At 36.7% G+C, this 71,378-nt stretch overlaps 6 protein-coding genes across 7 annotated transcripts; 3 read left to right on the top strand and 3 right to left on the bottom strand.

The window, feature by feature from the left end:
* Positions 1-1,598: 1,598 nt before the first annotated feature.
* On the top strand, positions 1,599-8,565 carry LOC122034239 (probable E3 ubiquitin-protein ligase HIP1). Its single transcript, XM_042593397.1, has 7 exons — positions 1,599-1,904; positions 2,407-3,164; positions 3,255-4,159; positions 6,730-6,780; positions 7,912-8,010; positions 8,091-8,234; positions 8,306-8,565. The coding sequence occupies exons 2-7, from the start codon at positions 2,462-2,464 to the stop codon at positions 8,456-8,458; spliced, it is 2,055 nt and encodes a 684-aa protein (XP_042449331.1). The 5' UTR covers positions 1,599-1,904; positions 2,407-2,461; the 3' UTR covers positions 8,459-8,565.
* Positions 8,566-14,524: 5,959 nt separating this feature from the next.
* On the top strand, positions 14,525-22,773 carry LOC122034673 (protein MULTIPOLAR SPINDLE 1-like). Of its 2 annotated transcripts, XM_042593996.1 has the most exons (11): positions 14,525-14,733; positions 14,826-14,883; positions 14,964-15,104; positions 15,221-15,280; positions 17,914-17,996; positions 18,087-18,144; positions 18,531-18,644; positions 21,208-21,400; positions 21,724-21,757; positions 21,855-21,924; positions 22,187-22,328. In XM_042593996.1, exons 1-10 carry the CDS (start codon positions 14,596-14,598, stop codon positions 21,894-21,896), a joined length of 921 nt encoding a protein of 306 aa, XP_042449930.1. In that variant the 5' UTR covers positions 14,525-14,595; the 3' UTR covers positions 21,897-21,924; positions 22,187-22,328. The 2 variants fall into 2 exon arrangements, with proteins under 2 accessions (XP_042449930.1, XP_042449929.1); XM_042593995.1 differs by lacking the exon at positions 21,855-21,924 and having other exon boundaries at positions 21,724-21,794; positions 22,187-22,773.
* Positions 22,774-23,636: 863 nt separating this feature from the next.
* LOC122034967 lies at positions 23,637-33,190 on the bottom strand. Its single transcript, XM_042594320.1, has 6 exons — positions 32,795-33,190; positions 31,703-31,987; positions 27,322-27,495; positions 27,135-27,241; positions 25,954-26,279; positions 23,637-24,436 (listed from the first exon to the last, which is right to left on the bottom strand). Exons 1-6 carry the CDS (start codon positions 32,942-32,944, stop codon positions 23,877-23,879), a joined length of 1,602 nt encoding a protein of 533 aa, XP_042450254.1. The 5' UTR covers positions 32,945-33,190; the 3' UTR covers positions 23,637-23,876.
* Positions 33,191-33,509: 319 nt separating this feature from the next.
* Positions 33,510-35,800, top strand: LOC122034968 (trihelix transcription factor ASIL1-like). Its single transcript, XM_042594321.1, has 2 exons — positions 33,510-34,824; positions 35,350-35,800. The coding sequence occupies exon 1, from the start codon at positions 34,005-34,007 to the stop codon at positions 34,818-34,820; it is 816 nt and encodes a 271-aa protein (XP_042450255.1). The 5' UTR covers positions 33,510-34,004; the 3' UTR covers positions 34,821-34,824; positions 35,350-35,800.
* Positions 35,801-36,773: 973 nt separating this feature from the next.
* Positions 36,774-42,078, bottom strand: LOC122034656 (preprotein translocase subunit SECY, chloroplastic-like). Its single transcript, XM_042593977.1, has 8 exons — positions 41,859-42,078; positions 40,104-40,273; positions 39,226-39,611; positions 38,175-38,474; positions 38,015-38,098; positions 37,699-37,822; positions 37,377-37,540; positions 36,774-37,146 (listed from the first exon to the last, which is right to left on the bottom strand). Exons 1-8 carry the CDS (start codon positions 42,071-42,073, stop codon positions 36,925-36,927), a joined length of 1,665 nt encoding a protein of 554 aa, XP_042449911.1. The 5' UTR covers positions 42,074-42,078; the 3' UTR covers positions 36,774-36,924.
* Positions 42,079-44,689: 2,611 nt separating this feature from the next.
* LOC122033752 lies at positions 44,690-45,643 on the bottom strand. The gene is made up of 3 exons (XM_042592918.1): positions 45,267-45,643; positions 44,981-45,176; positions 44,690-44,932 (listed from the first exon to the last, which is right to left on the bottom strand). The coding sequence occupies exons 1-3, from the start codon at positions 45,641-45,643 to the stop codon at positions 44,690-44,692; spliced, it is 816 nt and encodes a 271-aa protein (XP_042448852.1).
* Between the last annotated feature and the right edge of the window lie 25,735 nt (positions 45,644-71,378).

Raw genomic sequence — 71,378 nt, forward strand, 5'->3', positions numbered from 1 at the left:
GATAACAAGTGATTTGCTCGATTTTCAAGGTGCTAGGGTGAGGTCAGCTTGAGCCGAGCGGTGGTACAAAAAATAAGCGTCTGGTTGGAAGACGAAGGATGCATGAAGTAGCAGTAGCTCAGTTTTTCATTAGATTCAAATAATCGTTCGGTTGGGAAACAAAGGATGCATGAAGAAACGACAACTAAGTTTTTCATCTACTTAAGCTAAACGACAGTGCGGTTGGGAGATGCGGAATCTCATAAACACTGACATCTAAGTATAATATCTGTTTGAGGCAAATGAACGCTTGATCGGAGAACAAGAAGTGCAAATAAACTGAAGTCCAGTCAATCGGACTTGCAACCTCCTTCGACTATACTTGATAGAGAGGCTTGTGATATGGTGATTGAGGTGGGACCCCTAAGTCGAGTCAAAGTACAGGAGCCGGCTGACATGGCGGTCAAAGTCAAAGAAGGGTCAACCTTGGATGCCTGCGCAAATTGGTTCCTTCAGACGAGAGACAACCGATCGAACCATCACGCCGACTAGACTAAGGGGTCAATCGGACTTGAGCTGAGTCTTATCCTTGGTTCAAGAATAGCATAACTAACTAGTTCAACAGAGTGATCTAGCCGATCGGACCATACATCTGGTTAGACTAGTTAGATACTCGGTCTTTCTGAACTTCCTGACTCAATGAAGAGGTTGAGCGAAGGCTGAGTCTCTGGTTATAGTTCTTTAATCCAACCGGATAGTACCTCCGAGTGGCAATTGATCGGGACACTTGGGAGGCTCGGTCATATTATCATCTTCACACATAGTAGACCCCTCAAACTAACGACCTCATATTACTTTTTTGGTATTTTGTGCCACGGAGGACAGAAAATATTCTACAGGCAAGTTGTACACTAGAAGTTTCCTCCATGCCATGCACAGAAATTGTGGGTCCATTTTAGAAAAGGTGTCAAAACATATTTATGGTTTGTCTTTATTTAGAAATGCTTTGAGATTTATACATTAACAGTGACATTATAAAAAAGGGTCTCCATTGTAACCGTAGATACGCTCACAAGACGCGATACCACTAGCTATTATTTACTATTCATTCATTTTTCTCGAGTCGACATGATCACTGACTTGAGCGTCGAAGAACCAATACTGAAGACTTCTTCTCTGGCCCGACAACTAACGCTCTTTTTGAGACATAGTGGCATTTCAGAAGTATATTAGGATAGCAAGGAATCTTTATTTGATCAACATCAGAGCTACCATTCCTAATCAATCATCTTCTCTGCTTTCACACAAGATTAAGACGATCCGACCTTACATATTGCTTATTAAGTAAATTCAAAAAGTACGATGATACTTGTAATGATGTACTCTACGTAGGAATTGAATCCTAATTACTTTAAAAAAAAAAAATCATCCTACCATTTACCACCTGTCACAAGGAGAAGTTAATGGGATGTTTATAGATTTTCCAAATATAAATGGATTTAGTCATAAAGTATCACAAGTGTAGACCTGAATGTGCCTTTCCCTTCATATCACACTCACCTTACCATATACGTCACAGTGTGCATATCAAATCCCTTTTTCCTCTGTATATTTTAACTCCCAAATTAGTAATGCCTTGCAAGCTTTGCAAGGGGCAAAGAGAAAAGAAACAAAAACTAATGAAAAGGAACGCCGTCAAATTCTGCATTCTCATCCTCTCCCCCCTTGTTCCTTCCCGATCTCCACCGCATTCGTCTGTTTTCCCAATCCAATTCGGCTTCCTCTCGGCCTCCTGCCGCCTTGTCCTCCTTGTAAGCGGCGCGGGAATCGGAGACGGCTGTGAGGTGTTGCGGGCGGGAGCCGCAGAGGGAGGAGTTTCTTGCTGATCGATCTTTGAGACTTTTAGATCGGGTGGACCTTCAAAGGTGAGCTCTTTGGGATCTTCTAATACCATCCTTTTGATCGTTGATCCGCGTTTTCGTCTTGTGGCTTCTACTGATTAGATCATACCATTTTGGGTCTTTTTTTTTTTAACCTGAGAAGATGTAAGGAAGACCGCAAGGGATTGTCGATATTCTAGATGCTGTCTTTCAGATACTAGGTTTTGGTGTTCGTTCTTCTTACGATTGCTTGTAGTTCTATCATACATTTTAGGAAATTATTGCACTTCTACAACTTCTGTTCGCATCTGTTGTGTGAATTATTCTTTCAGAGGTTTCTTACTACTTGTTGATTTCATCCTTTAATGCATATTTGATATCAGAATGGTTCTGGTTGAACTGCCATTCTAATAATGATCAATGAGGACAATGTATCTCCAGTGTTTCATCTCAGTTTGATCTACCAATGAAGTTTTCTTTCTTTTAGCTGTTCATATATGTCTATTTGTGCAGTTGCTGAGTTGTTCAATCCGATTTGTGGTTCCAGGGTATACATTGGTCCACGACTTGGAAGGGTTGCAAGGGAGAACCTAATTGCCCTGATGCAGGGGGAAAGGAGCACTTTCCAACCTTTCTGCGACGTTCTTGAAATAGATCAGCCTTCTAGTTCAAGCACTTCTGTTATGGATCAACAAATGCTTTGGAATGACCTCCCTCTTTCAGTGGAGAACCAGGACTTACGTCACAACCCACTATCATCTCGTGAAACCATCCTATGCAGAGAAGTGGCTAGCCAAGAAAATTCCAGCTTGGATTTCTGGGATCAAGTTGGTCCTTGCTCTACCATGCCCTCACTAAATCAAGGCAGCCCCAGTGAAATAATACCTGAAAGTGATTGGATGCCTTCTGCTCCTGGTAGAACAGGTGAACCAAGGATAGTAGACAGTAGATGTGAAGCAATGGATACTCTTTCATTTGAAACTGATAATGCTGACCTCAACATCAATCTTGGCAACAATAGGCAACCATCTTTTCAGTTTCTTGACGTTAACGAACCCCCCACGGAGAATGTTGAAATGAGTAGTCAGTTTCTTGATATGCAGCTTCATTCAGGATCAAGTAATGAGGGTTCATCACCTTGTCAGCATGTTCCCATCTCTAGTTCTTCTAGGGCTATTGATTTCTTTTCCAAGAATGATGGTGGCAAACAAAAAATAGCAGAATGCTCTTCACACAAGAGAAAGAATGTCAAACAAGATGATGCGGAATGCTCAGCAAGTGTACATTCTACCATCTTTGGTGAAGGTGAGAATAATTTGCTCCATTTTGTTTCTTCTCTTCATTTTGCTTTCAATCCCGTAAAAGGATATCTGGCTTATCTTTGTTGTTAAACAGGTTCAAATTGTGCGGGAGAAGAAATAAATGTGAGAATCAGTACGTTACGAAGAGGTGCAACTTCTGATCGCCATCATTATGTTAGTGCTTCTGGAAACAGTGAAAGCTTTCGGCAGAACAATCGAATGAAAATCAGCCATGCAAATGAAACCAATGATTTCACACCTGGCCTATGTCTCCTAGGGAACGGCATTACTAGTTATAATCCTTGGCCTGCCCAACCATCATCTGCAACGGCCCCATCTAATCAGTCATATGATTCTAGTTATTTGGGTAGTAATTTGGGGGCACGTAAGCAACATAATCTATGTACACCACCTGTCGTTTCTTTGGACTTGTATCCTTTCCCACAAAGTGGAATTTCCACTACCGAAGTAGGTAGTTCTTCGGGTTCTCCAGCAATTGCAGTTGATGGCTCTGTTGTGGAACCAGATCAGTTACATGCTCCAATCAATATCTCAGAGCAAGTGTCTGTTTCTCCAATTAGCACTATGAGCATGATTCCAGACCAAACCAATTGGCATTCAGCCAGTGGCACTACAGTTTTATCTGGCAATTCGGTACCTACATCTCAGGTTGGCACCAATTTAGGAGTACATCAATCATCAGGAGCAAATTGGTTAACTCACCAAAACCGACGGCGCATATCAGAAGCTGTGCGCAGGAACTTTCTTTCTTCAGGTTCTGAATGCAGAGGTCAGACCATCAGCCTTCCTCCACATCAAAACAATTCTTCTACACCTCAAGAGGTTGGGCGTCATCAGTCTGGAGCTGTTTCTCGTGCCCTTCAGCATCCATATTTGAGGTTAAATATGTTGCACAGGCAGAATAGTGGTGCTTTGGGGATTCCCTTGCCGGCACGTACTCCTGCAGCTGCAAGAGAAAGGAGAAACAGGATGTCAGAGGTATGCAATGTAACTGTCATCTTTAACAAGCTGACACATTGCTTTGTTATCTTAATTGTTCCATGAATATCTTCTGCTTGAAAAATATTACCATCAATTTGGCGTGTAGCATTCTCAGCATGATAATCTTCAAAGCATTTTGATCTATAATCTACAAGAACAATTTTTGGTTGCATTTATATCTGCCTAGTTATATCTTCTGAAGTCACGTCACTGTTAACAAATCAACTTAGACTGCTATATGTTGTCATGGCTGTGACAGCAAAAGTTGTCTGATAGTATAGTGAGAATTTTATTCTTGAATAGTTGATATTATATATCTGTTATCCAGTTTCTAAGGTTGTTGGTTTTTGAAACAGATACTGTCATATTTCACTTATTAACTCGATGATTCTCAAAAGCTTAGATTAACATGTATTGTTGAAAATTTTCATCGCTTCTTCAAGTCCTCTGAACTAAAAGTGCTTGAGTACAATTGACGACATTTGTACATATTCAGAAGTCAACTTAGAAGGTAGTTGGTTTTTTAGTATTTTCCATAAAGAAAATGTTCGTCGACTCTTTTCTGTAAGCTTTTGAACCTGACAATTTTGCATTCATCCAAGTCACAAAATCATGTTCATAACTTTGATGGTGCATTTTACTTAGACATGCATTTGAGCTCACTTAACTTCTTTGGAAGATCTTTTTTCCTAGTATCTACCTTGAAGGTCTGATTTGCTGATTATTGATCTAGTTCTTGGGGCTTTGAGTTAGTTAAACAGCCTCTTTTGCATGGTCTAGGTTGCAATTTGTGTTGTTCTAGAATTTATCTTGGTCTTGATCTTGTAAGTTTTTTTTTAAGTTGTTCAAAGCCTTAAGACAACACTTAAAAATGTTCCATGAACCAAGATACTGGAAGCATGGATTAAAGTGATGGTCAGCACAAATGGAATTTATTGTTTTACCTGCTAACCAGTATATGAGACGGCTTCGATATAGGCAATTAGCTTCGCGAGCCAATCATTATCCTGACTTCATGACTCCACATGAGAATTGCTGAACGATGGTGGCCTGCATGACGAAAAGAGAGAGGCAAGAGGGAGAGAGAGACTAGGAAAGTGAGGGAGAGAAGGGTTGATGTAGGAGAAGGAGAAAGTTAACATGTCCAAACTAAAAACTATAATAAGATCTAAAAATATTTGAAATAAGATTTTATCAACATGAATTTAATCACTAACTAAACTATATAAAAATAAAAAATGGATTCTCTATGAGATTATTTTTATCAAATTTTTAGATATGTAGCTGTGTTACAATTTGTAGTGACTATAAAGCTCAAAATCAAAAAAATAAAATTGTGATGAACGTAGTTTTTGCTAAAAAGGAGATTAGTTGACTTAGAACTAATCAAAAACATTATTAATTAGTATCCTTAACAATTATGGCTTTAGGGCCTTCAAATTGAGAACTGCTTCAATATTATAGAATCTGAAAGCAAAGCATACCCCAATTATAGATGATTAGGGAAGGTGTTATCATTTCTTATTTTAGTAGGTTATAAGTGTAAATCATTAAGAAACGAAAGAAGTATACAATTTTTAATTCTAAAGATTGAGACTATCAAATTAATCAACAAATATAAATAGAAAACAATCATCTATTAGCAACCTAATTAATTATTAAGTAACTAATTAATTACAATAAAATAGTTAATTAAAATTTTCAACTTATACTAGGTAAAATTAATTATGTTATTATCAATAATTCAATTAAATAAGTATCGAAATAGTACCAACATAATGCGATATGGTGTTAAAACCGTATTGTTCCAGTTAGAGACCTATTGCTGAGTATAGTTAGATTTTAATCTTTGATTGGGAGACCTTTCCTCATAATGACCCAAAGTATGTTAATTCTAATTATCAAACGTTTGCCTTGTTCTTACTATTTAGCTTGGATTTGGGTATCTGAATCTTGAGTTTTTGCTAAACAAAATTGTCCTGATCATTATCACAGAACTTATAACCAAGAAAAATTTTCTTATTTCCTCAAGGATGCTACTGTTGACAACATAAAAAGGCTTAGGAATGACACTACTGATTTTCTTTACATGGAATGCAAAACATTGCTAGTAGCAAAAGAAAACATTTTCTGCCTTTTCCTCTTGTTCTCATGCTACAAATCCATAAGTGCAGATTATAAGTCCTCTTAAAATAAGAATCTTTTCAACATTTGATATCCCACTTTCTAATTGATTTCTCTTTCTTTTATACGGCAGATACAATATTATACGTTCATCAATCAAGTTATACTACTTTAAAACTTTAAAGCATCTTAAGCATGTTACGAATCATTATTGTATGCAAAGTGGAAATCCAGTAAATTATTATCTGGTTATTTCTAGGAAGAAGGTTGGTTTCATAATCATGCTTGTTATTTGTCTCTTTTCAGTGGTTCTTGGCATGAAATGGTTTCTTGTCATCTCTAGTTATTCTACTTCCTCACCATTTTTTTTGTTCTTTGGAACAAAAGCATTTTATACATTTTATCATGGTTAGTGTTGAATGGGATTATTATCACTATAACAGATTCGGAATGTTTTTGACCTCATCCGTCGGGGCGATAATCTACTCCTTCAGGTTAGTTCTAATTTTCCAGCACTTTACATTGGACTAACATTTATCCCATCATTAACCCCTTCAGTAGTACTTTATATTCTTTTTGTCTTTTTAGTTTGGCTGTTGTTTGATTGACCGGATTCTTTGATAAAGTAATTGCATCTTAGGAATGATCACTCTCCATCTTTTCATTTTGTAATGCTAGAAGAAAGGACACTAGATATTACCCTAATTTGAGCCATTCAATATCTCTATTGCAAATATCTACTATTTAAATAGTTTCGACTTTTTTTATTATAGTTTCAACTATCTAGAGTTTGCTATGTGATCTTTATGAGAACTGATAAAGTTGTTAGTGCTTTATAAGTTTATATATATTTGGAACAAGGAAAGAAACTAAGAAGACAATTTGTTGAGCGCATGTCGGCAGGTTATAGATTTTGATTCAATTCTTCTTTACCAGTTTCAGTTGGTCTTTGAGATTGCCCATTAATGCTTGGTAGTATGCGCACATGACTCTGAGGTCGGACCATGTGAATCCAAGGAAAGGCACATGACAGTTGCAAATTTGCATTAGCGTGTGGATTGTGTGTTCAGGCATATGTTAAAGAGGAAAGTGAATAGATAGGACATTTGGGAAGAGATAATAAGAGGAAAAGGACAAGATAGATAACTCTTGAAGTCAAGGCATTTTTTTAAGAGTCTAAAGTCTAACCCTAGGAAGTGATAAACAATCTTTCCATAATAATTCCGAAGAGTCCGTATAATTAGTAGGAATTGGAACAACCATGCTTCAGAGCAGTATATAACTTCCCTTATTGATGTAGAAAGGGTGCATGATGAATAGGAACTATGTTACTTGACTCCTGTATGAATATCCCACGTGGGCATCGATCTAGGTGTTAGACACAACTATTTTTCAGAATTCTATACATGATCAAAAGGAGTATGGGGCGTCGGCTTAGAGTGTAGGTGCCCAAGAGATAATTGACAACACCAACTTGGACAGAATCGGAAATTTGAGTAGCTGCAGTGATTTCTATTATTTGCATTATTTTTGAGATTGTCGGAAACTGTTTTCTGGTTTTGTAAACATAAGTCGAAGTATCATGACGATGAGATTGGATCTGTATTGTTTATGTCTTTGGGCAGGATGTCTTACTACTTGAGCAGTCGGCATTTGTTGGAGGCGCCAATCTTCTGGACAGGTACCGAGATATGCGGTTGGATGTGGACAATATGTCTTATGAGGTAATACTCTTTTCTTTTGCTTTCACTTTTGCTTTGAGACAGATGGGTGAAACTTCAACTTATAGTACTCTGCGCCTTAGGAACTGTTGCAACTGGGAGAACGTATCGGTAGTGTCAACACTGGATTGAGCGAGGAAAAGATACTTGAATGTCTACAACAACATAAGCATGTAGCTCTTGCAGCAGAACCTTCGGAGGAAGTTGAGCCATGTTGCATTTGTCGAGTGAGTACATCTCTAACTTCAAGGTTTTCTTTAGAAGGCCGGAAACTGAGGTACTATGTGTCGTGTGGCAGGAAGAATATGTGGAAGGCGAGGAATTGGGTCGATTGGACTGTAGCCATGATTTCCATTCGTCGTGCATCAAGAAATGGTTGGTTATAAAAAATTTGTGCCCCATCTGTAAAACAACTGCTCTGAGTACGCGAAAGGAGGACGAGATTCACTGAGCCTCGTAAAGTAAGATGGTTGGCTTTAGCAATTTGACCTTCTCTAATAAATCATTACAACGATGGAAAACATTTCCTGTATCCTTGAATCATTTCGGTTCCGTTTATCTTTGTTGTTAGTTTGCATTCTCGTCTACAATTGTAGAAGATATGGTATCGGTTATCATTCTGTGGTTGAAATGCAGTGTCCTTGTTTTGTAGTAATGCTCCTTGTTCTCCAACTTCAAACCAGACTGGTGAAACGAAAGATAAAGCTTTCAAAATAAAGGAAGAAAGCTGGAGCTAAATCATTTTTAGGGTTTTATTGGCCCCCATGGCAAGACCACTAATGCTCAAATTTGCAAGAAAGTATGAAGATAGAAACAATGTGGGAGAATCTATCTATTGTTGAGGGTGAGGATCCATATTGACTAGATTTTTAAGGTGATTTAGTGGGAGTAAATTTGGCTAAAGATATTTGCTGAATTTATTCGATTAGAAATAAAAAAAAATTAGGGTAAGACTGTGTACAATAGATCCTTTCTTGGAACCTCATATGGTGAGAGATTTGTGCATCGGGGTTGTTCTTGTTTTAAAATAAAAAAATAAAAATTAGTATGGATAAATTCAAGAGAACACAACAACAACAAGAAGAAAAATCTACGGGACGAGAAGAGAAAAGAAAAAGAAAGAAGGGAAAGAGAAAAAAATTTCTCAAGTTGTTAAAGGCTACTGCGTTCCCCTCAGTGTCAATCCGTCTTAGGATCAATATAGAGAAGGTAAATCACTAATGACTATTAGTTCTTCGAATAGTGACTAATGTATGAGGGAGATATTTACCTCGATTATATTGAGATTTGAATCCTAGACCTTAAGTTAGCAACATCTCATGCACTAGTCACTAGATCGTCCCGAGGGGACAGAAAAAAATCACTCAAGAAGAGAGCCAAGGAAGATGGAAGGGAAGAAAAATAGAAGGAAGAAAGGAAGGATGAAAAAAAATTAATGAAGTTGTCGGCGGTCACATGGGGTGGTCGTGTAGGGTTGTATGTGGCTCACGATCGCCTTGCATGGCCGTGAGGGCCGCTCGTTGCTCATGACTAGCACGAGGTGGTTGTGCTTGCAGCAAGTGCATAGTGGTTATGAGTAGGGGTGGCTGGGGTGCAAACAAATCAAATATGTTTATAAGATTTTCGAGTCAGTTTGAAAAAAAATTATTCCATATTCAAAATTATTGAATTTGAGTTGAACTCGAATATGTTTGATATTTTTTTTGAATCGAATTCGAACACAATATTTTATTCGATTGTTTAACGAGCGATTCATGAGCCGAATTCAAATTGAACTCTGATTATTTTTACATAAATTTAATTTAAACATGTTTAAAAAATATCCTAATAATTTGAATTGAATTCAAATTTAAGTCATTTTGGACTATAGTTCAATTCTACTCGAATCAAGATTCAAACAATTCAAACCGAATTCGAGTTCAAATTTTATTTTGAACTGTTCTCAAGTCAAAATTATTTATATTTTTGAGCTTTGAATCAAATTCAAATATCATATATATTTTTTGAGCTCGAATTTAAATATAAATATTTTCATATTATTCAGTTCAATTTAATTCATTTGCACCGCTAGTGATCAAGGTCACCCGCTGCTCACGACTAGCATGAGGTGGTTGTGCAGGGCCATTTACGGTGAGTGTGAGACGATCGTGCAAGGCCACTTGTAGCCGAGCGAGGTAGTCGTGCATGACTGGGTGACCATGCAAGGTTGATAGCACGGGTCAAACTAGGGCAGTTGGCTGCACATTATTGTCCCTAGACTAATTGTGTAGGTCGTCTACGACTCGCGTGGTTGAGGGGCAGAGATGAGAGATGTGACGGGGAAGAATAGTCATTTGGTCCTGATTTAGGATGATACAAACAGGGTAAAATATTTTTAACCCCCTTGTGCATTCTATCTAGTAGCATTTTGCCTTATGTGTTTAAAAAATAACATTTAACCCTCATTTGACCAAAAGTCAGATGTGAGAAATCTTATAAAAGATAATTATGACCTTATTTTTTTTTATCATTTTTTAATAATAATAAAAGGAAAAAGTATATTGAATTGACTATTATATCTTTCAATAAAAATTCTTACAAAATTCATATATATACTAACATAAAACAACAAAAAAACAACAACTTTTAAACGGATAATCAATTTAAAACTCATTCCACCTAGACCCGACCCCGGGCCGGGTCTGGCCCGGACCCGGCCCGGGCCCGTAACCGGGTCAACGGGCCGGTTGCCCGTTGACCCGGTTCGCCGGGTCGAACCGGAACCGGCCCGGCAAGTTGCCGGGCCGGTTCCGGTTCATTAGATGTAAAAACCGGCGAACCGCCGGTTAACCGGCGGTTCATAGCCGTTGGAACCGCCGGTTAACCGGCGGTTCGTAGTCGTTGGGAGGGTTTTTTAGGTATTTTTTTCAACGGTTAGGATCATTTAACCGTTTTTTGATCAATGGTTATGATTTAGTGTCCGTTACCATCAAAACTCTATAAATAGAGAGCTCATTTCATCATTTTTCACACACATCTTCTCTACTCTTAATCTCATTTTCGTATTCTCTAATCTCTACGCGCTTTCGTTTTCAATTACAATGGAAGGAGGCCGCGGAGGTGCATCATCTCGAGCTCGGAAGGGAAAGCAAATAATGAATCCGCGGGAGGAGGACCCCAACATTCAATCTACCGATGATGAGATCGAGCATCTTCCGAATCCGACACCCGAAACACAAGGAAGTACCGATGCAATTACTTCTAAGGTTCGGGAACTTCCTCCTCTAAAATCTTCTATTTTACTAAACATTTTGAGAAGGTCACTCTTCCGTCGGGAGAAATGCGTGCAAAATGTAAGCACTGCAATGCTTCCTACAAATTCCAAGCCGGCGGCGGCTATGGGTCGTTGAAACGACATGTAGAAACGAAGCACCCGACGGAATATGGACTCGACCGTTCTCAAACACAATTATCAAGATTTTCTTCAACTAGCGGTAGTACCGATTCCGGTTTATTTTTATATTCGGATAATAAATTAAGAGAATCATTAGCTAAATTTGTTTCCGTAGAACATCTTTCTTTTAGTTTTGGATCTAAATGCACATTTGAAGATTTTGTAAAGAATCTCTTAATCCATGTGCTAAACGTGTTCCTAGGACTACACTTACTCGTACAATTTAAAAATTAGTAAAACAAGGAAAAAAATTTAATTGATGAATTTAGTAAATTAGATATAAAGTTTCTTTATGTTCCGATATTTAAAGTAATAATTGGCAAACACATTTATATATGGATGTGACCTACTATAGGATTGATAACTCCTGAGATATCAAAAAACAATTATTAGCATACAGAGTTTTTCATGAATCACATAGTACTCACAACATCTCACAATTATTATATTTAATTTTAGAAGAATATGGACTAACTCATAAAATATTTTCAATATCATTTGATAATGTTAGTTCTAATACCGATAGTAATGAAAAACTAAAATTTATATGTCAACCTATTATTGATGGTTTATTTTTTCATATTCGTTATGTATGCCATGTTTTAAATTTATGTGTTCAAGATGGTTTAAAAATTTTAGAAAGTTATATTAAACCAATTAGAATTGCAATTTCTTATTTATGGTCTCATCCATCTATAATGAAACAATGGGGTAGGTTTTGTAAAATTAATGGAATGAGACCTAAAAAATTTCCACGTGATGTACCAACACGTTGGAATTCAACATACCAATTATTACAAGATTCATTTCAATATAAAGAATTATTATGTTCATTTTTTGCACAAAACACTAATGCTAATATATATTTATTTTCACAACAATGGAATATTTGTAGTAGTATTTGTGAAATTTTAAAAGTATTTAATGATGCAACCGAACAACTTTCCGGTGTTTATTATCCCACTGCTCAATTAGTTTTAGAAAATTATTTTAAATGAACATATTAATAATGAATCTTTATCTCCTTGCATCTTAGCTATGAAAACTAAATGGGAAAAATATTTTTATTTAATTCCTGAAATTTATTTAATTGCATTTGCTTTAGATCCTAGATTTAAATTAGAAGTTTTACAAGAAATGTTAACTTTATATTATGATGCTTTAATTCCAATTAAAGATTCTTCTTCCCCTGATCCAGCTAATATTATATATAATGTTAGAATTTATTTATATGATATTTATAATCAATATTATGCAAAATATGGAACACAAATTAATATTTCTGAAATTCAACAAACTACTAGTAGTAATTTAAAACTTACAAAAGCACAACTCTTATTAAAAGAACGGACAAAACGTCCACGGGAATCCTCAAGTTCCACACAGGAACTTGAGAATTATTTTACGACTTCTTTTGATTTTAATGAAGCAGATAGCGAAAACTTCGATATCTTAAAGTGGTGGTCACAGAAGGCTCAAAGCTTTCCCGTTCTCTCCGTGATCGCAAAAGAAATTTTAGCTTGTCCAGTGTCAATTGTTGCTGTGGAGCAGACGTTCAGTGTCGGCGGCAACATATTAGATGAACGACGATCAACTTTGTCTCCTGACTCATTGGAAGCCCAAGCATTACTGGACGATTGGACCAGAGCGGAGAAAAGAATCCAAGGAATGCAACTTTCAGATGACGAAGTTGAAGATTTTGATACTGAAGGAACAAATACGACAGGAACAGGAAATGGAAGTGAATGAAAATGTAAAAGGATAAAAATGTAAAAGAACTACGTGGGCTTTGATTCCCCTAAAGGGATACGTAGGCAACTTAAATAAGTGCAAGCCCTTTTTTTAATAAATTTTAATTTCTAATTTTTAATGTTTAATGTTTAATTTTTAATTTTTAATTTTTATTAACATATTAATCTTGAACCGTGACGAACCGTGAACCGAACCGTGAACCGGCGGTTCTGAACCGTGAACCGTAACCGTCTTGGGCGGTTAAGGTTAAGGGTCGACCTGCCTGGAACCGTCGAACCGGCGGTTCCGAACCGTCGAACCGTTTGTTCCGAACCGTGGTCAGGTCTAATTCCACCATTCTCACCAAATCAAAAAAGAACCAGAATTCTAAATTAATGAACTAAAATCAAATAAAGATAGAACAAAATTTATCATAAAAATCTTTTCCTTATCATCAAATGTGGCAGATAATGAATAAAAGATAATTGTGTCATTTTCTTTTGTTTTTTTTATCATTTTTCGATAATAACTTCAAGAGGAAAAAAAACATATTGAATTGATCATTATATCCTCAAGTAAAAACCCTCACAAAATTCATACATGTACCTGTATAAACAACATAAAAGCAACAACTCTAAAAAGGATAACCAGCAAAAAAACTAATTCCACCACCCTCATCAAATCAAAAAAAGCTAGAATTCTAAATTGATGAACCAAAAATACTCTTACTTTATTGTATGCCATATTTGACGATAAAGAAGAGATTTTTAATTCCATCTTCATTTGATTTTTGTTCATCAATTTAGAATTATGATTTTTTTTTGGTTTGGTGAGGGTGGTGGAGAGTTTTTAGCTGATTATCCATTTTAAAGTTATTGTTTTCTATTGTTTGTGTAGGTGTATATATGAATTTTGTAAAAAAAAAATTATTGAAAGATATAATAATAAATTTAATGTGATTTTTTCCTTTTTTATTATTATTGAAAAATGATTTAAAAAAATAAAGGTATAATTATCTTTTATAAAATTTCTCACGGTTAAAGAAGAGTTAAATATCATTTTTTAAATATAAAAGTAAAATATCACTGGATAGAAAATACACGAATCCGTTAAAGGTATTTTTATCCTTAAAAAATAATTAAAAGAATAAATAATCCATCTTTTTTTTTCACAAAATAAATAAGGGGAAAAAAATTTAAGTTCGTAAAAAATAACTAAAATCACTTATAATTAATTGATAAGTAAAACACAGCTACAATTATTACAATAATAATAATAATAATTATTATTATTATTATTATAATAGTGCTGCTTGACGCGGCGATAAAAAAAACAGGTCGATACAGTGGGTTTTCAAATCGCCTCCGGCTTAGCTGCTGCATTCCGCGTGCTCTAAAGCCGCCTCTCTTCTTCAGACCGTTGCCATGACTCCTACTCCGACCACTCGCTCCGACTCCTCCTTGAAGGTCGCGATCGCCCTCGCCCTCGCCCGCTTTAGCAAGCTCCACCGTTCCTCTCCCACCTCCTCGTCACCTTCAGATGCTCAGCGTTGGAAGCGGAAGGTACTGCACCGTCCCTTTCGCCTCTTCCTTCTCCCTCTACGGTTTGATCAGAATCCCTAATCTTAATCTTCGGAATTTTATGATTGGTTAAGGCCAAGGACCGTAAGAGGGAGATCCTCAAGCTACGAGAAGAGATCCAGCAACTTGAAGGTCGGCTCTCTTTAACCTCTTCCCGCTGTGTATATCTGCTCATTTCTCTTTTTGTTAATATCAAGTTCTCGATGTCTTAGACGGGAGTTCATGCGAGGCCGATCTCCCGATCGCGTCATGCCCGTGCCATTTCTTTGGTGCGATCGGTGAGTCGGGTGAAGATGGTGGTGGACGAGGGCATTGGATCGATGAGGTGTTGAGGCGGAGGTTCCTTAGACTGGGTAATTCATATTTTTCTTTTGGGGGGTTCTGTTTCTGTTGATTTTCCTACATTTGTTTTTCTTTTCAATTTCTATGCAGTAACATGTGCATGAGTTGGAATTTTGTTTTTGGACAGTTCGCTGGAAGGAGAGGAGGAAAAAAGTAGAACGGCCTCTGGATCGAAAAAGTTTTCTAGGTAGGTTGATTGTTCATTTTGGGTTCTAATGCGGTACCATCCTAGTTGATTTTTTTTTTTTAAAAAAAGTTTTTACAGATCTATTTTGTTATGGTAGGAATTTTACTTCTTTTTTTTTAAAAGTATAAGAGGGAAAGCTATTAGCCTAGCCAGTATATTGATGAAGAATAATGTGGGTAGACCATGATATTCACAACAGCCCCTGCCCATGCATTTGATCTTGCAGGCTACTTAGGCAATGATAAGACCATAGCTGTAGTGGAAGATAGATTATTATAGCATCCTGGAGTGGACATCTTGCATGCCACTCCAAGAAGCTTCAAGAACTGGCGAGAACCTGTGAGAATCGTGAGAGAGGAGAGCGTCGAGATCTCTTGAGTCGCTACGAGGAAGATGTCTTTAAACTTGATGCTTCCTTTGCAACGGTCACATCCCAATCGATTGACCAATCGATTGGGGAGACTTGAATCGATCGGTCGATCGATTCAGGGCGCCTCTGTGCTCTGCTGGAAAAGGTTTGAATCGATCGCCTGATCAATTCAGCCTTTATCGCGTCGCCCGCGATTTCCAACTGCCAATCGATCGGCTGATCGATTGGGGAGGCTTCTATGCGCGCGATATAAGCTCCCAATCGATCGGTAGTGCCCAATCGATCAACTGATCGATTGGGCTTGTTCCAATTTGATCACTTGATCAAATTGACCAACCCTAGGTTGCCCGAGTCAAGTCTTGGGCTCCCAAACCCAACATCCGGTCAACCGTGACCTGTTTGGACTCCTCGTGCCTAGCATCCGGTCAACCTTGACCTGCTGGGACTTCTTCACAAAGTGTCCGGTCAATCCTTTGACCCACTTGGACTTTTCTCCTCGTGCCAAGTGTTCGGTCAACCTTGACCCACTTGGACTTATCATCTCGTGCCAAGTGTCCAGTCCTCCATGACCCACTTGGACTTCCTTCCACCAGATGTCCGGTCACCCTTGACCCGTCTGGATTTCCTTGTGCTAAGTATCCGGTCACTCTTTTGACCTACTTGGACTTCCCAACGCCAGGTGTCCGGTCAACCTTGACCCACCTGAATGTCCACGTGTCTGGCTTCACTCACCAAGTCTTTGCATATGCCAAGCTTCACTCACTAGGACTTTCCATCTGCCTGGCTTCACTCATCAGGACTTTCCCTCTGTCTGGCTTCACTTACCAGAACTTTCACCTGCCTAGCTTTACTCACTAGGTCTTTTTCAGTCAAGTATCTGGTCACTCCTTTGACCTACTTGACTCTTCTTCACATCAACCTGGTCAACCCTTGACTAGAGGGAAATTGCATCAACAATTTCTCCAAACGGACGATTGCTCCTACAATCTCCATATATTGTCAAACATTGAAACTCAAACATCGAGACTCAAACTTGAGCCAACTCAAGCTTAATCAACCTAGTCAATCTTGACCCAGGAGATATTGCACCAACAATCTTAATATAACTTTAATGTTGTACTCTTGAGACTAGTCAATGCCATGATAGTTCTTGTGGTTCTAGACATTTTCTAAAGCAACACACTTTATTCATGTGGCAAAAAGCTAATGATACATTACATGCGTCTATCTACTTCATAAAGAGATAGATTGCATGAGTTACATACGTTTATCATGTTGAATATGAATGTTAAGATCATTAATTACATTAGAAAATTTTAAGTGAAAATGATTGGCACGAAATTTTAGTTTTTATCTATACTTCATCTACATTCTAATGGTCAAGTTGAGTTTCCAACCATAACTTTGGCAACTTGCTTATTGACTAGTTGTAAAAAAAATTGGTATTTAAGATTGTATTTCATTTCAATTGTCCAATTTGCTTGTAAGAAGGTACGGCAAATGAAGATCTCATGCCCTTCCGTAGCAAGAGGATAAATAAAACTTCATACCTTTTTAAGGCAGGGTGCATAGGAAGGCATCATAACCATCGGAGGTAAGAAGAAAAAGAAGACCTTAAACCTATAGTTATTAGAACCATATTGAAAATCAAGATCTGGATTGTTAGTCGAACCAGTGGGTCAATTGATCTGATTGCATATCAAACCATACTGGAAAGCAAGGAACATCAGATGCCTTTGAGGTAGATGTTCCTTGCTTGAGTGTCTCTTGACATAGCAACTGCCTAACATGACATCTTACAAGGTAAGAGGGAAGACCTCACATATCCTTTGAGGTAAAAGGGAAGAGAAGACTTCATGTCTTTTGATGGAAGAGAAGTTCTCTTGCCTTTTGGCAAGAGGCTAAGGAAGATCTTTTACTTTTTGAGGTTGGAAGTAAGAGAAAACCTCTTCTCATGCCTTTTGAGGTAAGAGGAAAGTAAAGATCTCATATCTTTTGAGGTAACAGGAATGACTTCATATCTTACAACATAAGAGAAAAGATAGGAGGGGAATTGCACTTGCCCTTCTCGTACTGAGTTTTACTGCTCTAGGAAACAGCAAACTCTACTTTTACTGCTCTTTTTGTCATCTATAAAAACTATACCTTGAATTGTATTTGGTTGAATTTCAACCATATGAATACTTAACAAATTTGTTAATTTTAGAATTTTGCTTTGGTATAGAAGTTTCTCTGAGATTGCATGTTAATCTTTTATATGCAGTGTTTGACAACAACAATGAGATAGAACAGCTTGGTGCATCAATAAATTTCTTGGTGGAGCATACCGATAATTTCTTTTTGAAAGTAAGATAATTCCAGTTAAAGATAATCAATTACATAGCTATCAGTTGCTCTAGAATTTCATATGTTTCTTGTTCTCTATTTGCTATGCAGGCCGAAATGAGCACTTCTTTTGCTGCTTTTTCTCATCAGGCTGTGGATTTCATTGTAGGTAAGAATTACTTTTAAACATATTTTGTTTTTTTTTATTTCCACTTTAACTGTTTTGTTTTCTGTTGTACATTTCAACATAGTTGAATTGCAAATGCTATTTGGAAAAAATAATTATAAAGGATATAGGAGTCATTTATACATTTTCTCACCTTTAGTTTATTTTGGTAGATCCTCTTGTTTAAGATGATAAGTTGTTTAAATTAATTTGAAATTCGTAATTTTGTTCAGTTCAAGATGATTTTGGTAGAAGTTTAATTTAATTTTCTTTCTTTCCTAATTTGCAATTGGTTTATTTTTTAGTTTGATTGAGTCAATTATTTTGTTCTTATTATTTTCAAGTAAATTTTGTTAGTGCTGAGAATTTTTATTCAATGTTTTCTGAAGCCTCAGTCAAGAATATACTGTCATCAAAAAAAGAACCTGACCTCATTGAAGATACTGTGAACGGGTTAATTATGCGCTTGATCAGAAGAATGTGTACCATCCCAGAACATGACGGTACTTTATATTTTGATAGCATAATAATTTTCTTGGGTTTGATTAAAAGAAAAAGGTCATGGTTATATTTGTTAAATCTTTCCATATTTGCTTTCACAGATTCTTGTAGTTCAGTTTAACTCTACTGTGAAGACAAGCTGCAGGATCCGATTTTTATTATTTCATTGAACAATTTCTAAGTATATTACTTTGAACACTACAAACATATCATTATAAGTGCCTTTTTATTTTTAACCTATCTAAGAACATCTGATATTTTTCTTTTTGATTTAAGGTCAACGAGCAGTTAAAAAATTGTTGCCATTAGTGCTTGAGCTTTAACAATTATCCAAGTTAAGAGGTTATATACACTTGACATTCTACAGGAATATTGTTAATAAATTCTTTTTGGAAAAACTTTATCAAATCTGTTACAGAATTCTGTAATAAAGGAAGAACCATGCCGAAAACCATATTTCAAGATGGCTTATTTCATTTAATCCCTTTCTACAAGGTGGCACTTAAGAAGAATGACAGGTGTTAGGTTAGGTTGCCAACAAGAGCATAGTGTTTGGTTTTCACTAATCTGGTTCCGCAATGTTGGGTTCTCATAAATGATAATGTTTTAATCTTTAGTCTATTAAGTTAAAACTCAAACATCATAAAATATGCACTTTCCCTACAAACCTTTTTGAGGTTAGCTGTAATCATCCAGCTTTGACTATTTCCATTTCTCTGGTAGGTGACTTTTGAATTCTGATATTTTGATGATTTGTATGGATCATTTTCAGAGTCATTAGACCATTGCAATTGCCATATTATCACCAAGCCCACTATTTCATCATGCATACAAACTAATCTTTAGTGATGGTAACTTAAAAGCACTCAGAGTCAGGTCATTCGAGTGACTCTTTGGTTATGGTTAAGCTCGTTTGCCATCAAGTTTTGATCAAGACCAATCAAAGATAATAAGACCCTTGTCCTTTTTTGTTACGACCACAATGGATGATGAGCAGACCTTCAGTATATTAGTTCATGTTGTTCAGAGTTCAGACCCTTTGAAGCTTTGATCATCTGCAGCTCTAGTGATAAAGTTCTTCATATTAGAATCATATTTAGTAAGGTCTCTTATGGTCAGATTCCTTAAGATATTGATTTTCCTAGCCTGTTGAGAATTGATTAGACTCTTTAAGCAATGACATGGATAATCACTAAACAATGCAAGTAAAAATATGAGTGTGCAGTGACATGATCCTTTATCTGTCTTTAATGTTGATTTTGTTGATGTGGGTATAGTCTGGGATAACATGTCAGATCAATCCTCGTGGATTTCATAATAGCCAATCTGATCCATTGTTTGTCTTTATTATTGATTTATTTTGCTTTATAGCTTAGATTACCTTCTTTATAACTAAAACATCCTTTTATGTAGTACACATGGTATTTCCATTCTGTTTGTTATGTGATTTGTCCTAAATTGAAGGTTAGTCGTGCAAGTTCCAACTTATATGAAGGCTAATTAAGTTATAAATACATTTGCTAATGAAATTGAGGTTTCTCAAATATGCTTGTACTATACCTCGCAACAATTGTTCAAATACATATTATTTTAGTTAATGTTCATGAACTTCCAAGAAGGGGAGCCTTGGCGCAACGGTAAAGTTGTTGTCATATGACCAAAAGGTCACAGATTCTAATCTTGAAAATAGCCTCTTGCAAAAAACAGGTAAGATTGCGTATAATGGATCCTTCCCCGGGATCCCGGATGGCGAGAGCTTCGTGCACCAGGCTATCCTTTTTAATGTTCATGAACTTCCAAAAAAATAGTTCTATTGATTTTCTATCCACTCCAATCAAATAATAGCAATAACCTACAATTAAATATTGAACCTTTTCAGCTGCTTTTGCCACCTCAAAACATGCCTTTATGTGTCTCCAAATTGAGGAAATTCAAGTTTGGAAGCGCATTTGGCAAGGGTTTTTTGGAGGAAGGATGTAATGGAAGAGGAAGAACAAGTAAAAGAAGAGGATATGAGGGTTTCAGAGTAGAAACAAAGGTCATGAGCAGGCTGAAGGGTGGCTGTGAGGAAGAGTGGAGATGAAAGAGGAACAAGGGTTTGGAAAGTGTAGAATAAGAGGGTGAAGTTTTCTGGATCATGAGTAGAAGTAAAGTTGGAGGAAAATTTTAATTGAATCTTAGAAATGTCAATTTGACATGAGAACGTACAATTTGCTCATAAATTCAAGGAAAAAGCTAGTGGATTCATGCACTTTGTTCATTCTAATCTTTTCCTTTCTCTTGTTTGACCATTGTAAGATATGAACATGCATGAAGTAATACTGCCTTATAAATGGATGAAATCGTCAGTGCAATGTTATCTTTGAGTGTTTCCATTTTTTATTAATAAAATGAAACCTCTTTTGCCTAGATTTTTCAGTTGACGTGTTTTGTTTTTGCATGCATAAGTAAACATAGTTCTTGAATCATTCAATGAAAAATTTGTAGAATTATAGTTCAATGCCATGTGTTGCCTTTGCCTATTGTTACTTGTTCTTTGTTGATTCTTTTGTTTTGTGGTATCAGGGGTCCTGAATTCTGCTCCAGATCCTCAGTCTTGTGTTCAACACATAATCAGAAAACTTGGAAACGAGCCATTTATTGGTCAAAGAATTCTGCTTTCTGTTTCTCAGAAGAGTGCGGCAGTTGTTGAAAGCTTACATTTTATGGATCCATTTGACGAGTCCTTCCCTTGCCTTCACGGAAGCATGTTTTTGATGTATGTTTTAATTTATAACTATATGGTAATGTTTAGTGTAACTCTATGGGGAGCCATGTGATTAAAGTAGTTATCTATTTTCTTTCTGCAAATATTGTATTCTCTCTAAAGTTCCCTTAGATTTTTTATGTTTGGTCAAGGTGAACTAGTAAGTGCATTGCTTGAATGCCTTACAGGAGTCAGGCTTTTGATTGCTTACATACAATACTTGAATACCTTTTTTTTAACTTTTTGGAAATTTTTAGTTCCTGCTTAGCAAAAATAATGCACTTCTCCTTCCTGATTTAAGTGAAAATATTTCTAACATGCCTGCCCAAATGCAGGATTGAACTCATGGAGTTTTTGATATCAGATTATGTGAGAAGCTGGATAAGTATTGAAGTTTTTGACACAAGTAGGTGTTTTTATACGACACTGGCTGACTAAATGTAGTTTGATATTCCTTTTTTGTTAGATTATCAAATCAATCACATTTTGCAACCTTTCGGATCTCTGATGTCATCCTTGTGTGCAGTCGTTTAAAGGTTTGATATGGATTGCACCTAAGTTTCTTAATCTTTATATTATTTATTTTTATAGTTTTCGGGGATGATAGCTTCCTTTTTCCATATCTTGTGCAATGTCTCATCGAAGCTTTACAATGTTTTTACTCCAATATCGTAAATATACTTGGTTTCCTACATTACACAAAAGCGGAACACAGTAATCGTTGTATTTTTTTTCTTGCATTCTTGTCATCTTGTGTTGTTGAAGGAAAATTTCCTGACTTATCATTATGTTTTGCAGGACTTCTTGAAGAGTGGATAAGATCAGTTATACAAACACACAAGGTTTCAGAGCTGTTCGAGTCGAGGAATGGACTATATACTCTCTATATTGAACGGGTTATATGCGAGCTGCAAAAGATACTGTCTCCTCTTGCCAAGCAAGGGAAACTTGGTGTGGACATCTTATCTTACCTAACCTGCTGATAAATAGTTATTTTGATGATCCTAATTCAATCGCAACATGCTTGGCTGCTGCTTAATCGATGGTAAATGCAACCTTTTCGAATCTCCATTACTCTATACCTGTCAATTCTTTTTTGTTGTTGTTGTCGATCTCCTTTCATGTTTAAGTAATTACCCACCCTGCATTTCATTGGATATGAATTTACTTTCCTTTCAGATTCCCCATTATCAAAGATGATTTCTTTTATTTTTTATTTTTTTTGGTTCAAGTATGTAGATGAATTTAATATTGAAGGCCAACTAGCAATCCGTAGGCTCTTCGATTTTATTTCTGCTCTGATTCACCAGGATTCGCCATTTTATGTGCTATGAATTTCATCAGTGATAAAGTAGGCAAACAAGAAATTAGTTGGATGCACATATTCTGAGAACATCTGTTTAAGTGAAGCCAACTAGTTCGCACTATAGTACTTTTTTTTTTGTCACAGAGAATTCATAATGCTCTATGATAAAAAAAAAAACATATTTGTTGATATACAATCACATCTACTTCTTTCTAACATGCAGGCTACCATAATGCGTTTAAGAGATGATAAATTCCAATCTTGTGGCTTTTATATATAGGAAAAATAGCACATGACATGGTAGTAAAATCATGGTTTAAACCATATTAAAATTTTGATTTATGATTGGAATGTTACATGTCAATATATATGATACCGTACTGATATGATATAAAATATATTAATTAAAATAAAATTTTAACTTATATTAAAAAAATAGAAATACAAAAAGAAAATAATTTAAAAGAAATATGGCAAAAGATAAAGCACCCCCATAGAGGTCGTGAGGGTGGATTGTGATGCCACCACGACCTCATTGAGTTTGCCACGATCTCGTGGCACTTTCGTTGCCGTGCTATGATCCCACAATGCCTTCGCGTGGTGATTTTTTGTCATATCACATAATCATAGGGGTGTTGCGATACCTGCAAAGGTCGCGCTGCAATCCCACGGAGTCGCTGCTGGATCGCAGGGCAATCCAGTGCCTTTAGATACTCACGGAGGTTGTCAAAATCAACTTCTAAATCTGTATAAATTATACTCTAAAATTTACTAATTGGCAAATTAGAAAAGCCTTCTATCTTCAAAATTAGTTGGAAAAACAGAAAAGGAGCTTTAACAAGCAAAGAAATGGTCAGGTAAAAAATGCATTCCTTAGGTAAAGAAATGCATAGTAAATGGTTAAGGAGACGATCTACAACTGGCCAAAGGCGTCTGAGCATATGATGCAAAAAGAAGAGCATTTCAACTTAATGTTAGATTCAATGGACAACAAAGGTATGACTTCCACCCTCTTTAACTGATCCACATGTCTCACAGCAAATGCTTGGGGGCAGCTCCAATTACATTATTCTTCAGGCATATTTACGGGACTTGTATCCTACCGACAACACCCGAAACCCTAAGAAAGTTACCAAAATTACTGCTCTTTACATGAACAAAGAGTAGAATCTGCAAGCTTTGTCAGCTTGAAGATGAGGGACTATCTTCTTCATCTTCTGCGATGTTGAACAAGAACTGAGATAGCGAAGCAATGCGCGGGAGATGCATCAGAAAATCTCCAAACGAATCCTTTCTTGACATGCCTGACACTTTCTCTGGAGCATCTTGCTTAGCTATAATGAGCTCCGATGAGTCATTCTGTATGGCATTGTCACTGGATGAAGTGGTGCCACCATTCATCTGCTGGCTCTGTACTGCGATAACATCTTTCTGGAGCAGGGAGCAAAAGGAGTTGACCTTCTTCATGAGAGATTTTTCATCGGAGGAAGATGCATGAGAATCACTGAAGAGGCACTGGACCACCTCTTCCAATGCAGCTCTGTCAGGTACAGCAGCACCAGATAAATGTGGGTTGCCTGGGGTGATCTGCTCGGAGATGCGTTGTTCTAGTCGTCTTACGACGTCGTTGACATACAACAAGGGTTTGGGTCCATGTACTCTCAACTTGTCCCAGCCTCTCTCATTTGATGTGATCTCAGAGTCGACTACATTAGCTCCTTTGCTTAATCCAGGTTTTAGCACTAAAACACAACAACAAACATTACAATGCAATGCAATTGTGCATGTGAATTACATATCACCAAAATCTAAATTGTTGCTTATCCTAACAAGCAATTGGGAAATGTCAGTTTTCGATATGAAATTTTAGACTTTCATCTATCAAACAAATTGACAACTAAATTATTTAGAAACCTAGATACGGTGTGCACCCCCAACCATTTGATGGGATGGAAATGATGATATCCCCAAACTGTCACCTTTGCCCTGCGCCGTAGTTAGAACGAGATTGGCTATTATAAAAAAAGGCGAATAGAAATCTTAAAAACAAAAAATGATGCAAGCAAAGTAGTTGAGGCGTCTAGATCAACAGATCTCCCAAAGTAGCTCAAATTGATCTACTAGTTACACAAAACTATCACTCGAATACTCAGCTCCACCAGCACACAAAAACAGGATTTGTACACGAGAAAGGAGTGGCAGAACTAAATTAAAGAGGACAAGAGCTAGAATGAGGAAGAAAGGAATCAGGAAAAAAATTAATTGGGCAAAAATCAAAAGAGCACCCCCATTACTCCTCTAAAAATCTCTCCAAAATATCCCTGGATTGCGATAGAATTGTAACCCAAAAGTTTCCTTGAAAGTATTCGATTTTTCTAGATTATAGGCAAAATCGTTCTAAGGGTCCATTTTTTTCACAGAATTTTTTGTTTCCAAAAATGTATTTTCTAAGTTGTTTGGTCCAATAGAAAACCATAATCGTATAAAATTCCTTTTGGATAATGGAATTTCTCTTGTCTAGGTATTGTTCGAGGAAAATGACTTCTTTTGGAAATGAGTGGAATCAATTTGGGTGGGGCAGATGGACCAGCAGGCAAGCTGGATGGGTTGGTCGACCAAGGTAAAGGATTTCAAGGAATAATCACACACTTCCAATTTGGTATCTTTTTGAATAAGAACAAATGGTTGGTTAGTTTCCATAACAATGTCTAAACAAGGCATTATGTACACCAATCGATCAAAAAGGCTCAGCTAATGCATGAACGAACTGAAGCTTAAGTTTGCTTGATCCAATGATAAGCCCTCAAATGCATAAGGTATAGATAAATTCAATAATATTTGAACTTTACCTTACTGTTCCACTAAGGTATAGATAAACAGTTATAAATTTTAATGGCCACTTAAATGTTAAAAAAGCTATGACAGAATAAGTTTTCTATTAAACAAATTTTAAAAAACAAAATAAAATAAAAAAAGAAGCAAGGAAATTAATTCTTGTCGGGTATCATGAATTTGAACAAAACAATGTGCCAAAAGAAAATTTAGGAATTTTCAAAGAAAATGAAAGTACAAATCTAAATCATTTTAAAGTATTGGACAATAGGACATATGTTAATAGTTTACCCTAATTAACGGAATAATATATTGTCTTAGAATTTATCCCAAGGTGTTAATTCCATTAGTTGGTAAGTGCAGAATATTTGCCCAAATGAATCACTAAGACATGGATGACTACCCGACAATTGGAATTGAAAACTACCTGAATTTTGTGAATGAATTTCACCCATGGAAGCATCAGACAATGAAGTATCAGAATCTTTGATGTCACTCTTAACAGAAGCTGATGTGGCAGCACAAGTAGATGGCAATTCATGACTTGCAGAACCATATTTATCCTTCGACATGTCAAAATGATGGCATTTATATTCTTCGTAGTCCTCAAAAACAGAGGATTGTGATTCAAACAAAGGGTTTGCTAAAATAATATCCGGTTCTAAACTTAGCGCATATAACCGTGGATCACATTGGATAATCTTCTCAAAATGCTTGCTTAACTGACCTTGTGGACATTGTAGGAAGTGCCTCCTGAAACAAATGCATATTACATATTTCTAAGGTATTGCAAGATAACATCAGAAATATTCTGAAGAAACTGTAAAGACTAGAATAAAACCCAAGTGATGTTTATAATAAAACAGCCAAAGACCAATAATAACTTCAAATTATCTCGAAGTTATATGACAGTACTTTCAATTTTCCCCCAATAAATAGGTTCCATATAATCATTTTCATGTCTGAGCATATCCACATGCTTAAAGCAATTAATCTCAAATTTAGCAGAAGTACCAATAATAACTATGATAAACATGCATATAAAACGAGGAAGACCAAAAAAGACTTGGTTAGCAACAATAAAACAAGATAAAATTTATTTAAATATAGATGATGATATAATAGGAGATAGAGCTCAATGGCGTAAAAGGATTCATACAGCCGACCCCACCTAGTGGGAAAAGGCTTGGTTGTTGTTGTACCCTAAGATGATCTTATCTTACTACAGAAAGGTTGCTTAAAATCACCAAGCATATATCTAAGGAAGATACCTGTTTTTATCTTAATTCAAGAAAACAAGTATAGAATGTATACTAAGATGATTATGTCTGGTAACAAGAAAGTGAATAGTTGATGTCAAGACATAATCCTTGTATACATTTAATTATATCAATGCTCTAAAATAGTGGAAAAGGAAAAGAGTCTCAGTAAAAACCGAAATAATATTAAAGTTATATATAAATACAATCAAGCAAAAAAATAATATTAAAGTTAAATAAAAAAAGCACTATGAACTAAAAGAAATAAATTCATTGTGAATTAAATTATATTGTTGTGATATCAACAATATCAATTAGTGAACATAAGAAACAACAATATATCTTCTACCTGTGTATACTTGCTTGCCCTTCTGTGAAGTCTGAAGTAGCCTGCCACAGAGTGTGCTTTCTAGGCTGTGGATTAGTCTCCCTAAAAAACAGAGGTTGCCTACCCAGCTGCAAGAAATAATACATGTTGTCTTGGTTAGTAAGGAATCAGGAAAACACTGCAATTTATTAAGCTCGATTAAAGTTACCACTAAATCCAAAGTCCCTGGACCATTTTCTGGAGAAGTTGCCTTCAGAGCTGTGATATCAGACCATTGGATTTCAATCTTACTCTTGAGACCACCTTCAAGAATCTCCCATACAAGCTTTCGCTTAGCAAAGTAGAACTTGGATACTAAATCTCCTTCATACCTTGATGGATACTATAAAAGAAGGAAAGATAAGTAATTATCACTAGTTCACCCTACTAAACATGAAATGCAAACACAATAATAATAATGCAATGACATTAAAAAAATAATAATAAAAGACAGACATACTAACTCAATTAACAAAAACTATTAACAAAGCAATTTTTTGGTTCAATGTGCCTTAGTTATTTTCATAGAATCAGGATTTGTTTGGTTAAGTCAGAATGGACTAACAGTAAAGCCTTCTAGCATTTATCTGGTTAGTATTTCATAAAACCACCAAATACAAGTATCAAATTAGCAAAATTCTATGGATGTCAAAATTTGTCGAATTTAAAACAAAGAAGTTTGTAAAGCTCTCCAGCAGCTAACCATACCAGAACATATAAATTTGCCGCTGATTAAATCCAGTTCTTTCAAGATACAACTGAATCGGAGGATTTGACTACTGATCTATCTCCTTCAACCACTTTTTTTTGTCTAAAACCAAGAAAAATCGAAAGCTTCTCAAGAACAGTCAAAATCAAGATCACAAATAGAAAACTCAACTTATTCCAATCTGGATTGGCCAAGTTGGATTGGAATTTGCTCAGTCCAATCCCATTTTAGGCAATTTCTCAGAAATATTAAGTGAACGAATACAACAGAAGTCACTGAGAAACATGAAGAAATATCAGGTGAAAATGACCAGTACTAGATCTGTTAGCCAATTGGAAATTGGTGATTGACGGTAAGACTGCTCATTTGAGTAAGAGTTCGTCTCCTACTCACATGCGGAGAGAGGTGTTGTGTGAGAGATGTGAGATCATGCGAGGAATGAATGCCTGAAATGGACCTAATGGAGATTGTTAGAGGTTTTAGATTAAGAGGGTATCCTAGTGGAGAATTAATCCAGTATTAGAAAGTCTAAATTTAGAATCTAATAGTGAGTCCACAAGTACCTGCATAATGGAGGGACTTTTGGACTATTCCGGGGAGCTAGGGGGCTGCGGCAAGGAGATCCATTGTCACCATATCTATTTGGAATATGTAAAGAAATCTTTGGGAGACAAATCCAGCAAAGCACAGTTGGTTCGCCCTTCAGATTTCACCCTAAGTGTGCCTCTAGTACTAACTCACCTAGCTTATGCTCAGTAAAGGTGATGAGAATTCGGTTGCTCCATTATCTACCTATTTGCATGAATTTGGGGAAACAGCTGACCTTCGGGTTAACAAACTAAAGTGACGTTTGGTTAAATGATGGGAATGACTATGGGTATGAGTTTAATAGTAAAGTATAATAGGAATGGGAATGGAAATGAAACCCACCTAATTATATGGGTTTGGTTAATTCCCACAAATCTAGAAATCATTCCCAAACTGTCATTCCCAAACCCACAATCCAAACACCATATTTTACTATCATTCCATTCCCTCATTCCCAAACCCTCCAACCAAACACCCCCTGAAATCTTGCATCTTTGGATTTCGGACTATAGCTCTCTCCTTAACTCCTTAGTCCTACGTGTTAATGGACGGTCGAGGCGCGCTCTATCTTATGCACGGTGTGGAATGTTTTTGGAAGTCCCTCTTGTCTGTGCCTTTGGAATCATAGATTGTATCTATAGCATTTGCAGGTCTTTCATATGGGCATCTAAGCATCCTCTGGTTGCTTGGGCTGATATGTGTAATCCAAATGAGGAAGGAGGCTTGGGATTCCGGGAGTTAAAGAGTTGGAACTTAGCTCTGCTAGTTAAGGTATTTTGGCAAATTGGGGTGAAAGCAGATGCTCTTTGGATCAAATGGATCCACTACAGGTATATGAGGTGCGCAGATGTGTGGTCCTTGGGAAGTAGCCTTTACAAACTCCCCTTTGATTAAGAGGTTATTGTTGATACAAGACCGAATTCTTTAGGAGGTGGGCTCGCCGACTGCTACCGGACAAAGACAGGTAGTTTGGTTCGCACATGACGGTAGAGTGGCTCAAGACTTCTTTAGACATCCCAGTCCAAAGAAGGCATGGGCACAAACAATGTAGAAGACTCACTTGCAACTTAGTCACACTACCACTTACTAGATGTCGGCCTTGGGGCATCTTCGCACTAAAGAAGGTAGGAGTACTTGGAGGATAGATAGGTAGTGCACATTTTGTAGTCGGGTGTTGGGAACGCAAGAGCATTTGTTTTTTGGATGCCCCCTATTGCTGAGTTATAGAGGAGAGTCAGAAATTGACTTCATATGCTGTAGGAGATGTCCACTTTCAGACAGACTCTGAGAGTGTTTGGGAGACGTTACCGTGGGGTATTAACGAAAGCTCGACACTTGGCTTTGTCTTCATTAATACACTATGTATAGAGAGCTAGAAATAAATGTATCTTTGAGGATGAGCAATTGAATGTTAAGCAAATATTCAAGAGTGTGAGTATACATATATACAGGTCCTTAGGGGTGTATTTTGATCTGATGTTGTGTCAGATATAAGTATCTGTGATAGACCACTTTTTGTACTCTTGACTTATGATATGGTATTTTTTCTTATAAAAAAAAGGATGCAATTGAATATTCTTACTTTGATAATGGTGCAATTAGGTGGAAAATTTGCCTTGTATTACTGTTTATGCTAAAATGGTCTTTACTTACCCTTACCATCACATGTTGCAAGTATAACTTTGAATATGAAGATTCAAAAAATGGGATTTACATTGTGAGTGGGATTGATATCGATTTAAGTTGTAACTATGGAATATGAATTACATAGTGTTGCTATTTCCTATGGCTTGTCAAATTCTTAATTCCGAGACACTCATGCCAAATTTGTTTTTTCATGCTCATTGAGCATATTTGTGCTCACACCCCCTATTTATTTTTGGCAAATGGTTTTTCGACTATGTTCTTAGACCCTATGTTTCATTTAGAGCAGTTGAACTTGTGCTTTTCAGAGGTTAACTTATGGCACTTCAGACTTTTGTTGTTTTTTTTTTGGACATAAGATATTTATGTTACTCTAATGGACTAGTGGATATTTATTTACGTTGATGAGATGATTCAATTTGAAGTTTAAATTGTTGGTTTGTTAAAGGTATTGATTTTTAACAACGCAATTTTTATATTATATGTTCAATCTAAATGTTGTAAATTGTTGGTGTCCTTGTAAACTAACTTATTTACTTGTGTTGTCAATGTGTGATGTGTTAGATAATGATTAAAAATTTCTTTTCTGTGAAATGCTAAGTTAATGTAAATAGGGAAATAATAAAATCAGGGGACGTTCTGCTTAAATTCTTCAGGAAACTAAAAGGGTAACTGGTTTAAAAAGAGAAAAGTTGCTGCATCACCCAAAGGACAAGTTTCACTCTAAGAGACTCACTCTTGAGGATGGAATTTCTCTCTTTATCCTCTCTTTGTCAATGTGTTGATTGAAGTCGAAGATATAGTTGAGCTGGAAAGGATGATAATTGGCTACAAGCTCCATTAACTAAAGTTGTGTTTCACCTTCATACAAATATTATGAATTTGTTTCACTACAATCATGCCTTTGTCAACATTTTTAGTTTCTCTAGCAAACTGGACACAGATAGTATCTATTCTCGTCCTTGAGAGGCAGTGTTAAATGGTATTAAACTAATAGGTCTATTTTTAATATATATATATAACTCACTTCAAACAGTTGGACTAGTGGCAGCAAAGCACTTGAATTGTTGTCCCAATCAATTTACTCAAAGGTCCAGATTCAGAACATTGATTCAGCCAGTTTATGAGAAAATGTACCTAATGATGGTAATATTGGAACCACTATCTAAAGACATTCCAGCAAAGTTCAAGCTTTAGAGTATTAACTAACAACTTGAGGAAATATGAAGTTCTAATTTATAGTCAGTGGCATTTTAGAAGTTCATGCGTCAATGATTCTCCATCATTGTAGAAGAAAGAAAGTGATTCCCATTGCGTGTCAAGAGTTTGAAAAGTTGAACTATATGTGGCACTCAATAACCACAATACAGAGTACAAAGGCAAGAGATCATTGTTGGGACATGCATGTTCAAAAGAATAAAAAAACATTCCAAAGCAGTAGACTAATTTGATTCACAACAGATAATTCATTAGGAAACTGCAATGAATGTAGAATAACTGAAATGTCCAGTGGTTTGAGAAACTTATCAACAGCATTTCAGTTTTCTTTTGAAAATGATATTCACTAAATACAAAATTGCTAAAAGATTTCAACATTCGTATATGTTACCTCCCAAGTCCCAATCCTCAAAAGAGAAGCTGGAAAATTTGATGCCTTCATCTTTTCAGTAACAGTTAAAGCACCAGCAGACTTTGTATCTTTAATTTTGTCTTCATCCAAGATCTTATTGTTCGTTATGCATGAATTGACAGTTGTGGTTGCTTGAGTCAACCTCATCTGAATCAAGTCTAGTAGTGATGGACTCTTTCGCAAGCGAAGACCCAGCGGACTAGGCTCATCAAGTAAGTTATTCTGAATAATCTTAGTTGCGGCCATACTCTCATCTGCTTCCCTCTGATATAACAACAATTAAATACATTAATCCAGGAAAACACATAATTGCCCTAGGTAAAAGAGTGTTAAAGCATATAAAATTTCCTATTACAAAGCAAACCCTTCAGCTGTTATGTAATTGATCCTGTATTAAGAAAAGAGAATGTAAACATTGAAACAGATTTCGTACTAACATAATAGTTCACAAATCATCCAAACAAAATCACCAACATTCTCTGAAATTTGTCTCTGAAATAGGGGAAAAATTTGAAAAAAAAAAAAAATAGGAAGCAGAATACCATGGTTCACAAGATGATTGTTCTAAAATAGGATAATTATGATCCAATTATCCAAAGAATGTGCCTTTCCTCATTTATAAAGACTCAGCACAACTTATTCCCTTGCCATCCTTGAATCAAACAAAACATGTTTGTTCAATGAAGAATCAATGTAAGATGCTCTCATGCCATCACTTGTCAAAAGAAAGTCTTGACAAGCCAATCCCTATTTGATGAAGCTTGATGCAATGCACTCTCTTGCCATTACTCAATTTGAAGAAGGTCTCCGATGATTCTAAAACAATCATCAGATGATTTCCTCAATTAATCATCTATAAACAAACATACTCTAGCTCTTTTTTTTATCAAACAAATTCATGAAAAATATAGCTTTTCGATAAGACTTGGTGAGGGATGTTTCCTAATAACGAGGAACAAAATCAGGCCAAATAAATCTCCAAAAATATTTGAAATCATGTACAATCTATCACAGCTACTAAAACAGGGACGTTTATCTTGAATATAAAAGAAAGCAAATCTTAAGATTCACCTTGGATCTCTTGGTAAGCGACCCATGCTCGTCCTCCAGTTGATCCTCAATCTCCAACTTCACAGGACACGATCCGTCTGCCGCCAGCGGCCACTTCACCGGCAGATCGGACTCCTGCTGCAGCTTTCCGTACCCCGCCAACTGCACCATAAGTCACCACAATCCCCCCTATGTCTGAAAACCCTAGAGCACAGATTCACGCAGCTCTGTTTACCGTTCACAATCCCGAAATCCAGATCCAGAAAGCTCAGAGCCCAAGATGACCAACTAACTGTGAGATCAGATGGAGGGGAACAGAATACCCAAATAGCCGGGAGGCGATTCGGAGATGGAGAGGAAGGCGGAGGAATCGGCGAGCTGGCGTCTAGGTCAAAATCAGGGTGGGCCGTTGTTCAACTCGGTTTCGTAGTCGGCGTCAGCGACCGTCCGCACGTGACGTGGGGTCTCTGGCACGTGCATAATAAAGTTTCTGGTAATGTGCAGTTTAGTCCTCCATGTTATCCGTTTTAACAAAATAGACCAAATTATACTGACAGCCTTCGTCAATTATCATAATTAAGCCAAATCATGGCGCGCACGGCGGACGAACCCTCCGCCGCGCCGCGCCGCGCCGCCACCGTTGCGATCGGTTCGTTCCGCGCCGCGGCGAACGGGATTTTGACGTCGGCCGACCGGCGCACCGATCGCCGACAGAGATCGATCGTCCACGTCGGTACGAATCTCCAAGCACGCGAAAGTGTCGCCTTACGCGACGCCTGACGCGAGACTCCACTCCCGCGCTATTGCGCTCTGAAACGGCCGGCTCCTTCACCACCGATGGTTCATGTCCACCCACGTGGCTGCATCCCATACGTCACTGTTGCGCAGCAGGCGATTGGCCCACTCTCTCTCCACTCTCCTTTGTCCCTTTCGCTGGCTCCTTTGCCTTCCTTGGAGCTGTAGCAGAGGACGCCGAGCTCGACTCCTTTAGGGTTCATTTTGATCTTTGATCTGTTTTCCACTACGATTGTTGATTCCGTTCACTTTCGATCTATGTGGAGAAAATCTTCGATCCTTTTGGTGCTACCGCTCAATTTCTTACAGTAGAATCCCTTAAAGATGGTTCTTTTCGGCGATTTTTCTTGTCGATTTGCTGCTTGTTCATCGAAGGAGAGACTTTTCGCAGTGTGATCCTTGCTTTCCTGGGTCTATCTTGCTGCCTCGGCTTCCCATGGATGGTTCCCACCCCTCGTCCTGTCCGGATCCGGCCGCGCCTTCCGCGCTGAAGGTCCCGGACAAGGGGAAGAGGGACGAGTGGAGCGAGGGCAGCGTCCTGTGTTTGCTGGAGGTTTACGAGTCGAAGTGGGTGCTCCGGAATCGAGCGAAGCTGAAGGGGAGTGATTGGGAGGAGATCGCCCGCTTGGTGTCGGTGCAGTGCTCGGGGACTAAAGCGCTCAAGACCCCGACTCAGTGCAAGAACAAGATCGAGGCGCTGAAGAAGCGTTACCGCGCCGAGTCCGCCCTCGCCCATGACCCCGCCTCCGGCTGCTCTTGGCAGTTCTACTCTCGCATGTATGATCTGCTAAGGGGCTCCGTAAACTGCTCAGTCAATCCCAAGTCCAACCATGGCATCGATCTCCAGTCCCTGCCCAAGGCAGAAGCGGACGGCGAAGTCGACGGCCACTTGCACGACAGCAATCACGACGATGGCTCTAATACGATGCAGATCGACGTCAATGCTGACAAGAAGATGGATAACAGGGTCACTGCCGATGACGCCGGTGGCAGTGACCCCGGCAGTTCCTCTAAGAAGAGAAAAATCACAGTTAGTGAGGTAGCAGAGAGCATCAGGTTGTTGGCTCAGTCCATGCTGCAGATTGAACAAGCGAGGATGGAGATGTACAGGGATTCTGAGAGGATGAGAGCTGAGGCAGAGATCAAAAGAGGTGAGATGGAGCTCAAAAAGACTGAGATCATAGCAAACACACAGCTGCAGATTGCTAAGCTCTTCACCAGGAGAATGCACAAGCAAAGCAAGGAGGGATGAACAGGTTAATCTTTCACTGTATTATTTTTCTCTCTGTCAATTGTTGATTGATATGCAGTTCATTTCTTCTTTGGATTGAAAGGCAAGTATTTAGCTATCCATCTGAAAATCCAACCTGATCATTGCAATAATCACCTATAGTCACTGGCTGTTCAAGGTTTCCTCCATTGTGCTTTGTTAAGAGATGAGAACACTAACTGAGTTGTAGAGAAAGGGTAGAAATTGGATGATGGCATTGAGCCAAGCTCATAAGAACTTTAGAAGTAACAAGCAAACAGGAGTCAGCTCAAATTTCTTTATGTTGTTGTCCATTGATAAGCAACTACAGCAATGTGTTGGGTTATTGATTATTGTTTGTTCGACAACTCAGATGATTATACATATAAATTCTCTCATTATTAGACAATATTGTCTTCCTCCTACACTTGTTTTTTCCCTAAATTTTCAGAAAAATTCTCTAGTTTAGGGTTTGTTAGATTTTTGGCATTGTTCTTGCATAACTTATCCTTGCATTGCCTTGGTTTTTCAGGAAGATTAGCTTCAATGATTTCTGCACAAAAACAAGATTATCTGCAATTTTAGATGCAAGAAATGCTAATAAATCAGGAACCTGAGACTAGGAAGCAGTTGCCCTGACATGGCCATCAACTGAGAAATTAAGTTTGAAGAAATCTATACTTGGGATTACATGACATTCTCAGTTTTCACATAAGATGTATCTCCTAGATTCCATTTCATGAGGGTGTTTTAGATTGATCGAGAAGATTAAATTGCAATTAACTTTCAGCAATTTGATGCCCTACCAAATCTGCATCTTGCTTGGTGTGGGAAGCTTCTTGTTCAACTCTCTTCAGGTAGCCAAGAAAGCAAAATTGTGTTAACTTCTTGATTTTTTTTTTTTTTTTGGTTTTCTATGTAATAAGCTTCGACTAGCTGATTTTCATTAATGGTAAAGTTCCATTTTGTTTCCTCTTTGTTAATCTCTTATATATCAATAAGCTTCATTTCTAAATCTCTTTCTTACATATTATTTGTAAAAGATATTATTTTGATAGATAAGACTAGGGAAAATTTGCATGTAGTCTCCGTTGGCAAACACAATTTTACATGCAGTCCCCCATTAGAATAAATCTTTGTTTCCACTCCCTACTCAAATATACTTACCTAATTATATCTGATATTTTAAGTATAAAAAGTCTAAAAATGAGTATAATTCCTCTTAAATTCAGTATATTAAATTAGAATCTTGTATATTTTCTATCAAATTGAGCACGATTTTTTTTCCACCTCAATTGGATAGAAAATATACTAGATTATTTTAAAATGGTACTCAATTGGATGAAAAATATATTAGATTTTCTTTAAATGATGTTGAATTTAGGAAGAATTATATTAAGTAGAAAAAAAATCATACTCAATTTAATAGAAAATATACTCGATTCTAGTTTAAAATGCTAAATTTAATAGGAATTATATTCATTTTTAGACTATTTATACTCATTTTAGTATATTTTCTATCAAATTGAGCACGATTTTTTTTCACCTCAATTGGATGAAAAATATATTAGATTTTTTTTAAATGATATTCAATTGGATAGAAAATATATTAGATTTTCTTTAAATAGTATTAAATTTTGGAGGAATTATATTAAAACAGGAACAAAATCATGCTCAATTTAATAGAAAATATACTCGATTCTAGTGTAAAGTGCTGACTTTAAGAGGAATTATATTCATTTTTGAACCTTTTGTACCTAAAAAAAGTTGAGGGGCAATTAGATAATAATATTTGCATGAGGGAGTTGAAGCAAATAAAACTTTACATGTAGAGAGTGGAAACAAAATTTTTTATAAGTGGGGATTGCATGTAAAATTACAGTTGTGATTGGGAATTTTTATCTACTTTACTCATAAAACTAATGAAGGAATACATATTAAATTCAAATCAGAAACGAAGTGAAAAGTTTTAAGTTGATGATAAAAAATTATCATATTTAGAGAATTCATAGACAATCAAAATTTGATAACAACATCTATTTCGCAGACTAATTACAACATTATTGATTTAGGTACCGTTGTGTTCTTGAAAAGAAAATTCACCTTGCTACTGGTTGATATCATAGAACTCAATGTTTTTGTACTTTTGGGAAATTATTTCTGCTTGAACTTTTCTTGCTGTATCGGTCGCACATCCGACGAGAATGAGAACGGATGTACCAGCAAATCCACGGAAAGCAGTCAAGTGTGTAGTTTGTTCGATCACAGAAGGACCGGCGGCTAGCACTGCCAGAAATGCTGAACCCAGAACTGATATCCGGCTAAGAACCTGTAGAACAAATGAATGTCATGTTAATATAAGCATCTGATGACGCTAAAGTACCCGTGCGACTATCAAAATGAATTAGCCTATTTGTTGAGGTAGCAATGTTACAAGTAGATTGTGTACCCCTGCGACTATCAAAATGAATTAGCCTATATGTTGAGGTAGCAATGTTACAAGAAGATTGCACCCGTAAACTACCGGATATGAATATAAACAAAAAGGAATCATCTTACAGTTTTGAGAAAAGCAGATGTGCTTTTCCCAGGTCGAACTAGAGGTACTGATGCTCCTTGGCGTTTCAACTGCTCACTCACATCATCAGGATCCAATTGTAGAAAAGTATAGTAGTAGTTGAAAAAGGCGATAAGCAGTATGTTGGTGGGAAGATACAAGGAACCTGAAAAAAAAATTAATTATGTTACTTTACTTCGATAAAACTAATCCTTTAACATGTCAAAGGTACTCATTACTTGTCTCACTTTACTGTGATCATGGTACATTATACATTCAGTTGATGTAAGTTTGCCAAAGTATCGTGTACAACGGTATGCTAACCTCCAGGGTTCAAAGCAAGGGCTGCCTTCTTAAGAGCAGTTACACCAGTGAAGCGCGCCAAAGTGCCAGGTAAAGCCAAGGACGAAGTTGAAAATATTATCGGCATCACCCCAGAGCTATTTACCTGTTTTGGAAATTATTAGAAGTAAATAGCGTGTACAAATAACTTACAAACTGACCGACTTAGGCAATCAAATTGGAGCTAGAAGATGGGATTCTAATTAAACTTTTCAACATGATAAATATGTTCAAGAATTCATAGATAATCGATGACCGTAAGAGCAGAATGAACAGATGAACACAAACTATAGAAGACCTTGAACGGAAGATATGCAGATTTTTGAAGGCCCCCAGTTGTGTATCTCGACGCATAGTTGAGTGGAATCTTTCTTTCTGCTTCCTGGAAACCATTTATAAGCATATTTTACTAAGTAAATGATGTATACAATAAGATGGTTTAACTATTATGTAATTACCTGAACATATACGATACCAAGAACCAATAGAAAAAATGAAAAGATAATTGCTGCTAGTCCAAGGTAATTCCCATCCTGAAAAGCTTGTGCAACTGTTCTGCCAAATGATGCGGGCAAGTAGGATATAATGCTAGTAAATATCAAAAGGGATGTTCCATTTCCGAGTTTGAGGTCGGATATTCTTTCCCCTATGTAAGTTGTGAATACCGATCCAAGGGTCAACAGCACAATTGATGATACTGCCCATTCTGTACTGAAGTCGTTGACATATGGACGGAGGAAAAGTACTTGCCCAATAGCCTAGCAATAAGAACAGCAATGCTTCTCTTCACTATGTCATTCATGTAAAGTATTAGTAAAACTTTAGATATTCATGTAAGAAAACAAACTGGATGCACTAGAACTGCCAATGAAGGATTCGGGAGTGGCCTATCGATATAGTGGTTGGTACCTCTGGACAACATTATATTCTCATATTATGAACCTTTATCTCCTTGGTGGCAATGGAGCAGTTCAACATTGCTCCAAAGCTGACCTTGAAATTTTGGATATTGATATAACAAGAGTAGCATTCTTCTAGTCAGATCTAAGTTATTCATAACCCTAAACTCTTAAAATTAAACAAAATTGCAAAATGAAACTCTAGCAGATAGACCGGATTGTTTTTTCTAATAAAATAATCTACATTAATAAAGCACACAGTTAGAGTGGTTTCCAGCAAGTAAAAATGGTAGTAACCTTGTTATCTACTAGAAATGCAGAAAACTGATGGTTAACAACAATGAGGTTTGCTTGTCATCAAATTGAAAAGTGTAGTAAAATAGGCACCCTATCATTTATCAAAATGACAAGAATGTCTCCAGTGTCAATAACTCAGCCTATCATTATGCAGTTGTGCAAGAGTGATACATTTTTATACTTCAACCTAATGGCAGTAATTATAGCATTGAACAGGATAGACACTATGAGAAAGACTACATGGAATAAAACACTAAATTACTAGATCAGGTATACCAAATCCAAAAGCTTCAATGAATAGGATTTCTCTCACCTGAACCACTGCAAAACCTACAGAAGCATAGCGTGTATACTGAAGAACCTTCTTCCTTCCAGCTTCACCCTCTCTTTTCTGGAGGTCTTGTAGCTTTGGATAGATCTGGGTAAGAAGCTGGAAAACAATTTGTGCATTGATAAATGGAACAATACCCAAAGAGCAGATGCCCAATCTACCAATTCCACCACCAGAGAAAGAATCCAAGGTGCTTAATAGACTGTTTTGATCCAAGTTACCAGCAAAAGCTTCACGGTTCACTCCACCTAGTGGCACATACACTCCAAGACGAGATAAAGCTAAATACCCTAACAGCTTTAAGAATTTCCCTGGCAGAGGGCCCTTAAAGAAGTCACCAATGTCAATGGAACTGTCCTCAATTGCAGCTGTATATAAAGTCGGATTTCAGATTTAATCTGTATCTTGACATTTCTCATTAAACATGTCTTAAGCAATGTCATATTTGTTGGTTATGCAAGTTTAACTGTTTGTCAACCATGTTCTTCCAAATTTTTGGATTCAAAATTTGAACCAATCACATAAGTTATATATTGCTTTTTTGAAAAATTGGCGCATTTTTAATATTTGAAATTAACTAAGTATCAGCTAAGGACATGATCTTTAGGTGTTATACCATAACTATAATATATCTTGTCTAAGCTGTCTGTGCTCATTTGAAAGTAGACTTAAAACACTCTATGCTAAACATTAATAGAGAGATAACTTCGCAGAATTCTACAGTTAGAGAACATAGCACTAAGTGCTTCTCTTTAGAATCCAGTCACATACATTAATAATTTCCCTTGACTTACATTATGCATGGAGCATATCACTTACTCTCTAAGAAAAGCCAATAATCAATGCAATAGTGAACTAACCTGCTGCACCTCGTTTTAAGGAAGATCTATCCTTCTTTGGGCTTGATGTGCTTTCAAAAGTTAGGGAAAAGAAATCAAGAACACTTTCCCAAAAAGAACCAAGGCCCAAAGTTCTCTCCTTGTAAAGGCCCAAGGGGTCAAAATTAGACAAATCAGACTGTTTGATGCACCTGAAAGGAGTTCTAATCAGTCAAATAAAGGAAAGGCATGAAGATCTATCAAAGAGGCCATTTTTGTTATTGGCTAAAAGGTGTCACCAGCAGAGAAAAGCGGCACAGGAGTTAACAATTGATAAATGTCTTTTTGCTAACATGGCCAAAGAGACAAGTGATCCTAATGTTTTAACAAGAATTTTCTAGATTGGTTATCAATAAGAGAATAGAAAGTAAACAAGAGGAGAAAATACTGATTCAAGGTTACACAATTCTGTCAATGAATCCAATAGAGAAAATCTTATGGCAAATCTATATGTCAGACAACTTAAGCTGTACATTGAGGATTTAGGTTAATCGCAAATGTACATAGGCCTTGGTTTGTGTACATGATAAACTTGGGAAGAATTTTGAGTCATCTGGTTCGAACCTATTATTAACTAAATGAGCTAGTTCTCGCATGGGCTGGGTCATCGCAAATAATAGTTTAAGAGTATAACAAACAATAGGGTTGATGAGGATATCCAATTGCACATGGTGGTCTATGATTGTCCATGGTGTAGTGTCATACTACAAAATATTGTATTTGTGCATGGCACCTCTTATATCCATGGTAGCTACTTTAAAATATATATATATATCATCAACATTTTACACTATCATAGTAGCTCACTTGAGTTTGACTTTGGACTTTGATAAGACCGTCGTGAATTTGACATCCAATTCCAATTCCACATGAGAAATTGATGCAAACTATGAATACATAGCATTGATGGATGTACTTTGATTAAACAGAGAACCATTTTACTCCAGATGGTGCAAGATAGAATCTTAACAAACTCATCACATGTGAGTGAGTAAAGAACCTAACCTCTTGTCATATCTAATCCCTAGTTATATATTCATTTTACTTGAAAATTTAATGCTGGTTGTGCTCGGGAACAAATGTGGGTGAAGAAAGAGATTGAAGTGAGAAGGCAAAGTTCACAAAAGAGGTGAACTGCTGCTACTGCAGGTACATGTATCGCGGGTAACTTGGTGTGCCACTCAAATCACAAAATATTTTGTCCAAAAGTAACTTGTTTCTGCCATATTCCCTTTACATTCATTCTCTCCATATTGCGTTGCAGTATACAAGAAGAGCGATACTGCAAGATGAATGTTGTGTTTAGAAATTTTAAGCTGCATGTCTGTTCATAGTTCCGTTTATATCCTGATTTCTCAGGAACATTGATCGAATAAATGAAGATAGTTTGTGAATTCTAAGTCAAAGATATTTATACAAAAAAGGGCAGCCTCGAGTGAATCTTACTAGCATTTGGTACAGTTCCTGTTCTTGTTCCCATGCCCTTCTATCAAAGTCAAAACTAAATAAAACAGTAAGCAAAAGAGAACTTTTAATTAGGACAAACATCAGAAAGGAACCAAGACGGCTACTTTTCTCCCGAGTTCCCCAAATTCCTGTCCCAAGTTCGTAACTTTATCCAGCAATCAATTGCCTAACCCCTAATCAGACAAATCAACGAGGAAAGGCTCCTCTAAAAGCCACTGTACCAGATCAATACAAGGATTAAACACTGAAACGAACTGTAAGATGCATTACCTGGTCCCTCCGTCGGAACTCAAGCGGAGATCATCCCAAGAGGAACTCCCTCGTCCGGTTTCTGTGTTCACTGCCGCCAAGTAAGAAGCCCTACAGAGAACTACACTGGGCCTCGACAAGGCGAGTGAAGTTCGTCGAGGCGGTGCCGAATAGAAGCCGGAGAAGACGAGGCCATGTGGAGCGGAGCTCTGCGGCTGCCGCGCGGATAAGAGCATGGCGCTGATCGAACGGCATCGCCTCGCGTCCGCCACAGAAAAGGAACAGAGAGGTGAAACGAACGGTCAGGATTCAGAACAAGCATGAGATGAGCGGCGAAGATTTTCCCTTTCCGTTCTCACCCCGTTTAAATAAGGATTCTGTTCTTCAATTTTCGGTAATTTTTAAAATACCACGTAATATTTACATTTTTCTACCAAGCTGTCCTCTCTGTTAATATGTGAACAACTGAAATAGTAAGTTTAAGGTGTGAAATGGGTATTTTCATAGAAGAGTGAGGGGGAGAAAGCAAACTTGAGCTTCCTGTTTTATCATTTTGCTTTTACACGCTCTCGTTTATTGTTAGACTTTATCATCATCTCATAAAAAAAAAAATATGGTCCAATCACATACTCATTATAATAACATCTTTCTTTCACTCACAACCCTTTTAACGTTAATATTCATTATTCATAGACTCCACCATCCACTCACTCATCTTAAAATTATATCATATTAAATAAATATATTTTAAATATGTTTTAAAATATTTAAATTATTATTATTATTTTTAATAATAATCTTACGTTTAAAAATATAATTTTATTATTTTTCAAAAATAATATTAATTTTTTAAATATATTTATTAAATAAAATAGATGTTTGTGAGAAAACGAAATTACAATGTTAGGAAAACAAAATTATAAAGTTTGGAAAACGAAATTACAACTGAACACCTAAAATTATAAAGTTGGGGAAATGAAATTACAACTGAGCGGCTAAAATTACAAAGTTGGGAAAACAAAATTTATTTTAAATTACCATGTAATTATGAAATTGAAATGCAACAATAACTTAAATAAACCATACTATTATGTCATTAAAAATAATATATGAAATATTAATTCACGGATTGTTGTTGTATTGCCCCCATATACGCTCAACTAAGTCGGCGCGAAGTTGGTGATGAACTTGAGTGTCACGTAGCTCAGAATTTGTTCGAAGATAATCCTGAAATCCTCAGTTTGAGCCATGGATAGGTTGTGTGGGTTCGTCACCTTCTTCGTTGTACCAATTTGTCACGTGCCCTCCCTCATCCTCAACAATCATATTATGCAAAATAATGCATGCTAACATTATTTGTTTTAACTTTTTCTTATACCAATACCGAGCTGGACCTCTGACAATCGTCCATCGAGATTGGAGCAACCCAAATGTCCGTTCAACATCTTTTCTTGTAGACTCATGTCTTTCTTTAAACAACTTCCTCTTGAAATCCTCCAGGCAAGGACAAACTTTAACAAAAGTAGCTCACTCGGGATATATTCCATCTGTTAGATAATAACCCTTCGTATATGCAGTGTCGTTCACCGTGAAATTAATCTCCGGCATATTTCCTTGCAAGACGTTGTTGAATATGAGATATTCATATAACACGTTAATATCATTACGTGAACCGGCGACCCCAAAAAATGCATGTCATATCCACAAGTCATGAGACGCGACCGCTTCAAGTATGATTGTTGGTGACTCATGTCCCCTTGTAAATTGACCTTTCCAAGCAACTGGACAATTTTTCCATTTCCAGTGCATACAATCAAGGCTACCTAACATGCCAGGAAAGCCATGTCTCTCATCGTGCATTTGAAGAAGACGTTGGACATCATCAGCATTTGACCTTCTCATGTACCTATTACCAAATATTTCAACAACATATTCGCAGAACTTGAAAAGGCACCTGATGCCAATTGATTCACTCATACGTAGGTACTCATCAAAATGATCGGCGGGGAGTCCGTAAGCAGTTGACGAATCGCAGCGATGCATTTTTGCAGTGGTGACAACCCTTTTCTTCGTACAGCATCGTCCCTTTGTTGAAAAAATGTTGAATGATTCTCTAATGCATTCACTATGTGGAGGAATAACTCTCTTCGCATTCAAAATCGTCTTCGAAATATTTCATCGTGATACACCGGGGTTATAGAGAAACAATCATTGACGAGTCTCTCATGCCCGGCTTCACGATTTCTTTGGATGAACCTTCTTCTGCGCGTGTCCCTCCTCTGATATGCTTCTATAAGTTGTTGGTGTTGTTGAAGAACCGATAACATCAGTTCTTCACCCGGATCATAAGCTTGCTCATCGATTTCAACATGGACTTCGTCTTCGCTTGTCGAGCTGGAATTTGAGCTAGAGCTGCCTATAAAATGAGACATTTTTGGAGGAAACACGTTTTAGTATATGTGTTTGAGAAATGGTATGATGGTCTATATATATTGTTTTTCTCATGCAACAGCTAGTTTGCAATGACTAGTATGCAACGTCGCGTTGCAACGGTTAATTTGCAACGGTAAGTTTGTAATGCCTAGTTTGCAACGGCTAGTTTCCAATGGCTAGATGTAACAGCTAGTTTCCAACGGTTAGTTGTAACAACTAGTTTCCAACGACTATTTTACAAAATTATAATAATTAAAAATCACATTAATCGAAATGAGAAATACAATAATTAAAAATTACAATCACTCGAAAATATAATAATACTAGAAAATGAACGTTAAGTAAACAATTTAGATATTCCATCTCGACCTAATATCCTTGCATAGGCATTCATGTATGATAAGTTGCTCCTTTGTCATCTACGAGGTGTCTTTGTTCAATATTTCGTACTCCTTCAACTTCAAGCGACGATTCTTAGCTTCAGATTTGGACAATGCAGCTTTTGCCTTAATCTCCTCTACTTCGAGTTGTTTTTGTTTCAAATCGACTTCGGACTTCTTCACGCTTGTGTACTCAGTGAACTTTGTAATAATATTGTTGTAATTTACTGTCAAATCCTCCATGGTCAATTTTACTTTGTCTTTTCCCTTTCTTTTTGCTGCCTTTTACCCCATTGGATGAGTATATTCATAATCTAGGTCTATACTCACATCTTGGTTGGAGGAGGTGTTGCTTGCTCCCGACTCTAAGGTCCTCGTCTTCTTTGTGGCCACAAAGTGATCAGCGGACTGTGGAGTAAACATTGGACGGTCTTTGACAATTCTCCATATATGTTCGAGATTGAATGCAACACCATTATTTTCGGATAGATATTTTTCGTACGCAAACCTCAATATATCTTCATCACTGTAACCACTTCGATATGAACTATAAATACTGTTGTAATTTACGTTGAATCGATATACCTTCTTTTGGATTGTATTGTGTCAATGTGACCGTATAACATTTGCATTTCTGGTGTTTGAACACAAGGGAAGATTCTCATTGTAGTAGCTTGCAACCTGTCCCCAAAAAGCATCCGCCTTTTGATCATTGCCGATTATTGGATTATCACTGATAGTGACAAAACTTCTCGCTAAGACCTCGTCTTCAACCTTTGTCCAACTTGAACGCTTTCTTATACCCTCAGCATTTGAAATCGCCTTTTCTAAATTGACCACCCCAATTGGGGATTCACGGTCGGAAAGTTGAGTCTCCGGGACAAAAGTCGGAGTTGCAGGTTCATTCGACATCGAAGCAGTGAAAGGCATGCCAGTTGTGTGCGGGGTACCATATCCATGAACAACCGACGACGTGAAATACGGATGACTCATGTTTTGCCAATATTCGGCTGGAAGCTGTTGATATGAACCTCGAGGGGCATAATTCAGATGATTCATAGAATTGCCAAAACCTTGGAAATTTTGAAGATTTTGTGGAGGAAACAACATATTGGGAAATGGATGTGGGTATTGATAATTTGGTGGAATTTATGGATTTTGGGAAGATGAATATTCTTGCGAGTTGTTTGTAGAATTCAATAAATTTGTAAAAAATGCCTTATTATTTTCATCCATTTCGGATAGAAAATAAGATGGTAGAAACTTGAAAAAAAATAGATGGGGAGAGAATTTAGAGAGTAGAATTGAAAGAGTAGTGAGTTGGAATGAAAATATGTGTGCATATTGATGGTTATTTATAGATGAAATTTTGAACTAGCCGTTAACTAGCCGTTAAAAATAACCGTTAAATAACTAGCCGTTATTTAATTTTTAATTTAAAAATTTACATTTAAAAAAGCTTGAACGCCATGAACGCTTAACGCTTGAACGCGTTTATTTAAATAACTAGTCGTTATTTAAAAAAAAGTCGTTATTTAAAAATAAATAAATGAAAAGTTTACACCTTAAATAAACATGGCGTTAAATAAATAGTCGCGTTATAACGCGACATTAATGTCGTGTTGCAGATGCTCTAAGGGCATTCGTAAACCTCTTATCAATATTTATCTTCTGTCATATCAGGGTCGGTTCAAGGCATACACCATTAAGGCCTATGCCTAAGGCCCCTATTATATTGGGGCCATAAATTTTACATATATATATATATATATTAAATATAAATATTAATTTAAAAACATATGAGTATGGATATTAAATATTTAAAATTATAGTTAAAATAAATTTTAGTCGAGATTTATTTTTCCATAATTTTAATTTTTTACTAGTTAAGTTATATTTGGTCAAAAACTTTAAATTTTTTATAGATTAAATTTGGATCATTTTTATTTTTTTACTCGTGTTAGATTTAATTGATCATTTTAATTTTTTACTATTAAAACTAGATTTAGTTGGTAATTTATTTTTATTTTTTTTATTAAAATTTAATTAGTAATTTTAATTTTTTTTAATGATAAAAATTTAATTTATTAATCAAAATTAAATTTTGTTAATAAATTAAAAATATTTATTGGTTACACTTAATTGATATATATATATTTTTTGATAAAAATATTTTTGAAAGTCAAAAATCAGTTCAGATCTTCTGTCCCCGTTTCTCTCTGTCCCCATGTCTCATTGCCGATCGGACGACTCAGATGACATCTCAAGGCATCATGACATCTTTAAGATGTGTGTAGCATTTTTGTGATGTGAAAAGAATCCTTGAGATATCATCTGAACCGTCCGATCGGCAATGGGACATGGGGACAGAGAGAAACAAGGACAGAAGATCTGAACTAGTCAAAAAATATATTTAATAATGTAGTATTATTTCTTTCTTAAATTTTATTTTTCTTTCACTTTTTTTTTTGTTAATAATTCACCATCAATATTTTCTAGCTAAGTATTTTTGAATAAATAAATTTTATTAATAATTTATCAAAGTTAAAATTGATAAAAAGACAGTTTAGTTCACGAAACTTCCGTCAATGAGGGATTCCGAGGAAGAATCTATTATATGTAGTGACTATATCTAGTACTCGAATCTATTTCCTCTAGGTTACACAATAATTTTACTATTGTGTCGAGACTTTCATTCCCCGAAGTTAATAATGATTGATATTTTTTTTTAAAAAAAAATTGTAATTAAAATGTATATTAATAGTATTACAATAATTTATTACTATTTATAAATTAGATAACATAAAATATTTTTTATTTTTTAAATTTTACTAATAATAAAAAAGTGAGGTTTGACATAAGATAAAGTTATTGCTACATGATATAGTTGGTCACTGCTCCTAATTGTGTAAATAATCATTGATAATATATGAAAATATCTTTTTAAATTTTACTAACAGAATTAAATATAGCCCCCGGGACATGGTTAAGTTGACTAATATGAGGTAGATATTGTTACAATTGGTAAGGTGTCGAATGTCAACAAAGTCAAGAAAAATGCTCTCCCCACAATGGCCAACTGTAGCTTCCCGATTTACCTCCTCACAGATGGCCGTAGGGTCGGTCGTATTGGGCTTCTAGGGTGACAAATTTCACCTTTTGCTATAACTAATAAAATTAAATATTTTTAATAATATTTATTTAAAAAAATATTAAATTATTTTTTCTACCTAGGATCTCAAGAATGGTTGAGACGACATTGTGTCATATTACTATCACATACTAAAAGTTAAAAATCGTACTATCTTTATAATTAATATTTAAATTTAATATTTATAATTATATTAGTATTTTAAATTTTAAATTTTATATTGGTAAAATTAATAATTCTATAAAAATAAATAAATGTTTAACAAAAGTATACATCAACAAAAAAAAAAAAAATTAAAAAATATTAAATAAGACAGCGGGCCTATATGTTATTATGCGCAGTTAAAAAGTAGTAGAAGATAAATCCTCTTTATCTTTTATTTAAAAAAATAAGTATAAATAGATTCCAAGATTTTTGGATCAATTTATAGAAAAAAATATAAATCCCACGAGGATTTATAGTATAAATCTCGTACTATAAACCTCCCATTGTAGGTGTCCTAATAATCTTGGATGGCATAGCACAGATGATGAACATATAATATTTTTAACGTAATGATCAAGAGTCGATTTTTAAAAATTGGCAATATACCATCATTCCATTATATGCCTAATATTTATATTTAGTTTTTTTCTATATTCATGAACCGGTACTGACCTATAACGTAGTGGATCTACCTAATAATCTTGGATGGGAAATGGGTCAATTGAGATTAGGCTCGATTTTTGGGCGTGCTAAGTTAGTTCTCGTGAATCACGGTTAGAGTGAAAGAGTGGTCGGGAGTCAGAGTCTAGGGTTGTAAACAAGTCCAGCTGAGCCGAATTTTAAGGTGTTCAAGTTTGTTTGATAAGGTAACCAAGCCGAGTCGAGCCGAGCCGAACTTAAAATGAACTAAGTTTTTGAAATGAGTGTTCAAACTTATCTTGGTTTATTTTGTATGAGCTTAAGCTTGTTTGAAACTTGGCTTGAGCTTGGTTCGTTTAAATGTTATCAAACTATCAATTCAAGCTTGGCTTGAGTTTGGTTCGAGCTTGGTTCGTTTAGATGTTATTAAACTCTCAATTCAAGCTTGTTTGATTGTTTGAAACTTTTAGTTGTTTAATTGGTTATTGAGTTTGATAATTTAAATTTATTTATTTATTTTATTTTGTTTATTTAGCATATTGAAAAAAGTTTTATTAATAAATATGGTTCGTGAACATTGTTCACGAATATTATTCACGAACGTTAACGAGCTGAATATATATGTGTTCAAACTTGTTTATTTAGCTTAACGAGCTGTTCAAGCTTATTTACTTAATTAATCTTATATATATTGAACGAACATAAACAAGTTCTTACCAAGCCGAACACCAAGTTTGTTCATGAACAATTAATTCGCTTACAATCCTATCGGAGTCGGAGTCGGAGTCGGAGTCGGAGTGGGAGAGTCATTTAATGTGCAGAAATCGAGATTAGATTAATCAGGTAAAGCTCAGCTTTATAGAATCTGGTGCTCAGGAGTCGATTAATGTTTGGTCTGATTATTTTACACAATGTCAATGCTCATTAATTAGTGCAATGTTAGCAAAGAAGAGATCATGCAAGTGTTGATAAATAGTAAAAATAATGGTGGGCGGTGATCGTTATAGAAGGGGAATTTAAATGACAAAAAGTTGTTATTACGGGGTAAAAGCTATAAAAGAAAAGAAGTGTAATAATCAGAAGACGAGGTAGTCATATAATTATCTTTTTCACTTTGATATTTTCTGCACTCCAAATCTCACTTAAGCCTTAAGCCTCGGAGGGACTTTGTCGCTCTCTTCTGTACATAGAAATTTGTCTACTTGATATGGAGAACGATCAAGTAGAACGCACGAATCTAAGAATTAGAAGTGGACTGGGTCTGCCATTGAAGAGGTATGAATTCACTTCATGTGAGGCACCTCCAAGGCCTCACATGACATTGGAGGTGCCTTGAGACACTCCCTAATTGGATGTAAGATAGAAAAAATACAAGCGGAGACTATTAATTACTTGGGAAACATGACATTGAGATAAGCCACAGGCTTCAATACATTCGAGGGACGAGAGCTAAAGGAATGAGACTTGAAGGAAAGAGATCAACAAGGAAGAGTCAAGTGAGTCGTAAGGGTCCAAGTGCGAGAGAAATGTACTCGGGAAGGGAAACCCTAGGTTTAAGATTTTACTAGTCGACTGGCAACTAGACCAGTCGACTGAGGCAAGACACATAATATTTCTATGCCCAACGGCTGTTAAAATCAGTCTACTGGTACTATAGCCAACTAACTGGTATTGTAGCCAGTCGATTGGTACACTGTACCAGTCAACTGGTATACTATAGTAGTCGATTGATACACTATAACAGTCGACTGGTAAAGAACCGTTAGCTAGCACCAATCGACTGGTGCAAGGACCAGTAGATTGGTAACGGTAAAATCAGCTTACTGATTTTTCCAAACTCTATATAATGAAGCTTGGAGTAACTGACTTTAGTGATGATAATAGACTTGGTTAAAATCTATTAGAGTCTCCAAAGCTCTCTTGGTGATCAAGAGTGTGTGTTCAAGTGTTTATGACGAGGTTTCTCCACCGACAAGGAACCTAAGTTAGCCGAAGCTTTTTGGGAAATCATCCACCGATGGATTGAGATCGTCCACCTTATGGATAGCTGTGGAGTAGGAGCCCTAATCTTTGAACCACGTTAAACGGAACGTGTTAGTTTGTTCTTCTTGTTTTTATTGTCTTTAGGTTAGCTTTCTATTTGCTTGTTTGTATTTCCGCCATGCTAACAAGTGTAGGAAGTGATCAAAGTGGGTGATCGGCTATTCACCCCCTCTTTAGGTTATCTGATAAATTGATCAAGTGTGTAGAAAGCTCAACTTGGAAAGTCCTAGTATGTCAGTCTATTTACTTGTTTGTATTTCCGCTATGCTAAGAAGTGTAGGAAGTGATCAAAGTGGGTGATCAGCTATTCACCCCCTCTTTAGGTTATCTGATAAATTGATCAAGTGTGTAGAAAGCTCAACTTGGAAAGTCCTAGTATGTCAGCTGGACCTGATACTAGGCAAGAGAAGTCTTGATAGATTGTGAAACTAGGCAGGAAGTGTAGATGGATCAAGTAGACCTAACATCTGGTAGGTGCACTTAATAGGTTTAGAGGACCTTATATCGAGTCAAGTAGAAGCTCTAGCAGTCGATCCGATGTTGAGCAGTTAAGTCCATATAGGTCTGGATGACTCGATGTTTGGTAGGTGAGTTGAGGTATGCTACTAGTGATACTGCAGTGAGGTCATATCCCAATAGAGGCAAACCTTAAGTATTGATCTAACTAAAGAGACAAAAGGAGGTTACTAAGTTTAGATTAAGATAGTCATTACTGTCTCATTCAGGCATATTATATTTGCATTAATCTTGCTCTATAAATTTATGTTCTAACTCTATTTTGTAGGGTAATTATTGTTTATGTTACTAGCACTATTTTGTAGAAAATGAGGTTTCGTCGATGGAAAAGAGTGTTCAGTTGATGGATCCTTGAAAAAATCAAAACATCAAGATTTGATCTAGAATGCAAATGGAATTTTCAATTCCATCAACAAAAAAGAGTTTCAGTCAACGAATCAATATATTTCTAGAATTAATCAAAAATCAAATCATAGTACAAATGGTAAAAAGATGTTCAATCAATGGAATGATCTTGATCCGTCGACGGAAGAACAAGATTGTCATAATCGAATGGATCAAATCACTGCAAATAAGGAAGGAACAGAAGATCCATCGACAGATAGAAGGATCAGTCGACGGATAAGTTTAGTCGATGGAACAAGGCCTATAAAATAAGCTCTCAAACTCTTAACTAAATAGAATTTCGACCTTCTAATTTTCTACCACACTCATTCTGTGCTCATGCAAGTTGCAACTACTACGACATCGAGAGGCTTCTGACAACCTACGCTTCTTCTTATATTCATTGTTGTTGGTATATTTATTTTTACTTGCACATTGTATTCATATTTGTAATATCATTTTCTCATTTAGTGGATTGTTCAACGAAAGTGATCAATAATCATGTGCCTTGGAGTAGGAGTCGTTAAAGACTCAGAACTAAGTAAAAAATAAACTTGTCTTTCTCTTTTTACTTTATTCCGTTATATACTCTAAGTTTTTACGAAAGAAAGGAAAAGTTTTTAAAGCTTTCACAATCCAACATTTATTTCTTATTTTCATCAGGAAATTCTCCTTAAATGCTTACCTAAGCACTTCAGAGTGTAAGGATAGTTAAATTGACTAAATGTTGCTTAATGGATTGAAAGCAAACTATTTCATCCAAACACAATTACTCCTAATCGATTAGTTTTGGTTACCAATCAATTCTGGCCTATGCTAATCGATTGACTTGAGTTGTAAATCGATTACCGCATGTGACAATCATTGGCAATAGTACATAATCGATTGGCGAGTCTAATTTTCAAATTCAATTTTTCACTAAAATTCAGAAACTCACAAGTAATTATATGATATTCAAAAAATCATGAAACTTCATATAGATATTACTTATGTCATATACTCATAGGAAAAAAAATAATTTTCTATGAAAATAAGTCCTATTTTTAAAAATAATACAAAATTAGAAATTATTAAAAGCATTATTGTTTCACTCTAACTTTGTATTTATCTAATCAATTGTGATTTTTATCAAAAAAAAATAAACTTCACCAAGATTTTCTAAAATGATTTTAAAAAATAATTTCCAACCACGATCATTGGGTTAAATGTATATGACTTGCACATTAGTTTTCCCTATGGTTAGACTTCACATAATTATTTATTTTGATGAAACTAAAACTAAATTAGATGCACTAAATCAATATCTTGAGTCTTGTTTATCCTCCTAACTTCTCACTTGTATCTAATGTTTCTTAATACATATACAAGTCAACTCTATAGTCTTTGTGAGATGTAAAAGAGGTTTGCCCTAAACTTATTCATCCTCCTAACTTCTCACTTGTATCTAATGTTTCTTAATACATATACAAGTCAACTCTATAATCTTTGTGAGATGTAAAAGAGGTTTGCCCTAAACTAAGGAATCGTGCATCTCTATTTAGGTATTTTAACTTTGATCATTCTACCTATGATGTCAATTTATGTCATTGTCCTTAATTATAAAAAAATTAAAATAATGTATGATAATGATTATGACATACATCGAATGAGTATTTTTTTAAAAAAAACTATCATAGCTAAATAATGTAGGCATGACATGACATATAGTATTTTCATAATAATATGAATGCAAAGTATGATGTCACGATATGATAGGCACACAAAACATGACAATTATAGCATAAAAAATACCTAAACTTTCATCTAAATTTCATCCTTTATTATTATGCCAAAATAAGGATGAGTTGATCCTATCTCCATAGAATGTGCTAAACTCTCAATTTGACATATTTGTAAATTTCATTCTATTTATGCCAATTTGATCAAGCTCAATACTTCAAAAATTTGATTGACACACTTTTACTCTTCAAGAGTAAAAGTCAACTTCTCATTTTCAAGGTTTCACAATACCTTAAAAATTTCTTAAAGTGTCAACTTCACTATGGTTAGGTTAACTACCCTTCCAATTAGAATTAACACACTCTAAAACCATTTAGTTTGTAGAGATCACATTCTTAGGAACTCAAAACCTATTGATGTTCTTTGGGTGTTCTAGGTACTCACTAGGGATAATTCCCCTAGAAACTCTCCTAATGACTTTCCTAGGCTTTTTAGAAACCTTAGTTACACTAGTCTCCTCAAGGTCAACTCTAAGGATAACTTCCCTTGTAACCTTGACTCAACTCCTAGATCTAGAGTTAGTTCCATAACTATATAAAACTCTATGGTAAGAGGACACATTAATTGTCCTTGGACTTAGGTTCGTATCCCAAACATTTCTTATCCATAAATGACTCTTGTCTTTCTAAACCTAGGTTTTGTTTCTTAGACCTTTTAACATCATTTGTTATTTTCTTAAGGGTCTTTTCTAATTGATTAAGTCCTGACCTTAAAACTTAATTTTCTATCCTTAAATTTTAATTTTTTATGATTGTCTTGAACATTATTTTAGGCACATATTTAGATTTTTTTCAGGTTCTTGTCTAAGTTATTTTCTACCTTTCTATCCTTAGGTGGAGTTGTTCTAGCATGATATGATTGATAAATATCCTTAGAGTTATAATGCTTTCTATTTTTATGATAAATAGTATCAAAATCATAAAAATTATTTCTAGCATACTTTTTATCATAATACGAAGGAATACCATTAACTAATGTTACCTTAGATTTGCTTTTAGAAGCTTTCCCTTGACTTGAACTTCCTTTTTTGTTCTTACTTTGAAACCTCCTCTTTGGACATTAATTTTGATAATGCTCCTTGTGATTGCATAAGAAGCACATAATGTGTTCATTGTCCTTTTGTATCAAGGAGCGACTTCTCTCGGCCTCTCCTTCGCCTTAGGTGATACTTTAGTCTTCTTCTTAACTAATTTTGAACATTTGCTCTTGTAGTATCCATTTTTCCTACACTTAAAGCATATGATTTTTATTTTTAATAATTGAAATTATTATACATTATTTACTTATAGGGGTGACACATGATTCTTCTTCATTGATTCCCGATAACCATCATTTTGATATGATATTTTGACTCGTATATTCACACTTTTTGATCCTCTCATGTGGTAAATTAGCATTTATATTGTATATCACGAATGCACCTATTTTTGGACCTAATTACGATTTATTTCATATTTGGGGTATTTGATGCTAATATGAAAGGATCAAGGATTCAAATTAAAGCGAACCAAATTTAGGTCTAATTGAAGAGAACCAATATGAACCGTTCATTCGTCAAAGATCTAGTCCACTAGGTTAAGAAATGATATATTATGACCCCTTGATCTAGATCTAAGCCTTTGGATCAGATCTAGATCGACTTCCACCATTGATCCAGATTAGGAGAGTTCCCAGTTGTCCATTCTGATTCAGTTATAAAGAGAAGCTACAGTGACCCTACGAACATCTTCTCAGCTTGCTCTTGGGTGGCAGCCCAGATCCTCTGGACCGCTTTTTGCGGTCCAGGGGATGATCCCTTAATATGGATTGGTGGGGATGAATGGTCCCCACCTATTTATGAATAGGGACCATTCATTTCATCAATCCATGCCAAGGCACCATCCCCTGGATCGCAAAAAGCGGTCTAGAGGATCTGCCCTCCTTGGGCGGACGCCCCCAACGCTTCTCTGCTCCCATCGTACACCATCAACGGCTGGCGAAACCATCTCCACTCTCACCGTCGCTGGCCGAGATCCACCTCATCCGCCTCCTCCACCGTAAGCTTTCCCTCTTCTTCATCTTCATCTCACGCAACAACAATCTCTTCCACCTCCGGCGAGTTCATCCACTTCAGATCCAGCCACCCATCAAGTTCAAATCTTCATCCGGACTTTGGGGTTTCCCATCACCGAAAAACAACAACGACTTCTTCCAGAACCAATCAGCATCTCCATCTTATACAGTTTCCAACAGCCTCTAATTGCATTTGGATTCATTCTTTCATTGTGTTGATTTAGTTAATGCTTGTTTGTTTTCAAGAGTTCTTGATGTTGGTTAATCTTTTTTGATGGATGATTGTATTAGATTGGGTTTTTCATGTTTTAGATTTCTTGCATTAAGCTTAAATCAAATGTTGCCTTTGATGTGTTCGATAAAATGCCCCCAAACACCTTTGATAGTTTTATTAATGTGTTTTAGTTCCTTAATTTCTTGTAATGTTTTGTTTAGTTAAATGTTAGTTGTAGGTGTCCGTGAATGCAATTAGGATAGATTATCTTAGGTTTCGTTTTATGCTTAGTTTTGTTAATACTTTATTTTATGTTACCTTTTATTTTCTACAATTGTAGTTAGGTTAGACTTAGCTCACATTTCTTGCATTATCTTTTGTTCATTATGTTTAGTTTCATACTTACTTTGTTATTTCATATCATAGTTTAGAACTAAAACCCAAACCCCCAGTTTCATATAAAAACCCTAAATAATAACAATTCAATCCTATAGCTATCAACCTATCGTTACATTTTTGGTGAGAGGCGATCCGATTCATCCCTATGCTACTTTAGTGTAGAGAGGGTTCGGTAACTTTAATTCTAATTTGATAAGCTCTCGTAATATGACACTCGGGCTCGTATCAACTCCAGACATTAAGACTTCTTGTTCCAGTGTCAATGAACTACATTCCCCCTCAATCTTTGAGGTAGATGTCTCTTTAATTTCATCCTCGCGATGTTGAGCATCTCTCAACCTTTGACTCCTCATATACTTGAAATATAGATTTTCCCTAAATACATAGTTTCTCTTTTTTTTTCCCTTTTTTTTCTATAAAGGATAATGGATCTTCATGGAGTTTGGTCAATTTGTTTCATAATTTACTTGCATCCTTGAAATTACCTATCTTGCACAAGATGTTGTTAGACAATAAATTAACTAAAATTTTGGTTACCTTATTATTAGCATCGGATCTCTTCACTTGCTCTTCGGTCCACTTCTTCTCCTTGAGAAGCTTCCCTTTGCTATCCATGATAGATTGAAATCCCTCCATTAGAGCAAACATTTGCTCTATGTTCATCATGAGAAGTTCTCAACCTTTGATTTTCAAAATTCGAAGCTTTCCAATCCAAACGATAGAGATGCTGAGATGTCATATCTGAATCTATCTGGGGTTCCATTGTAAAGTTGAGCTCATTCAATGATTTATCCTTTGACTTGTTGAAATTTAGGACTCTAAGACTTCACCTCCTTCTTCCTCTTGCACTTGTTCTTTTCGGCGATTAATTTAAAGAAGGATAACCTTGCTCTAAAACCACTTGCTAGGACATGTAGAAAACTAGAAGGGGGAGGGGGTAAATAATTTCACTCACTTCTTTGAAGATGATTTGCAGTAGAAAATTTGAAGTAATACTAACACTTTCGATTTATTTGGTCTCCACCTCATCAGGTGACTAATTCAAGGATCCAGCTCTTACTATCTCATTTACTATGAAATTCCTCCTTTTTAAAAACTTTTTAGAGATAGAAAAATTTCGTACAATTAGTACTTTTCGTTATCTAACATCTAGTTAAGAATTTCTAAAATAAATATCCGGTCTTCTCTTGACCTACTTAACTTCTTTTACATATTGTTAATTATCGAAACTCAAATTCAAATCAACTTAAATTTAGTTAATTTGATGAATCTAACTGGTTGACAACTGCACAAATAAAGTTATTGTGCTTAATATCTTTCTCGAACGGTCGAAAGGCCACTCTTATAGATAAACATTTAAAATGATTACGATGAGTCGTAGAGTTGAATCCTCTAAAAATTTAACCATTACTCTTCGTGTAGCTCAATCTTCTTGGATACATCCAACGAGAGGGAGACTGCTCCCTTCGAATGGTTGACTGGCTGTTTCATCACGACACAATATTTTCCTCAAAAGTCAAGAATCTTCCACTAGATTCTGTCATCACATATGCATGGTCAACTCAAATGCAACATCAGAGGTCATGGCCACCGGGACTAGCTTGGAAACAGTCAGCTATTCGAGACACACGGACTGAGTCAAGTCAACCATGCATCAGTTTGAGTTTTGCCATGTCACCTGATGATGTTCTTTCGGCTCATGTAATTCAAAATTTAGGGTTCTTTTCACTTCCCTTTGACTTTATGCTACCCTAGCTCTCTGACTTGCAAAATTTAGAAGAAGAAAAAATAAATAAATAAACCGATCGAATCTACTCAAAATTCTGTTCGATCCAACACATACTCTGTCCAGGCAGTAAAATTTACGGTGCTCAACGCGAGTTGACCAATAACTGCCTCATATGGTTGACCGGATTTTGTTTGGTCAGTTGACCTGGTGAGCAAGTGCCCTATTTGACCGGGTAAAAAATGGAACAGAGGTTGATGTAGTCTTCTGAATCCACACCATAAGCCAAACTGATAATTTGTTAATCAACTTCAACTATCAATATATTGATAACCATTGAGGTGGTCCTAGTCAGGGCTAACTGATATGACAGCGAAAATTAAGATCAACATTTTGAGATTAGCGTAGTTAATTATCGTAGCTAAAATATTATTATTTGATCGCACATTGGACCGATTGAACGTTGCGTCCACCAGATTATTCTAATAGATCATTGTTATTATTTAGGTCTATGTCTATACACTAGTGAGATTAGACTAAGGAGAGATGTAATCGAGTCGAGCCGAATCGAACTCTTGGATGTTTGAGTTTGCCTTGTTTATAATCGAGCCGAGCTCGAGCTTTATTTAGCAAATATATTTATGACTAACGAGTTTATTCGGGCTTTTATCGAGCCTAAACAAGCTTAATAAATAAATTATAAATTTAAATATTTATTAAAAACTAAATTATATATTTAGAGAAAATTATAATATTCTTATTAAAATTTATAATTTTATTCTAATAAATAAATTTAATATATTTACCTATATGTTTCATGAGTAGAATGTAAAATCTATAAATTAAATATCAAAGTTATAATTTTTTTATTTAAAAATTGATTCATGAGCTTAACGAACATGTTTACAAGCTAGCAAGCCTAATATTGTGAAATTTGAGCTTGGTTTATTTATTTTAACGAGCCTCATTAAACGACCTCAAACGAACTTTTATCGAATCGAGGTTCAAATAGCTCATGAGCAGTTTGATTCATTTACATCCCTAGACCAAGGTGTGGTTATAGAGTGTTATATTGGATGTGATTATACTTATTCAGCTTACCGATATGTTGGTATATCCTAACGACCATTGTCTCCCATTCGTGGTTGAGAGAGCCGTTAGTGACTGTTGGTATGTCCTGTCAACTATCGTCCCCCATTCTTGGTTGAGAGAGTCGTCAGCGATCAGGATACATAGATAGTGGTAGCGTGTATTGTCGCCCGCAGTCCGTAGCTAGATAGTTATACGTCATGTCTGCCCACTAGACTATGTAGTGGTAGCGTGTATTATCGCGCCGCAAAAAGTGACATTCATGTGCTTTGATTGCACACTGGACCAGGTAATGGTAGCGTGTATTGTCGCCCGCAGTTAGTAGCTGAGGAGCTAGATAGTTACCTCACCCTATCAGCCCATTGGATTAGATGGTGGTAGTGTGTATTATTGCTCGCAGATAGTAGATACCCTGGCTGCCCACGAGACTCATTCGTGGTAGCATGTTGTTACGTGCAGTCAGGATTTTGTTATATGTTTGTTATATGCTTGCTATGTGCTGAGCTTATGCAGGGGGTTTTGGATGTACGATATGTACTCCCAATTTGTTGGTTATACTTGGTTAAGCAGGTTAGTATTGTTGGGACTACTATTGGTCGGCTAGAAAGGGGTTGAATAACCCTATATATAAAAAAAAAATACCCTTCTCGAACTTAAAGAAACACTTGCATAAATAATTAAAGACTAAACTTAAAAGAAAAGAGACATCGGAGTTTACTTGGTTACAACCAGAGTGGTTGTCAATCTAAGGAAGATGATCACACTAAATTCTCCTTCAGGCTGAGAAGTCTCTTTTATAGCATTGTAAGCACAAAAAGAAGGAAGTTAAACAAAACAGGAAAGTGCACAAGTGTTGTTTCAATTGCTTGTTCTATTTAGCTTCTTGGACCAAGGCTATATTTATAGCCTTGGTAGGGGCACCTGGAAGGGTTTCAGGCGCCTGGAGCGGGATAAAAACTTATCCCCGATGCAACGGTCAACATCTACGTCGAGTGGATAGAAACTCGGTTCCAACGCCGGGAAGGGTTCCGGGCGCCCGGAATGGGTCCGGGCCCTCTGCTCCGGTGCAGCTCGCCTCGGTCCGGCTCTTCCGCTCCGGCTCCGCTTGCCTAGATGATCTCGGCCATCCGGAATAGGACTCACCCAAACCTAACTTCCAGCCTTCTCAAGTAGGCTTCCGCTCCGGCTTCTCGTCCCTCGGAATCGTCGCGTGCTTCCTTCTCGTTCGCCAGCGTACTCATCCGCAGCTCTTCGTCCCTCAGATGCACCGAGCCCGTCGGATCTCTCCCGTGCCGACCTTTTCGCTGGTTGTGTCTCTTGCTCCTCGAGTAATCTTTCGCTCCGGCTTCTCGTCCCTCAGAAACACTGCACGCTTCCTTCTCGTCTGCCGGTGTACTCTTCCGTAGTGCCTCATCTCTCAGACGCATCGAGCCCGTCAGCTCTCTCCCGTGTCGTCCTTCTCACTAGCTGCGTCTTCCGCTCGACTTCTTGTGCTCCTAAGTTCCTGCACACTTAAACACAGGGTCAAAACACCATAGGATTTAACTTAACTTGTTTGATCATATCAAAACAACCTGGAGTTTCAACAATCTCCTCCTTTTTGATGTGAGCAAACCAAGTTAAGCTAGGGTAAACTAACATAAATCAAGAGTAATAAATTTTGCATGAAAATACAAAAATTTGATCTACCTCACCCTAGACTTAATATTTTCCTTCTTCCCCTTTGATCACATAAAAAATGGGGTATCACAACTAGTCTAAGGATAATAACTTTGAAAACTATAAAAAAATTCAAAATTATTTTTGATATCACCAAAAAGAATTTACAATAATTTCTAAGTGAAATTCAAGCAGAAAGAAAATTTCTAAGTTAAAAACTTTGCAAAAGAAATTTCTAAATTTAGAGAATTTTACAAAAAGAATTTGCAAGAAAAAATATTTTTGAGAATTTTCAAAGAAAATTGGGTAACCTTTAAAGCATTATCTAATTTCAATTTAATGTTTTATCAGTTAGTCAATTAAACACTTTATTTCAATATTTGGCTTCCAAGCTATGGCAAGGTACTAGACCTTCTTGGTTATTAGATTATCAACCACTTCTAGACAAAACCTCATAAGGAAATAAATGTTTAATTTTCTTGCTGAAAGCACTAAGTCTAAATTAAGGTTCAAGTAAGACAAGACTTAGGAACTCAATATAGGTTCTAGCCAACTGGATTAATTAGATATTTCTTAGGAATATATTTCTTTGAAATATTTCTAATTTGTCCCTTATGGTATCTAAGGTACCAATTTAATCCATAAAATTTTCTAATATGTTGATTATTTGAACATGCATGATTTTTCAAAATATCTATTTGTATTTTCAAATTATCATTTTCTAATTTTAATTTATCATTTTCTATTTCTAATCTTTTAAGATCTTCCAACAGACAAGATTTATCTAAAGTTAATTTCAGCTTTGTATTTTCTTTTTCTAGCATGCAACAATTTTTAGTTAATAATTTTATAAATTTGAACATTTGGTCCGGTGGTAGAGACCGTACCTGACTTATCTTGTCGCCTTCTGATGCTCCCCCTGTTGAGCTGCTTTCTTCCGAAGACTCTCTCCCTTCATCGATGCTCATCTGGGATGAGCTTTTTGTGTCATCGGGAAGGAATTTGGCTATAAGGGTTGTCCCGACAATTTCTTCGGTCTCGAATTCTTCTGACAATGACTCGGTGTCCATCGAGAAGTCGAATTTAGCTTTAATTGGTTCTTCGTGGAGCTTCAAGAACTTTTCCCGGAGTTCTTTTGCACTTTGGTAGTTGCCGATTCTATCGAGATCCTCCACCGGTAGTACACTTATGAGATGATATTCAGCCTTACCGTTTGACTTGAAATCATCGCGTTCCTTTTTGGTCCAGAGACATTTTTCAATTTCTTCTCTGTTCGCATTCTTTGGTACTTCATAACCATATTTCATTATTAGTAAAATACTGAAATCTATTTTAAGAAATACCTCCATTCGTCGCTTCCAAAACGTGAACTCCCCCTCGAACGTTGGTGGATAGATATTAGTTTCAGCCATCTCGTTGCTTCAGTCGACGGTTAGTCCTTCTGAGGCATCTTAGCTTTGATACCACTTGTTGGGACCACTGTTGGCTGGCTAGAAGAGGGTTGAATAGCTCTACACAATATAAAAAATACCCTTCTCGAACTTAAAGAAACACTTGCATAAATAATTAAAGACAAAGAAAAGAAACACCAGAGTTTACTTGGTTACAACCAGGGAGGTTGTTAATCCAAGGAAGATGATCGCACTAAATTCTCCTTCAGGCAGAGAAGCCTCTTTTACAGCAGTGTAAGCACAGAAAGAAGGATGCTAAACAAAACAGGAAAGCGCACTAGTGTTGTTACAATTGCTTGTTTTATTTAGCTTCTTAGACCAAAGCTATATTTATAACCTTGGTCGGGGCGCCTAGAAAGGTTCCAGGCGCCTGGAGTGGGATAAAAACTTATCCCCGATGCAACGGTCAACATCCACGTCGAGTGGATAGAAACTCGGTTCTGGGCGCCCGGACTCCGGGAGCCCGGATCCGCAGCTCTTCGTCCCTTGGATGCACCGAGCATGTCGGCTCTCTCCCGTGCCGACCTTCTCGCTAGCTGCGTCTCTTGCTCCCCGATCAACCTTCCGCTCTGGCTTCTCGTCCCTCATAAATACCGCACACTTTCTTCTCGTCCGCCAGTGTACTCTTTCGCAATGCCTCATCCCTTAGACGCACCGAGCCTGTCGGCTTTCTCCCGTGTCGTCCTTCTCGCTAGCTGTGTCTTCTGCTCGACTTCTTGTGCTCCTAAGTTCCTGCACACTTAGACACAGGGTCAAAATACCACAGGACCTAACTTAACTTGTTTGATCACATCAAAACAACCTAGGGCTCCAACAAGTATAATGTTATGTTATTGGTTATGCTTCTAGTTAGCAGGTGATTATATTGGGACACTTACGTTTGTTAGTAAGTACTTTATCTGAGATTGCATCCTTTGATCTCATGTCAGTATACTATTCATGGACTATCTTCTTCTACCCATTGAGTGGTTGTACTCACTACCCTTTATTTTTCTTTTGCCTTTCAGGTTAGAAGATAAAGGAGGTATTGTGTCGCTCAGAGGTCCTGGTTGTCAGTCCCACTCGAGTTTGGATTTCAGTTTGAGTTATTGATGTAATTTCCGTTGTTTGAAATTTTGGTTTTCTTTTTGTATCGAATATTGATGTTGTTGATTATGTTTTTGGTTAGTTTACTATGATCACATGTCCATGCATACATATACACATCAATTGTTATGAGTTGTGATTTTTTTTACAACATCGATGTTGATTTAGCTTAAATTGGTTCGATATCGATTGCTTCCTATATTGTCACTAGGGGGCACCGTTCGATTTAGCGGACAAGTATACCCTCGGGGCGTGACATCTCCCTTGATTGTGTACTCAAAATCTAGAATGACGTGAGATGCATAGACAGATTGCCTAGACTTAAGATACTTATATTAGTGCATCAACACAAGTCTAGGCGTGAAATATCAAATATTATAGTGACCAGGTTAATTAATCCATTTTTAGTCAAGCACTAACTGGATGCACTTACTTAACTTGACTAACCAAGTGAATAATACTATCTTCAGATAGTTAGTTAGTAACTAACGGTTAAACATTTAAGAATGATTTTCTAGATGAAAATATTTTTTTATATACCAGGTCCAGGGGAGGTAATTTGAAACTAATTTTTAAAATCTTGTTTTATCCATTGTGAAAAGTTTGTTTGTGAAATACTTTTTGAAAAATGTTTCTAAGTATTTCAAAAATATTTCTAAGTATTTCGAAAAGATTTCTAAGTTAAAAATTCTCAACTTTTCGAAAATATTTCTTATTTAATGTATTTTTTAAAATAGCTTTCAAATTCTTGTTAAAATAGTTGAAACTCATTATTTTGAATTATTATTTAACTAAACTTTTGAGAAATTATGCTATGCCTTTACAATAAATTTTTAAAAAATAATTTTCAAAATTTATTTTGCAAAATCCAACTTTATAAAATATAGCCTTCTAAAATTAATTTTTTGAAATTGGTTATACTTACTCCTCCATCCAATAAACCTGAAAAACTTTATAATTATTGTGTTACTTTTCATGCTTACTTCACAAGATTTATTGCATATTTCACAATTCGATTCATTTATTTGCACATTATTTTGATGAATGCCAAAGGGGGAGGGTTAGGCGTTTAAGTTAGAAAATTAAATAATTTAACCCTAAAAATGATCAAGAGAACAAAACTTAACTATCTTATTTCTCTTAAAATCATATGTTTTGTATATATTTTTTCCTAACTTTAACCCAAGTTGTCATTGCATCAAAAAAGGAGAGATTATTGGTGCATTTTGCACTAATGGTCTAGCTCAGGTTTTAATGAATGACAAGTGAGTTAAGTTAGGTGCTATCGTGATATAATGCATTTACCAAGTGCACTGGTTTTGGGATGTTCGATTCCCGATTGACAGTCGGGATATTCGATTCCCGATTAGCGAAGTTTGGATGTGTGATTCTGGTAAGTCGGGATGTACGATTCTCGATGGATGAAGACCGGATGTGTGATTCCAGTAAGTCGGGATGTTTGATTCCTGATGGGTGAAGACCGAATGTTTGATTCTCGATGGGTGAAGACCGGATGTTCGATTCCGATAAGTCGAGATGTGAGATTATCGATAGAAGAAGACCGGATGTGCGATTCCGGTAAGTCGGGATGTTAGTGTTAGGACCGTTGTGCCTGCTAGAGGGGGGGTGAATAGCGTTTCGTCGCACACTTGTGCTTGCTTCATCTTGATATGCAGCGGAAAATAAAAACAAACACGCACAATGCTAACACCTAGGGTTTACTTGGTATCCATCTCAAGATGAGGTGACTAATCCAAGGATCCACACACCGACTCACTCCTCCACTATGAAACACTTCTTCTCGATCGTAGCCAGAGGCGGAGAAGCCTCGTACAAACCCACACAACACTACAACACTCACACAAGAAGAAAATACACTAATACAAATGAAATATATACTTACTTGTTGCTTGTTGTGGTTATCTCTTGAATTTTGGAGATGCATTCCAAGAACCCTCAAAAACTGGCAAGAATCTAGGAGAAGATCGCTGGTGAAAATTGCTGAAGAGCTGCGCAAAAGATCGCAAAGATCTAGCAAAGAAAACACTCCACCCAAGTTATATACAGTGCTCCCAATCGATTGAGATCAACCCCAATCGATTGCCACGTCACATCCGCACAATCCTTGCCGTCCATCACCTGCATCCTGCGCAACGGTCGAATCCCAATCGATCAGCCGATCGATTGGGAACATCTGGATCGATCGGTGGATCGATTCAGAAGCATTCTGTGCTTCTCGCGATCGCACGAGAACACCCCTGCCCGATCGATCGACCGATCGATTGGCATCTCCCAATCGATCGCCCGATCGATTGGGAAGGGCTCTGTGCTCACGAAATATGGTCTCAATCGATCGACCAATCGATTGGACAATTCCTTCCTTTGCAGCACACTCCAATCGATCCACTGATCGATTGGTCCCTGGTTCAATCGATCGCCCGATCGATTGACCAGCCTGGACTTGACTCAAACTCAAGTCTAAACTCCCAAACCCAACTCCCGGTCAACTGTGACCTATTGGGTCTCCATGCCTAGCATTTGGTTACTCCCGACCAACCTCGAACTAGCCTTCTAGCCTCCTCCACCAGCCTTGTGTCCCTCGGATATCTTCCCATCCTTCACGCCTTGCCTTCTGGAGCTTCCATCGGCCTCATCCTAGTTGTCGGGTTCTCCTAGCCAAATCATCCTAGGACTTGCTTTGTCAAGATCACACTTGGACTTTCCAATTGCCTGGCTCCTCACCAGGGCTTTCCCTTTGCCAAGATCACACTTGGACTTTCCAATTGTCTGGCTCCTCACCAGGACTTTCCCTTTGCCTAGCTATACTAGGACTTTCCAATTGTCTGATCTCACTTATCTAGACTTTCACAACCAAGTCTGGTCAACACTGACCTACTTGGATTTTCACTCTTGCCAACCTTCCTGTTGGACTTATCTTTGCCTAATCTCCAATTAGGACTTTCCCAGTCAAGTCTCCTGTCAACCTTAACCTACTTGACTTCTCTCTTGACTAACCTCCAGTTAGGACTTTCCTAGATACCTAATCTCTAGTTAGGACTTACCCAGTCAAGTTTCCGGTTAACACTGACCCACTTGACTTATCTTCTCATCAACCTGGTCAATCCCTTGACCATCTCCACAATTGGCCGATTGCTCCAGTAATCTCCATATATTGTCAAACGGACGATTGTCCTAGCAATCTCTATATATTGTCAAACATCAAAACGTAAATCCCGACTCAAGCTTGACTCAACTCAAGTTTAGTCAAACTGGTCAAACTTGACCTAGGGAAATTGCCCCAACAGTTAGATTCTTGAAGTCCAGATGTATGATTCTGGAGGGTAACTCTATAACTGGTAAGTAGAGGTAAGTCACTGGAGGAGAATGGCTAAGTGAGAACGCATCTCGGTTGGAAGGGACAGTAGGCGTTAGTCCGATTTAGGTCAATTTCGGAAACCTAAATCGGGACCTTGACTAGATCCTGGTCTCGGGGAGACATGATCTAATTACTACTCTTTATTACTGGGCTAACATTTATCTTGCAAGTTTATTGGACTAACACGTTTTACAGGACAAGAAAAGCACAAAAGGCCTTGGGTACTGTTCACCCAAGGCGCCTTCCAGGAGATGGAAGGAGCCTTTATGGAAGATGCCTTCAAGCATTTGAAGGCATCTTCACACTATTTATGGAAGGCGCCTTTAATGCTATGGAAGACACCTTCAACGCTATGGAAGGCGCCTTCCACAGGATAAAGTTTGACCTTCTCGGCGATAAGCTTCAGTAAATTTCAGGATCATATTTGTCTCATTGGAGGTGCCTTCAAGACCTTGGAAGGCACCTTCCACGCTCAATAAAAGAGGTGCTTGCCCATACTTTCAAATATAACTTCCATACGAGTTACTGCACATCTGATTGAGTTTCTGTCTGCTCCAGCTTCCTGATGCTGCTCCAGAAAGTTTGCATGCCTTTGAGCTATGCTTCCAAGACATCCGATCATCTCTGGCAGACTGACTGCAACACACCGAGTACTCCAACTTGATGGTAACGATTTATTAAGTGTTGCATTTCTAATTATTACTATTTTAAAAAGGGAAGTGTAAGCTGTTACACTATCCCTATCTTTGTACTCGATCGCCTCTTCCGGCGGTTCCGGAAGAGGCATTTAGTGATTACCCATCGATAGGTCAACGAGATCTGAGTCTTGAAGTAGGAGTCACTGTATACTCTGAACCAAGTAAACCGCCTGTGTTTCTCTGGTATCTTCTATTTTCATTTGTCTTATTCTCCACTGTGTATACTTTGTTTTTAACAAAAAAAACTAATTTTCAAAAACCATTTGATTCACCCCCTTCTCACGTGCGACTCGATCCAACAAACTCTAGGGATAACTTCCCTTATAACCTTGGCTTGACTCTTAGATTTAGGGTTAATTCTATAGCTATATGAAACTCTATGATAAGAGGATACATTATCCTTGGACTTAGGTTTATATCCCAAACATTTCTTATCCATAAATGACTTTTGTCTTTCTAAACCTAGGTTTTGTTTCTTAGACCCTTTAACATTATTTATTATTTTCTTAAGGGTCTTTTCTAATTGATCAAATCGTGACCTTAAAACTTGATTTTCTATCCTTAAATTTTAATTTTTTATGAGTGCCTTGAACATTTTTTTGGCACATATTTAGATTGTTTCATGTTCTTGCCTAAGTCATTTTCTACCTTTCTATCCTTATGTGGAGTTGTTCTAGAATGATATGATTGATAAATATCCTTAGAATTATAATGCTTTTTATTTTTATAATAAATAGTATCAAAATCATAAAAATTATTTCTAGCATGCTTTTTATCATAATATGAAGGAATATCATTAACTAATGTTACTTTAGATTTGCTCTTAGAAGCTTCCCCTTGACTTGAGCTTCCTTTTTTGTTCTTACTTTGAAGCCTCCTCTTTGGACATTCATTTTGATAATGCTTCTTGTAATTGTATAAGAAGCACACAATGTGTTCTTTATCCTTTCGTATCAAGGAGCTACTTCTCTTGGCCTCTCCTTCACCTTAGGTGACACTTTAGTCTTCTTCTTGACTAATTTTGAACACTTGTTCTTGTAGTATTCATTTTTCCTACACTCAAATCATATGATATGGTTTTTATTTTTAATAATTAAAATTGTTATACATTATTTACTTGTAGGGGTGACACATGATTCTTCTTAATTGACTCCAGACATTAAGACTTCTTCTTGTTCCGGTGTCAATGAACTATACTCTCCCTCAATTATTGAGGTGGATGTTGTTCGATCGATTACGCAAGTGAGAGGGGGGGGGGGAGGTGAATCACTTGGTTTTCAAAAATTCTCTTTTTGTAGTTTTGAAATCACAAGTATGCGCAGTAGAAATTAAAAAGAAACAGTACAAGAAAACATAGGCGATTTTTTTTGTTCAGAGCCTTCGGTGACTCCTACTCCAAGACCCAAATCACGTGGACCTATTGACAGGTAATTCACTAAAAACCTCTTTCAGTACATCCAGAAAAGGAAATCGAATACAAGGAAATTTAAAACAAGTGCAACACCCTGCACTTGTTCTTTTGCAGTAATTAAATACACAAAAATAAATGTTACCGACACTTAGAGATTGATGTTGAAGTGCTTGCGTCGATGTCGGTCTGTCGTCCATGATCGGAACTCCTCGGAGCAGTTGTCAGGCGCAGCAGATTCGCAACAAAGTAGTAGCAGGAGCTCGGAGCAATCAGAACCTCGAAAGAACGCGTAGTAGCTCGTATGGTAGTTGTTGTTGGTTGCTTGGTCGAGCCTGCCTTATATAGGCTATGGAAGGCACCTTCCATAGCCATGGATGACGCCTCCAATGAGGCAAATTTGATCCCGAACAGTCCGACACTTATCTACTGCGATGTCAACATTTTATCCTATAGAAGGCGCCTTCCATAGCCATGGAAGACGTCTTCTATAAATAGTACGAAGGCGTCTTCGACATTGTTTATCCGGAGGCAAATCAGCTCCTTTTGTCCTGCAAAACCATGTTAGTCCAAATAGCCTGCAAAACAAGTATTAGGACAAATAATAAATGATAATAAAAGATAGTAATTAGTTCATATTCTCCCAGAACTAAGAACTAGTAAAGGTCTCATTTTAGGGATCCCAAATAGACATAAACTAGACCAACACCTACTGTTCCTCTAACCAGGATGCATCCTCATTGGGTCACTCTCCTCCAATGACTTACCTTAACTTACTAGTTTGCCAAACATCCAGTCAGCCCGTCGACTTGTCTGGACTTCGTGCCAGCTATTCGATCGACCCGTCGACCTAGCTGAACTTCGTACCAGTTATCCGGTCTACCCATCAACTTAGTTGGATTTCATACCAGCTATCCGGTTGGCCCGTCGACCTAGCTGGATTTCGTATCAACTATCCTCTCGGTCCGTCAACCTAGCTGGATTTCGTACCAGCTATCTGGTCGGTCCGTCGACCTACTTAGATTTCGTACTAGCTATCCGGTCGACCTAGCTGGATTTCGTACCAGTTATCCAATCGACCCGTCGACCTAACTGGATTTCATATCAGCTATCCGGTCGACCTGTCGACTTAGCTGGATTTCCTATACACTCAATCAAGTGATTAGATCACGACAGAACTTAACTTAACTTACTTGTCATTCATAAAACTCCGGGTTAGACCGTTAGTGTGAACCGCACCAACAGATGCCTCCTTAATTTCATCATCGGATGTTGAACATCTCTCAACCTCTGACTCCTCATATACTTGAAATAAAGAGTTTCCCTCTTTTCTTTTTAGTTATTTTCTATAAAGGATGAATTTTCATGGAGTCTGGCCAATTTACTTCATAATTTACTTGCTTCCTTGAAATTGCCTATCTTGTATAAGATGTTATTAGGCAATAAATTAACTAAAATTTTGATTACCTTATTATTAGCATCGGATCTCTTTACTTTTTCTTTGGTCCACTTCTTCTCCTTGAGAAGCTTCCCTTTTCTATCCATGAGAGCTTGAAATCCCTCCATTAGAGTAAACATTTGCTCTATGCTCATCATGAAGAAATTCTCAACCTTGATTTTTAAAGATCGAAGCTTCCTAATCCGAACGGTAGAGATGCTCAAATGTCATATCCGAATCTATCTTGGAGTTCCATTGTAAAGTTGAGCTCATTCAATGATTTATCCTTTGGCTTGTTGAAATTTAGGATTCTAAGACTTCACTTCCTTCTTCTTCCTCTTGCTCTTTCTTTTTTCGACGATTAGTCTAAAGAATGACGACTTTGTTCTAATACCACTTGTTAGAACATGTAAAAATCTAGAGGGGGGAGGGGGTGAATAACTTCACTCACTTCTTTGAAGATGATTTACAATAGAAAATTTAAAGTAATACTAACACCTTGGATTTACTTCTTCACCTTCTTAAGATAATTAATTCAAAAGTACTCTGACTTTTATTATCTCATTTACTATGAAATTCTTCGATTTTCTCTTAACTCACTTAACTTTTTTTTTATATATTATTAATTATCAAAACTCAAGTTAAAGTCAAACTTAAATTTAATTAAACGGATGAACTTGACCGGTTGACAATTACACAAATAAAGTTATTGTCCTTAATATCTTTCTCGAATGGTCGAAAGGCGACTCTTATAGATAAACATTTAAAATGATTACGATGAGTCGTAGAGTTGAATCCTCTAAAAATTTAACCATAACTCTTCATGTAGCCCAATCTTGTTGGATACATCCAACGAGAGGAAGACTGCTCCCTTCAAATGGTTGACTGGCCGTTTCACCACGACACAAGATTTTCCTCAAAAGTCAAGAATCTTCCACTAGATTCTGTCATCACATATGCATGGTCAACTCAAATACAACATCAGAGGTCATGGCCACCGGGACTCGCTTGGAAACAGTCAGCTGTTCGAGACACACGGACTGAGTCAAGTAAACCATGCATAAGTTTGAGTTTTGCCATGTCACCTGATGGTGTTTGGGGGGGTTGACTTTGGAAATAAAAAATTAGGGTCTTTTTCACTTCCCTTTGACTTTATGCTCCCCTAGCTCTCTGACTTGCAAAGCATACTCCCATCGCTACCTACTCGCTCTCAATTTTCTATAGTTTGTGCTACTAAATTTAGAAGAAGAAAAAAAATAAAATAAACCGATCGAATCTACTCAAAATTCTACTTTGTCCAGGCAGTAAAATTTACGGAGTTGACCAATAACTGCCTCGTATATATGGTTGACCGGATTTTGTTTGGTCGGTTGACCTGGTGATCAAGTGCCCTATTTGAACGGGTAAAAAATGGCACAAGAGTTTGACGTAGTCTTCTAAACCCACACCATAAGCCAAACTGATAATTTATTAATCAAGTTCAAGTATCTTACCAAGAATCGGAACTTACTAACTCTTAATTAATTCGGTAAACTTGAAAATTAAATCATGTTAATATTTTTTTTTCTTCTCACATCGAAAATAATTTTAAAGTTTATTAGTAATTTCTACATAAATATCAATAGGATCTAGAGT

The sequence above is a fragment of the Zingiber officinale genome, chromosome 11B (assembly GCF_018446385.1).
Source record: "Zingiber officinale cultivar Zhangliang chromosome 11B, Zo_v1.1, whole genome shotgun sequence".
Taxonomy (NCBI): Eukaryota; Viridiplantae; Streptophyta; class Magnoliopsida; order Zingiberales; family Zingiberaceae; genus Zingiber; species Zingiber officinale.

Bases quoted from the DNA above. Each gene is read 5' to 3' on its own strand.
- LOC122034673 (XM_042593995.1), top strand. From the start codon at position 14,596: ATGACTCCTACTCCGACCACTCGCTCCGACTCCTCCTTGAAGGTCGCG. The intron at 14,884-14,963 runs GTCGGCTCTCTT...TCGATGTCTTAG, and splicing joins AGAGATCCAGCAACTTGAAG to ACGGGAGTTCATGCGAGGCC. The intron at 18,645-21,207 runs GTACTTTATATT...TTGTGGTATCAG, and splicing joins TACCATCCCAGAACATGACG to GGGTCCTGAATTCTGCTCCA.
- LOC122034656 (XM_042593977.1), bottom strand. From the start codon at position 42,073: ATGCTCTTATCCGCGCGGCAGCCGCAGAGCTCCGCTCCACATGGCCTC. The intron at 40,274-41,858 runs GTAATGCATCTT...AACTCCTTTCAG, and splicing joins AGTTCCGACGGAGGGACCAG to GTGCATCAAACAGTCTGATT. The intron at 37,147-37,376 runs GTAAGATGATTC...TTTGTTCTACAG, and splicing joins CATCTGCTTTTCTCAAAACT to GTTCTTAGCCGGATATCAGT.
- LOC122034239 (XM_042593397.1), top strand. From the start codon at position 2,462: ATGCAGGGGGAAAGGAGCACTTTCCAACCTTTCTGCGACGTTCTTGAA. The intron at 4,160-6,729 runs GTATGCAATGTA...TCACTATAACAG, and splicing joins GGAGAAACAGGATGTCAGAG to ATTCGGAATGTTTTTGACCT. The intron at 8,235-8,305 runs GTGAGTACATCT...GTCGTGTGGCAG, and splicing joins AGCCATGTTGCATTTGTCGA to GAAGAATATGTGGAAGGCGA.
- LOC122033752 (XM_042592918.1), bottom strand. From the start codon at position 45,643: ATGAGTCATCCGTATTTCACGTCGTCGGTTGTTCATGGATATGGTACC. The intron at 45,177-45,266 runs GTCACATTGACA...AAGTGGTTACAG, and splicing joins AGAAATGCAAATGTTATACG to TGATGAAGATATATTGAGGT. The intron at 44,933-44,980 runs GTGAGTATAGAC...ATGGGGTAAAAG, and splicing joins ACACCTCCTCCAACCAAGAT to GCAGCAAAAAGAAAGGGAAA.
- LOC122034967 (XM_042594320.1), bottom strand. From the start codon at position 32,944: ATGGTGCAGTTGGCGGGGTACGGAAAGCTGCAGCAGGAGTCCGATCTG. The intron at 31,988-32,794 runs GTGAATCTTAAG...TTGTTATATCAG, and splicing joins CGCTTACCAAGAGATCCAAG to AGGGAAGCAGATGAGAGTAT. The intron at 24,437-25,953 runs GTAGTTTTCAAT...GTTGTGTTTTAG, and splicing joins AATTCATTCACAAAATTCAG to TGCTAAAACCTGGATTAAGC.
- LOC122034968 (XM_042594321.1), top strand. From the start codon at position 34,005: ATGGATGGTTCCCACCCCTCGTCCTGTCCGGATCCGGCCGCGCCTTCC.